General features: G+C 39.0%; 2 protein-coding genes and 2 long non-coding RNA genes across 7 annotated transcripts; 2 read left to right on the top strand and 2 right to left on the bottom strand.

Annotated features, from left to right (window-relative positions):
* Window positions 1-905: 905 nt before the first annotated feature.
* LOC116716564 (serine/arginine-rich splicing factor 7-like) lies at window positions 906-8,185 on the bottom strand. Of its 4 annotated transcripts, XR_004338540.1 has the most exons (9): window positions 7,964-8,184; window positions 6,052-6,285; window positions 5,787-5,963; window positions 5,614-5,706; window positions 5,092-5,133; window positions 4,932-4,976; window positions 3,921-4,019; window positions 3,042-3,452; window positions 906-1,543 (listed from the first exon to the last, which is right to left on the bottom strand). XR_004338540.1 is itself a non-coding variant. In XM_032557398.1 (8 exons), the coding sequence occupies exons 2-8, from the start codon at window positions 6,273-6,275 to the stop codon at window positions 3,359-3,361; spliced, it is 774 nt and encodes a 257-aa protein (XP_032413289.1). In that variant the 5' UTR covers window positions 6,276-6,288; window positions 7,964-8,185; the 3' UTR covers window positions 906-3,358. The 4 variants fall into 4 exon arrangements, 3 of the variants coding, with proteins under 3 accessions (XP_032413289.1, XP_032413288.1, XP_032413290.1); XM_032557398.1 differs by having other exon boundaries at window positions 906-3,452; window positions 6,052-6,288; window positions 7,964-8,185; XM_032557397.1 differs by having other exon boundaries at window positions 906-3,452.
* Window positions 8,186-19,853: 11,668 nt separating this feature from the next.
* LOC116716565 (sodium/calcium exchanger 2-like) lies at window positions 19,854-54,847 on the bottom strand. Its single transcript, XM_032557401.1, has 15 exons — window positions 54,795-54,847; window positions 39,494-39,945; window positions 37,251-37,388; window positions 36,952-37,179; window positions 36,067-36,432; window positions 35,136-35,261; window positions 34,846-35,041; window positions 33,846-33,976; window positions 30,836-31,209; window positions 27,348-27,451; window positions 26,344-26,361; window positions 24,454-24,578; window positions 23,126-23,225; window positions 21,851-22,126; window positions 19,854-20,580 (listed from the first exon to the last, which is right to left on the bottom strand). The coding sequence occupies exons 2-15, from the start codon at window positions 39,860-39,862 to the stop codon at window positions 20,204-20,206; spliced, it is 2,928 nt and encodes a 975-aa protein (XP_032413292.1). The 5' UTR covers window positions 39,863-39,945; window positions 54,795-54,847; the 3' UTR covers window positions 19,854-20,203.
* On the top strand, window positions 27,632-28,860 carry LOC116716566 (uncharacterized). Its single transcript, XR_004338541.1, has 3 exons — window positions 27,632-28,363; window positions 28,494-28,607; window positions 28,818-28,860. It is a non-coding gene; the product is annotated as an uncharacterized LOC116716566 (long non-coding RNA).
* On the top strand, window positions 29,196-49,975 carry LOC116716567 (uncharacterized). Its single transcript, XR_004338542.1, has 3 exons — window positions 29,196-29,533; window positions 37,441-37,442; window positions 49,965-49,975. It is a non-coding gene; the product is annotated as an uncharacterized LOC116716567 (long non-coding RNA).
* Window positions 54,848-56,317: the final 1,470 nt, after the last annotated feature.

Here is a 56,317-nt window from a genome sequence, read left to right as displayed (position 1 = left end):
TGACAAGGAATCTACACAATCCATTTTGGATGACTTGCAGCCGATTGATTTGATTTTTACCACTTTGTATTGCCACGTTGCTGAAAATGTGCTATATAAATAAAATTACCTTTTACCAAGAACAATAAAAACATCACAGTACAACTTACTGTAAATACAACCATCTGATGGTTTTTCTGTGTCCTGATTGAAAATCCTGTTCTGGCGACGACTCAAGGCTGCTTAAATTCCTGTCTGCGTCCATAACCACATGTTTCTAGTTAACTGGGGTTTTTACTCTCATCTCCAACATTGATCACATTTTCTGAATCACACACCATGACTTCTCTTTCCTGCATTAAACTGGAGAAACTTAGTCAATTAATTCAACATAAAATGTGTGCATAAAATCAATGTCATCTAGTAACACACAAAAAGTTGTCATCTGCTGTGTTACTGTGTGAAGACTATACAGTAATAGTCTTTAATAAAAAAGTCCCCCAGAATGGAGCCTTGAGGAGCCTCACAAGGCCCCACGATCAAACTTTAATAATCTGCACAGTAAGATCTCAAGCAACTTACCGGTTAAGATAAAACTTTGAAGGTTTTAACTAGAAAAACTACTTAGAGAAAGATCTTTATCAGTTAACTGATAAAGTGAGCAGCGCTGCTGTTTCTCATGAGCTGAGTAATTTCAAAGTTTTGAAACTCAATTTTCCAAGATTTTTTGTATAAAATCTTAATCTCAAAATTTGAGTATTTTTGGCAGAAATTTGCAATTTTGTCCAATCTACAATGGCCCTAGTACAGTACTTATTTAATACAATATTAGAAACATATTTAAAACTTTAAAATAATAAATTAGCACAACGTTAATGTCTGAATCTGACAGAATATCAACAGAAACACAACAGAGCAGCAGCAGGATGTGTTGAAGAGGTTTATTCCAAAATAAAACCGCCACACTTTCACTTCTAAAGCTGAGAACAGAAAGAAAAGCAAACAGCTGCCCCAACATGAGCCTCGCTTGTGTTTTAAAATCGGGTCAGAGCAATGTATCAAACTCAGAGGGAATCACATTATTCAGGTAGCTTCATGAAGGGGAAGCAGGAAAACAACGTGACTTTAGATCTAAAGGCATGCAGAGCAACAAGTGTCCCTGTGAAGAGGAGACCAACAGAAAAACTCAGGATGTTTTAATACTTCAGCTCATTTCATCTGCTCAGCCCATTCCTGCCATTTGCTGCTGGAAGATCTGAGTTTTACAGCTAAAAGTCAAACGAGGTGTCGCATCCCGTCTCTGCTACGCTTTTCAAAATACAGATCGCTTACACAGCAGCAACAGTTAAAACTACTCCTATTTATACAACCTGGGCCATGTGGAGCTGTGGAGACGGCAGTCCTGGCGGTAAAAAAAAAACAAAAATAGATCTGGAAATAATGAGAGAGACGACACGGACCGATACCAGAACCAAAGGAAAACAGCTGCTGCTGGCTGTGAGTCTTGGTCGTTCAGTCTTCTGCAGGCGTGGGGCTCCGGGCCGGACTCGCTGAGCGGGAGCGACTGAAACAGAAACGGACCGGGGTCAGCCTGCGGCAGCAGCAGACGGGGAGACACACGTACGGCTTCTCTGCACTGCAAAAACTACCAGAACTAAAGTCAGTTTAAAGAGCCGGCGCGGCCGAGCCAACTGTCCAGACGGGTTAACGCCGTTTCACCGCCGCAGCGACGCTTCAGGGTTTGTATGTGATTTACAATTAACAAGTAAGCCTGTCACAATAATCAATAAATCAAATAATCGCATTACAAATTAAAATGAGCTTGATAATTTCCTTTTGAATGATTTCTCGTTTTTCTCTTTCTACCAAAAACTAGACTGTAAAAGTTTTCAGTTTGGCGTTTCGGTCTCAACAAGCCTTTATTCTCAAGGACAATCTTCTTTACAAAAACTTTTGGATATTTAAAATGTCTTCCAGTTCCAGTGTCAAATGTTCTTTAGAATTTAAAGTTTATTGATCTTTGTTTATGTCTTAGTTATTTTTAAACCAGGTGAGTTATTAAGAACAAATTATTACTTACATTTATGACCTGGCAATTACAATTTTATCAATTTAAAATGGTCTCAAAGCAACAATATTACTGTTTATCGCAATAACTTCTGGAAAAATTTATAATCCAGAAATATTTGTTATTGTGACTGGCCTAATGACAGCAAAACATTTATTATCAAAAAAAAAAAAGGACAGCCACAATGTCATGACAGTTTGGTTTGTCAAATAATCTGGAAAAAAAAAGAAAAGAAATCTCCTTTGTCTCCTCCCAGTACCAACTAGAGACAACCAGTCAAAGCCAGGAGGCGGGTCTTAGCGCTGTCAATCATCCTGTGTGTGGTGCTAAAAGCTCCCTTGTTCTCTGCTGCACTGCAGCTAGCATAGCTGTTGTGAATGCTGAAGCTTTTAAACACACTTTAGGAGTTTCACTAAAGACAGCGGATAAATGGTTTTCCTGTTGTTTTCTTTGCCATTAGCACATTTAGCAGCGAGGACATGAGTTGACTGACAGCGCTAAGCCCCTCCTCCTGGCTCAGATTTTTTTGTTTTTGGTGCATTTCTTCAGGCAGCACTATTAGCTCAGGAAGGAGACCGATGTTTTCACAGATTATCTGTGTCATATTAAACTGTCACAACCTGGTGAAAGTTTAAACAAATATGTAAAAAACATTTGATAAAAGTTACATTCTGCAGCTGTTAAATTGTTTTCTTTTTTTCCGACATTTTCAAAACATAGACACATTGATAATGTAAAAGCAGCATCAGAGAGCTGATCTGGGCAGTTGGGTCGACCGTGCGGCGCCTTTAAGCTGCACTAACAGATTTCATGTCAGAATGAGAAGCTGTGGCGGCGGGCGGCTAACGCCCTCCTTCCTGCCTGTCAGCCTGACACACATTCACACGTCCACTCACTCACTCCCACATCCAGCCACACATGCTCGCTTTTTAACGGCTCAACATGTTCTGTCACCATCAACATGAGCTTAGTCAGGGGGTGGGGGGTTGGTTACCTTTGGAGACAGCGGCAGAAACAACAAGTACAGAGAAGCGAAGGATCAAAGGACTGAAGGACGGACGACTACAACTCGGAGACGCTCTTGAAGTCTGATCTCTCGTCAGCTCTGTGTCTCACGCTCAGAAGCTAAGACCGAGGCGAAGAACTCTGGTAGGTAGGGGGGTTCTGGTAGGTGGGGAACGGGTTTTTAAAGCCCGGCTCTGAAGGCTGGCCGGCTGGCTCTAGGGGCGAGGGGTCGGTCGGTAGGTCGACCTCTGTCTCGCTGTCTAACGTCAGACGCCGGCGGAGGCTGATCTCAGGTCAGCGCTTAAGTCACCCTCCCGCAGGCTGTGCACACCGCCAGCTGGCAGACCCTGGGCCTGGGATCAGCGGCGGTGTCTGTGCAGTGCTCAGCTCCCACCACACGCTTTAAAGAAAATATGAAAAATAAACAAAACGTTCTGCAAAGATGTTCACCCCAACTCACACCACTGGTGCTCATTTAGCTGATCTCACCTAGCAAAGCTGCCCTCAGCTAGCCAAACTCAGCTAAGTACCTTCTGTCTGCTAGCTTCTGCTAATGTCTGGCTTCGTTAGCTAAGAGTGGCTCCAGGAGAACCGGCGTCGTGGCGGCTCGTCGTCTTCCTGTGCTCCCTGTTCCTGATCAGAGCTGATCCGGAACAGAGAGCACAAGAGCTCAGGTCTTCCTTCCGCTGAACTTTCCCTGAACCAGCAGTGAGGAACCTGTGGAGTCTTCGGATCCTCCGTCTGGCCGTCGGCGCCCTGGCTAAGATGGCTGACTCTGACCTGAACACCTGCCCTCTAAACATATTTCACCCCTCCCACTGCCCTGTGCTGCCACACACACACACACACACACACACTGAGGATTTACCTGGCCCGCTTGTGGTTGGCCGACGGCGATCGAGAGCGGGAGCGAGATGCAGAGCGCCCCCTGGGGGCAGAACCGGACCGAGAGCGGGACCTGGAGCGGCTGGGAGACAAAAACAAAAACTAAACATGAAGAAACCACATTTATTACGCCGGACTCCTTCTGATGCTCTGCATCCGGGGAACATTCCCAGGACCGGATCAGTTTTAATGCACCAAACCAGTTCAGCGCTGGAGAAAAACCACTACGGGTTTCCAACTCGGAGCCGCTGGAAACGCCTCGCCCAGTCCGTTAGCAGAGCAAACCTTTTCCACTTTGGGTCACATCGATGTTAACAACGTCTTAAAGGGCCGGTAGTGGCAGAAAAATAAAACTACTGATTAACAAACCGTCAAAATATTAAGAAATAGCTGCCGCTGCAGTCGATGATTAATATATTCTCACTTTTTTGTAACAACAAAACAACTGATTTGACTGATAAAATAATATTTAAAAACACAACTGTAAGCTCCAGAGTCTAGACGGTCCAGTAAAAACTTCTGGCAGGCCGGATTTGACCCATTGGCCTAGAGTTTAACCCATGCCGTAGATGATCAGAGCTCCAGCTCGAACCAACCATATATGAGCTTTATGCGAAAACTAGAACCATCTTGGAAGGAAGTCAGTAATTTTCCACAAGGAAGAAGCTAAGATTTTATCAGCATAAAGGCGTTACTGTAAACACGAGGGGAAAAAAACAGGGCTGAGTAATCTCACATTCCCAGCATATTAACTAAACCACAACATCACTTTAAATGAAGCTGCAATAAAATGTTTTTACTGGAAACCAGAGTGGAAATCCGTTTTCAGAAGAAAATAGAATCAAAAACCAAACAAAATGAGGAGCAATTAAAATGATTCATAGTAAAAACTCTAAACATTTTCAGTCGGTGTGAGGAGAACTGGGACTGAACAGCAACAACGTTCTAAAGGACCAGGGTGGGGTCAGAGGTCAGGCTGGACCCAGTCCCATACCTTCTCACTGGAGTCCTGGACTTGGACCGGGCCGGGGAGCCAGACCTGATGATGCAGAAGCAAAGAACGTTTTCATTAGAGCAGCAGAAACTTCCTGGTTGCAGACAGAACCGGCCGGCCGGGTCGCAGCGTGTCTGTGGTCAGGCCGTTGCGGTCTCACCTGCTTCTGCGTCTGGAGTATGACGGTGATCTGCGGCGGCTCCTGGTAAACAGACAGAAGAAACGGTTAGCACCGGTCGGACCGGCGTGATTCAGCTTCACAGAGCCGTCTCCTAGCAACAGAACGGGACCGGGCTGATTCCAGACGGTTTTTACTAGGACTAATTTCTCTTTTTCAATAATTTAATTTTACTGCAGGAGCCAGTTATTTATTAAATATTTCACCCTAATTGACGTTTGTTATGAATATCACCACGTTCCACAGACAAACAAGGGGATTAGTCCACTTTTTGTTGTTTGTTTTTACCTTTTAGAAATTACAAAGGTTGTTTCCAGGTGTGATGGTGATTTTGTGATTATTGATAATTGATCGCCTGAACAGCGGCGGTTAGCTAGTTTAAACACCCGATGATCGGTCAGAGTTGCCGTCTGTGTCGGATTATTTTACTGCTAACTGAACCAAACTGTGCAGATTTTTTTGGTTAGCATTCCTGGTGGCGTGCCCGTTTCCACGGTGACTTACCGGCTGTAGCTGCGGCTACGGCTGCGGGAGTGAGAGCGGTAGCGCCGTCCGCGGGACCTGGACCGTGAGCGGGACCGGGATCTGGACCGGGACCTGGAACAGAAAGACGGCCAGGTCAGTGGTGCTTTAACAAGCTGACAGGCACTAAGCGGCTAGCATGGCCCCGTCCCCACCTGCTGCTGCGCCGGCCTCTCTTGCTGTAGCGGTAGCAGTCGTAGGCGTAATGGCCCCGGTCCCCGCACTGGTAGCAGCGGTCGTTGGGGTCAAACTGGCGGCGGCTGGGGCGCCCGCGGCCCTTCCTGGACAGGCCGGTGGACATCTCCACACGAACACGGGAGCCGCAAAGGATCCTGTGAATGAAGGGCCGCCGTGAGTTCAGGGAGCAGAAATCCTAACCTGTTCTACTTAAAAACCCGTTTAATGGAGGACAAGACCTACTTCCCGTCCATGCCTTTGACCGCGTCCTCTGCGTCTCGGGGATCCTCAAACTCCACGAAGGCAAAGCCGGGCGGGTTCCTGGCCACCCACACGGTCCTCAGGGGCCCGTAGTAACTGAAGGCCCGCTCCAGCTCCCCTTTGGCGGCGCCGTTACCAAGGTCACCGACGTAAACTTTACAGTCGGTGGCCCGAGACGAGCTCCGGGACGACGAGTAGTACGACATCGCTCCTTAGCTGCTGGGACAAGTAAACATGAAAACATAATGACACAGAAACACAGTTGAGTCCGACTGGGAAAACAAGACGGTTCTGGTTCTTTTTTATGTAAATGATGTATCTTCTTTTGACTAAACAACATTTAAATGGTACAAAATGAAAAATGACAATATGATGAAATATTCTTTATTACAGTATCTCATATTTTATGTTAATTTCTTTGATGCGTTAACGTTTATATTCCAGCCATTGGAGGGGGTGCATAATCATTTTAATTAAATTGACTTAGCATATTTTAATTAACTCAAGTTTAAATAAATTATGTAAAGAAAGAAATGGGACGCATAGTTCTGAATGGAATTTAAAAGATAATGGAAGAAAAATAAAAGAAACTCATGCCTTTAAAAATAATGGTTAAAAAATGTGATGCATTTTGGGAGCATTGTAGATAAAAAAAATTAAACATTGGCCACAGAGTACATTTCTGCCAAAAAATATTACATATTTCCTAGAATCTTTTGTGGGTGATATTCACTGTTAACACATTGTAAAATTATGCAAAACACACACACACACACACACACACATATATATATATATATATAATTTTCCACGATTAAAGGCATATATGTACCATTTTAAACAAGAATTTGGGCTGACATTATGTGCATTTTATAAATTTGATACCTCAACCTTAGAGGACTTTTTGTTGCAATTTTTCTTTTTACTTTATAATTTCAGAAAATATCTTACTGTCTTTACAATAAATTTATCCCAATAATCATCAAAACTGTAAAAGAAAAAACAAAGATTCCTCACAAAATTATGATTTTTCATCTGAGAATATCCTAGTTATTTCTTAACGTTTGAGATTTTGCGTTTTCAGAGTGTTTTGACCACATTATAAGCTTTTTTTCCCATTTTTTTGGGCCGCTGCATTTTCCTCCCGTCGAGGAGCGCGCGGGAGATAAACAGACCGTCTCCATGGTAACGGGATTTTGCCTGCCGCTAAAACGCAAATGGGATTCCGCTAACCAACCGTAAACTATTTGCCTTACGACCGGTTGTGTTGTGCGGATTCTTCATGTAGTGACAGAAAAAGAAACCCGAAAGTACTGAAACCAGCCCCCCGTGTCTGGCGCTGCTGCAGGTGGTCTGACGCCATGATGGCTGCATTAAAACCCATTAAATCTCCCGTTTTTTTAAATAAAAACATATATACATACATTTCTTTTAAACATAGTTTATGCTAAAGAAAGACACGGACTGAGCTAAACGGTTCGTAACTACGACCGGACTTATTGGACTGGTTGCTCTCAAACGGCATTTGTGTATTTATATTATTATTATTATTAATGAACTAAATTCATAAAAATATCCACAGTTTTCGAAAAACAATCTCTTACACCATTCTAAATAGATTTATATACTCGAATACTGACAACTGAAAGTGAGGTGCGGAATGTAAATTGTAAATTTGTGCTAGCGTCTCAGTTTCCCTGCCTATTATCTCCGTGTTTTATGCCTAATGGAATCAGGTCTGTTTAAACACCTTTAAATGAAAACTTTACTGAACAATACAGAAGTGTTTAAATACGTGAGTTCTGTGACTATTAATAAACTGTTAAATCCAGGAAATAGTCCAGGCCCGGCTCATAAACAATGGCGGGCGGCAGCACGCGTTAGCCGGCCTTACCTTCCTCTGTTGATCTTCGTAGCTCCGCTTCGAGAAAACCCAACTCCGGCAGTCTCGATCGGAAGCCTGTGGTCGTAGCGAAGTGACGGGAATAAAAATTTTACAGGATAAAGTTGTTTAACCGCCACTAACACGCACGTTAATCTAACTCCAGCATGTCTTTCCGCAACGACTTCACCTCCAACGGCTAGCAGGTTCTTCTTCTTCTTCTTGTCTTGGAATGTTGACGGTTAGCATATCAGCTGGTGCTCTTACTGCCCCCTACCGGACTAAAATGTGAACGTGAATAGAATAGAATAGAATAGAAGTACTTTATTTATCCCAGCAGGGAAATTACTTCGCAGTTACAGCATAGAGACAAGACACAATAACAACTACCACTGAGTAGTAGTTGTAGATAAAATAAATGCTGGACAGAGGGAAATTACCCATTCACACTATTTAAATACGGTTAAATAGCCTATTAAAATCACATTAATACTTTACGATAAATCTTCCAGATTTAAAGAGAACTGTTCAAGCGAATTAAACATATTTGATAAAAGAAAAGTAGTAAAAAAAACTTTCACACAGACTATCTTTCTATACAGCAACACAATAGAGCAGCTTTGTTGGTTCTCATTTGTTTTTGTTAATTTTTTCACCTGTTTGGACAATTAGTCCCTCTGGTTCTGGATGCTGTGCAGCTCTTACTTTTGGAGAGTTCTTATGATGAGTAACAACTTGGAGCAACTGATTAGCATCACAAAAGCTCAAATAATATCTGAACTTTGACCTCAAATCCCAGAGGAGTTGAAAAGGAGGCTTCATGGATGCAGAGGGAGAAGGGGGAAGTCATAATAAGGGTTTTCTATCCTACTCTACCATTCTAACCAACCAGACAACTTTCAAGAGTCGAACATTTTTGACTTTTGAAACTCAGAAATGTCCAAGTTTTTTCTAGAAAATTTCTGAAATTATTCTCAAAATGTCTTAAGTTTTTTGGTGGAAATGTACTCCTTTTTCTTCTACCTATAATGGCCCTAAGACGCCATTTTAGGAGTGACTTTTAATGAGAGAATTCAGGCATTTTATTCAGATGTCTTAGAGCAGGTATGCATTTAAAAGTTGCTGCTCTTGAGAACTACACCGCGAAAACACAAAATCTTTCCAAGTATTTTTGTCTAGTTTCTAGTGCAAATATCTTAGTACACTTAAAAATAATACAACACTAACTTATAAGTAACGTTTTCACAAGACTAGGAGACTGTTCTAAGGCAACATTTCCTTAAAAGGGATTAAAACAAACAAAAAAGTAATGGTTCAATTGACAGATTATTTTACTTCTAAATACTTTTTAAAATCAATTTTAACAAATTGTTGATTTAAATAAGCTTAGAATATTCTTGAATGTGATTTGATAGGATTTCTGTTTAAGTGCAAATAATACCTAGTTTTATGGATCTCTTTTCTAATTCAATAAACCACAATTTCTGACTTTAATGAAACCATTTTTAATATCAAAATTAGTTTGAATCTCTGGTCAAGTCTGGTGATAGTAGAAGAAATCTGAAAAAGAACAAATACTTTTTCAGAAACCTAATTGACAATAAACATAGAAATAAATAAATGGCTCGAAAGAAACAGTTTAATGTATGATTGAAAAATGTGACAGTACATAAAAAATGTAAAATAAATTCAAAATATATTTAAAAAAAATGCAACAAGTAAAAAATTCCTTAAATAAAAACACTGTGTGAAAAAAAAAATGGAATAAAAAAGGAAACTAACAATAAAATTAGAAATGAAATGGATAAATTACATAAATACTGTTTAAAATGATAAATATTAACTTACGTTACAGTATAACCAAATAAGTTGGGAAAGTTCTGGATGCAATATTTTGTACATCAATCACTTATTCAAGCTATTTATTTCTATGTTTATTGGGAATTATGTGAGAATCTGTACTTCATATTATTATTATTATTTAATGTATAAATAATGACTCGGACTCGTCACACATTGAAAATAAATAAACTATATTTAACTAAGGTCAAGTTCACTTGATTAAAGACCTTCGTTTTCTTTCAGTAACACGTTACATTTCATGCCAAGTTTTCAAAAACAAGATTTTTTTCTTCAATTTTTTCTGTTACATTTCATACAAAAAACTTCAGTTAATTTATCAGAATATTGACTAAATGTATATTTCTATCACATTATATTATAATAACTCAGTCATAGTTTTAAGACGGCGTAGTAGGACCATTCCAAGTAGAAAAAAAAAGGAGTGAATGTTCACCCAAAAATTGGAAAATTTCAGATTAATCTCAGATATTTTCTAGAAAATACAAATTTGAAAAGTCAAAATTATTATTGAGATTATTCTCAAAGTTTCAGATTTTTTTTCTACCAAATTTTTGATTTTCTAGAAATGTTGAGATTAATCTAAAAAAATTTTCTACCAAATTTTGCAGACAAGTTTTTTCTTCAAAAAGCCTGACTTTTCAAACTCAGCTATTTTTTCTGCGTTTGAAACGATTTTTCAATCTCAAAATTTCCAAGCTTTTGTTTTTGTTTTTTTTAAACCAAAATTTAGAGTTTTCAAACTTATAAAATTTTCAAAACTCAAATGTGTTCAAATTTTAAACTCAGAAATTTTAAAGTTTTTTCTACAAATATTTCTAAGGTTAATCTCAACATTTCTGAGCTTTTTCTGAAATTGCTAAATTTTTAAAATTAACTTTTTTTTTTCTATCAATAACGGCCCTAATTCGCCGTCGTACAGTTTCCCTACAAAGGTTCAGGCAGAGACAAATCTTTTTTTAATTATCACATAAAACGAGTTCACACAGAGACACATTGGAGAGCAAGACCTGGGCAGGAGCAATGGGTGGGGGAGGGGGGACACGAACACGGACACGGAGATTTCACAGCGGAAACAAACCGGGGGATGAGCCGAACGGAGGAAAAGTGTTTCTGTGCAAATGTAGGAGACGGACTTAGAAAAATAAAAAAATAAAACGTCTCCATCAGGGTAGACCATGCTGCTAACACACAAACACATGGATTCATCATGCATGTCCGGAGCAACACAGAACACAGTGGGGGAGGGGCGAGGCGGCGGTGACCACCTCTATCTAAAGAACAGCTAAGACCCAACGGGCCGACAGTTAGTACAGAAGTTCACGGAAACACCGAGCAGTTCTGGTTCCGGCTACTGGGCAGTGTCTGGAGCACCGATTCCAATCGGTTCCGACCAGTTCCAATAAGCTCCAGTTGGTTCCAACCGATTTTGACCAGTTCCAGCCAGTTCCAACCAGTTCTGACTGGTTCTGACCAACTACAACTGGTTTCGACTGGTTCCAGCTAGTTCTGGCCAGTTCCAGCAAGTTCCAAATGGTTCCAGCCAGTTAAGACTAGTTCCAACAAGCTCCAACCGGTTTCGACTGGTTCCAGCTGGTTCTGGCCAGTTCCAACTGGTTCAAACCGATTCCGGTTTGGTTCCGGCCAGTTCCAAGCTGTTCCAACTGGTCCTGACTCATTCCCACCAGTTCATTTCATCTGTTCCGACTGTTCCAGCCAGTTCCAACCGGTTCCTACCAGTTCCTACCGGTGCTGCTCAGTTCTCCTGCAGCCAGACTGTCGGTTCCGTCATGTAAACATGCTACTTACACTTACAGAGCCTCCTTCACAGGGACTGGGTGTAGAAATGTACAGAGACGGTAAACACTGCGGCAGGAGGCGTGAACAGACAACATGGAGTGTATTGCACAAAACGGCCGCGCTCTGTTCACTCTGCGGCGCAGCTCATCTTTTTTTTGTTTATTTGTTTATCAGGAGAACATACATACATTGATATTACATACATTTTGCAAAGCTTACATGACTTCTCCGATTTTTTCTTTTTTTTTTTTTTAACACACAACGAACACAAATCCCCGTACTGACATAACAAAAACGAGACCAAATAAGTAAAATTACATAAAAAAAAATAAAAAAAATAAATAAATAAAATAAAATAAAATAAAAAATAAAAGGCGGGGGATGAGGGGGTTGGACGGCATTGAGAGCCTAAAAGGCAACAACACTTTACTCAATTGTTCTGTAAATTTTAGTCCCATGACATGATGGGTCAGTCACATCAAGATATGCATTATAAAGGCAGAGATTTTAAGTATGTCACAAAAGGTGCCCACTTGTGAGTAAATTTTGCTGAACTACCTTTCACTGTTAATAAAATCTTTTCTATCCTTAAGCATGATCTTACAGTATTAAGCCATTGTGAAGTAGATGGAGATATAGGAGATTTCCAGCAGAGTAAAATGCAGCGTCTGGCAAGGAGAGAACAGAAAGCCAAGACCTCCCCCTGCAGGGGCGACAGATTAAGTGAGGTCCCTGGAACTCCAAAAATGGCAATTAGTGGATCGCTTCGGATCTGGATTCCAAAAACCCCTGAGAGTATGGAAAAGACATAGTTCCAAAATTTTTGTAAGTTCGGGCAAAAAAAAAACATATGACTTAAGTTGCAGGGAGAGGTCTGGCATCTGTCACACTGGTCCAAAATCGAAGGAAAAATTGTAGATAGACGGGATTTTGAGAAGTGGACTCTGTTTATCACTTTAAACTGTACAAGCTGTAATCTGGCACATGGTGTGCTTTGACGTATACTGAGAATAACCTTATCCCACCATGAATCAGACAGTTCAACACCCAATTCACGTTCCCATAGAGTTCTGGTTTTACCCGATGAATCGGGCTCAATTCCCATAAGCTTTCCATATATATTGGAAAGGGGTGATTTCAGATTGGGTGTCAAAACTAGAAGGTCGACCCATGGTGGATCAACAGGAAGAGTTGGAAAATTAGGGAACAACGAAGAAACACAATGTCTAATTTGGAAATAGAGAAACAGATGAGAAGTAGGTAGGTTAAATTTCGAGGACAACTCCGAAAAACTAAGAAATAGACCATCTTTGTAGAGATCTCTCATTGTACAAATGCCTCTCTCATGCCAAACTCTGTAGCCAACATTAGTGGTCGCAGGAGAAAATAAAGGATTTTTTAATAACGGCATTTTAATAGAGGGAGACATAAATTTAAAATGGGACCTAAATTGTGACCAGATCTTAAGTGTAGAGAGCACTATAGGATTTGTAATAACAGAGGATAGTTTAATTGGTAGTGATGAATAGATAATTGAGGCAGGTGAAAAAGATGTAGAAATCGATTGAATTTCAAGTTTACACCAGATCAGATTAGGTGAATTTAGCCAATAAATCAATTTATGAATATGTGAAGACCAGTAATACATTGCAAAATTGGGTAAGGAGAGACCACCACTCGTGGTGAACTGCTGCAATAGAGAAAGCCTCAATCTGGGGGCCTTATTGTTCCACACAAATGAAGAAACCATCTGATCGAGGGACTTGAAGAACTGTCTAGGCAAGAATAGAGGGATACATTGAAATAAAAAAAGAAGTCTAGGTAGAACATTCATTTTAATAACATTAATCCTGCCAATTAGTGAAAGAGGGAGAGAGTTCCATCTCTGAAAATCTGATGCAATTTGAGAGACTAGGGGGGCAAAATTCTGAGAAAACATTGAGGGCAGAGTACGTGTAATATTAATTCCCAAGTACCTAAACCCTGAGGGGCTGAGTCTAAAAGGAATGTCAGGATGCCCAAGTTCCAATGCCAATGAGTTTACTGGGTAGCATTCACTTTTAAGCAAGTTAATTTTGTAGCCGGAGAAAGATCCAAATTTTTCAAGAATATCCAAAATAGGAGGAAGACTATGTAAAGGATCCGAAACATACAAGAGAAGGTCGTCTGCATATAAGGACAGTTTAAGTTCAACACCAGAGCGGATAATTCCATGAAAAGAAGAGAGGGATCTTAGCGCAGCAGAAAGAGGTTCAATGGCTAACGCAAACAAGAGAGGAGAAAGAGGACAACCCTGTCTCGTACCGCGTCCCAATGGAAAATAATCAGATTGGACGGAGTTGGTGACAATACAAGCCTGAGGAGATGAATAAAGTAGCTTGACCCAGGCCAAAAACCTCCCCCCAAAACCAAACCTATTGAGAACGGCAAAGAGGTACTCCCATTCTACTCGATCAAAGGCTTTCTCGGCGTCAAGAGAAATGATCACCTCCGGAGACGTGGGGGAATGAGCTGAAAAAATTGCATTCAATAATGTACGAATATTAAAGAACAAATGACGACCTTTGATGAATCCATTCTGTTCATGCGAAATAATCTGAGGAAGCACCATCTCAAGCCGAGTTGCGAGTATTTTAGCTAAAATTTTAAAATCCACATTCAAGAGCGACAGGGGCCTATAAGACTCGCAAGCAGTAGGATCTTTACCCCTCTTCAACAGGAGAGAAATTGAAGCCTGAGCCAACGTGGGGGGCAACAGGCCACGCCCCAGGGACTCATTATAGACCTCGAGAAGAAGAGGGGCCATCTTGTCTTTAAATTTCTTTAAAAATTCGGCAGGAAAACCGTCCGAGCCGGGGGCCTTACCACTCTGCATATTATTGATCGATGTAAAAATTTCTTCCAATTTAATGGGAGCATCAAGTTGATCAGAAACCAATTTATTTAACCTAGGGACGTCAATATTCTGAAGAAAGGCAAATAACTCATCTGAGCCCGATTGCAGTTCAGATTTATACAGATTACAATAAAATTTCTTAAAAATGTCACTGATAGAAACAGGATCGGAAACGAGATTGCCTAACTGATCCTTGACTTGTGATATTGTGCGAGAGCTAGCTTTGCGTTTCAGTTGGTGTGCCAGGAGCCTACTTGGTTTTTCTCCATGCTCATAATAAGAGGCTCGAGATCGAATCAAGAGACGCTCCGCATCAGAAGTTGTTAGGAGATCAAGTTCAGTTTGAAGATCCAGTCGTTGCTTCAGTAAAGCGAATGACGGATTAGTGGCATTTTGCCTGTCGATTTCCTGAATTTTTGTTGATATTTCTGATATTTTAGTACGGATATTTTTATTAGCATTAGCTGAAAAAGAAATAATCTGACCCCGAAGATAGGCTTTTAATGTTTCCCATAATAATGAGAAAGAAACTGTGTCGCTCTTGTTAAACGTAAGGAAATCATCAATTGTTGATAGGATAAATTTATTGAATGCTTCATCAGATAACAGGAGACTATTAAATCTCCAACAAGGGCAAGAACGGGGTTTATTCATGAAGTTTATATCAAGGCTTAAAGGGGAATGATCAGAAATAATAATCGGATAATATTCAGAAGATGTGACTCTATGCATTAAAGAGCCATCAATAAAAAAATAATCTATACGGGAATAGGACTGGTGTACCTGAGAGAAAAAAGAATATGTCTTAGTTAGCGGATTACGTGACCTCCATGGATCTACATACCCATTTTGGGTCATAAAGTCCGAAATTGATTTAGACATATTTGACTGCGTAGAGGCCCGAGATGAGGAGCGATCTAATGCTGGGTTCATTACACAGTTCAAGTCCCCAGCTAGAATCAACAAATGAGTGTCAAGAAAAGGAAGTGTGCTAAATAGATTATTTATAAAATCAGGATTATCAAAGTTTGGTGCATAAATGTTCACTAATAAGACAGGGGTATGGAACAGACTACCTGCAATTATAAGAAATCTGCCATTTGTGTCTCGCATTATTTTTGATGCTGTGAAATGAACCTTCTTATTAAATAATATGGCTACTCCTCTAGCTTTCGAGTTGAAGCCCGAGTGGTAAATCTCTCCAACCCATGAATATTTGAGCCTGGACCAATTTGCATTCTGCAGATGTGTTTCCTGTAGAAATACTATATCAGGGTTTAGGCGCTTCAGATGAGAGTTTATTTTAGATCTCTTCACTGGACTATTAAGACCTTTAACATTCCAACTTAGGAATCTAACAGACGCTTTCAAATCAACAGACATGTGACCAGTTGTTTATAACAGAAGTTGAAAGATATTGCCACCCCCTCCATCCCCAAGAAGGGACAAAAAAAAAAAAAAAAAAAAAAAAAATCACAAAAAACAAAAGAAAACATATACAAACATTTTCCCCCCCACCCCTTACTTGCACTCTGCCCTTCCCCAAATGAAGGGACCGTGCAGACTCCAACAGGAGCCACTTTAAACTTATCCTTACAGCCAAACAGCGCAACAACAACAAAAAAGCTCCCTTTAATACTAGGCGACTCCTGCAGAATCAGCAGAATAGAGAGAAAATTAAAATATACAATAGGCACTATTCTAGGAAATCAACAACACCTGCAGAAAACATCCATCATTTGAATTACACAAGTAAGCCCCAACTATTTCGAAACAGTCCGTTTTTTCTTTTTTCCTTTCTTCCCATTTCTCCTTAATGTGAAAATATTACTTAACCAGACAAAACAAAGTCCCCAGAATGTGAAACAAATCCTTGTGATTATAGCTCTCACTTGGTAATGGACTCGATGTAGATATTAGCCTCCTCCGGAGAGGTGAAGACTCGCGTAGTTCCACCATGGGTAATCCGCAACCGGGCCGGATGGAGCAAGCCGAACCGGACCCCCTCAATGCCGCGGAGTCGGCGACGGCAATCTGTAAAGGCAGCCCGTGCTCGGGCCGTCCTAACAGTATAATCGGGGAAAACGAAGATGGTCGTACCGTTCATCTTAATCCGCTGCAGCTCCCTTGCCTTCGACAGGATTTTCACACAGTCAGAGTAGTAATGTAGCTTAGCTACGATGGGGCGAGGGCGCTCACCTGCCTTGGGTTTCGGGATCGGGATACGGTGAGCGCGGTCGAGCAACGGTTCCTCCGCGAAACCGAAGGCTTCCTTTAGCAACCGAGAGACCGCAGCCGTCGAAGCCGATAAAGGGTCGTCCTCCGGGACACCAATGATGCGGATGTTCTGACGCCGGGACCGGGACTCCAAGTCATCACATTTGTCCTCCAACTGTGCCACAGTTTTAGTAAGGCTGTCCACTGTCTTCCGGAGGCCAACGATGTCATCAGTGCAGGTGGATAGGGATCTCTCCATCTCAGCAACCGTTACGTTTAGCCCCGTAAAACTCTCCTGCACCGCAGTGAGGCCAGAGGACAATTCCTTCTTGAAGGATAGCAGCTCGGACTTAATCGAAGAAAGACTTTCACCAAGAACAGCATGAAACTCTGCTTTAAGTATAGTAGTAAAGTCATCCCGGAGAGCCGCAAGCAGCTCCTGTTTAAGACTGCTGACATCGCTAATTGCAGCGGCTCGGGCCGCCGCCTCCGACACAGGAGTTGACTCAGCACAGGCCGAGGACTCACCACGAGGGGCAGGCCGCAGGTGGGACTGAATCGAATTTCCTCCCTTTACCGGCTTTGGTGGCATTTTTGTGTCCAAAAAAAAGGCTAGTGTTCAATGTATTGATTAGTTATCGTTTGAAGTCGAAGTCGATTAAATGTGCCAGGTAATAACCGAAAAAAAAACAGCTAACCCGCAGGAGCACGCCAAGACACGACTTACTCCACCGCCATTCAGCCGGAAGTACGGCGCAGCTCATCTTTAAGAAAATAAATAAATCATCTCATCAGAATAGTTCTCCATCAACAGAAAGACGGCGATGGAAGACTGAACCGGCCAAAATCGAGAAAAAATATGCAAAAATATATAACCAGATCGATAAATATATCAATATCTGTGGAAGGTGAATTAAATTGTTTACATTTTTCCTGTTTTTTCCTCTATTAGACAAAAGAAACACTATTTTTTACTATTTTTAATAGAGCCTCCACCTATCTCATGATAGAAACAGAAACTTTTAAAATACACAATTTAATTAGTCAAAAAGGTAAAATAGGGGACTGGTTTTCACTTAACCAATGGGATTTCCAACATTAATCCTGGTATTAAAATAGTAAATACATATCGATAGATAGATAGATAGATAGATAGATAGATAGATAGATAGATAGATAGATAGATAGATAGATAGATAGATAGATAGATAGATAGATAGATAGATAGATAGATAGATAGATAGATAGATAGATAGATGTGGCAATGTTCGGATAGACATTCTAATATACATTTTGTCAGATTGAAACAAGTTTTTGAAAATAACCTTTAGGCTGTTATTAAACATACTTTTCATTAAGCCCACATTTCTGAATTAAGCATGTTTTTTTTATTGATCTGGTGTAATATTCTAATTTTAAATGTTATGTCTTCATTAGCTGTAAGTGGAAAATCATCATAGCATAAATAAAGACTTTCAAACATCCATCTATGTCTAATTAACCCATATAGTGTGCTTCATAATCAATCAACTTTATTCTATACACAGTGGGAGCCAAAGTGCTTTACATTAATACAGAAAAAAGTAAAAGAATGTGATAAATATAAAATATACAATTATAAAAATAGAGAAACATAAAATAGTGCTGAATAAAAAATAATATTCTAATTTGTAGAATCAGTCTATATTAGAGCTGTGAGTTTAAAGTGTTATTTTGATTAATTACATTGAGTTTAATACTTTAATCATTTTAACTCAGTAAATCTATTTTTTCTTTTAAAAAATAAAAAAAAAATCAAATTTTTCAAGACTTTAAAAAGTCTTGAAATCAGAACTTTTATTTTGGTCATATATGTCATTTTATTCAATAATTTAGCAAAATGTTGCTTAATTTATATATAGTTTTAGATTAAAATATGGTTAATTAGTTACAGATCTTGTAATTAACTTGATTAAACATTTCAATCCAGTCCCACTGCTACTTTAAATATTTTTGACATGTTTTCTATTTATGAATTATTTACATTTATCAAATTGCATTGTTTTCCTAATTTTGGCAGTTTCAGCCTTCCATATAGGGCAGCAGACGGTTTAAATGTTGCAAGGTTTGGATATCTTTCACCGTTGGATCGGCTCAGGAGCGTGGAAAACAAATTAAACCCTAATCCACTGACATGTCGAATGACGTCATCGGCTCTTCATGCCGATGCTAATCTGAACGTCGCCTGGAAATATAAAAAAGGTCTACCTTGGCTTCACCTGCAAGGAAAAGATACAAAATCCCTTTTAGAAAGTTTACAAAGTGTTATTGTGGGTAAACGACTCAAATCTGTCATGATATCGTAGCAGTGTTGACGTGTCGAGCAGTCTTAGGGTGACGTTTTCAGTATGTAAGAGCTACGAAATAAAAAAGGATTTTTACTGATTTCTCATTGACTCAAGCTGCTACTGAAAGCAACTCTGACCTCATAATGACTCCTGTCGTTTCTCTGCATCTTCCTTCACCTTGGAAGTTAAAAACCCTGAAATGTCAGTTTAATTTTAATCTGAGGAGGGTTTTTTATTTATTTATTTTTTCCCCGCGCGGTTCAGGGTTTTGTTCCTCGCAGTCTGTTTAGCAGCCGGTAGTTTCAGTAGCTTCAGAGTTAAAATACTGAACAACAATAATAACACTTCAACTGGTACTTCCTGCTTCTCCTTCTCCAAACGTCTATTTCTACTGGATCCAGTGTTACATTATAGCAGAACCAGCTTTAAATATTGCACAGAACTAAAGGTTAACACTGTTAGAGACAGCCGGGGCGGTTTGTACAGCTAAAGCCTGAAAACCACATTTATGTGAGTTTTTTTCCCTTAAGGCATCTTTGCCATGCGAGCATCAACGTGAACGTGTTGATGGCTGGAATGAGTTTCTAAATGGCAGATTTTCTGTAAACTAATACTGTTGTGTTGTCCTACTGCTGCAGCAGTGGGCGTGTCCGTTAGCATGCATGCTAACTGAGCAGACGGCTCAGAATCACAGGTGGATTCTGGGTATTTCCCTTTTAACAAGTTGGTTGTGTCTTGTGCATGCAAAACCGTCCTCCGACAGAGACTAGGTGCTAAAGAGACACGTCTAAACTCATTTCCCTGCTAATTAATCACATTTTGGGACTCTTTTTCCTCCTCTGAAACGTTTTCAGCGTCCGGTCTATTTACAGCGCACGTGGAGGGCCTGCTGTAGTAAACACGTGTGATTTTAGCGTTTTGTAAACATTTGACTCTTTTTTTCTCCACCTCCTCGGCGTAAAAACATGAAAGTCGCTGCAGACGGGAGGGAATATGTTTCATCTTTTAGACCAGCAGTGAACCCGCCCGGGCGTGACGTCACGGCCCAGCTCACTTTAATACCTGCTCAGTTTCTCCTCCAATGATCTGTTTACATATGAACACGTGTCTGTCGTCGAGTCGCGTTAGACCGGCCTCTGCGCTCTCCTGAAATTAGAAGCCCTTGATGTGGCAGTAGGCCTCCAGGCTGGAGAAGAAGATGTAGAGCAGCCACAGGCCGAGGAAGAGCATGGTGGTGAGGAGGCGCGACGCCCTGGGGCCGCCCAGCTCGCCGCCGATGGAGGGCCGGCGCCGGAACAGCAGCACCGCCATGCAGATGAACGCGAAGATGGTGAAGAGTGTGACGGAGAAGGCCAGCGAACCCGGGTCCACCTTGAACTGCTTCCCCTTGATGGCCCAGTAGATGGCGGCCACCGACCACGCCACGCCGATCCCCAGGAAGACGTTGACGGCGTTGCTGCCGGTGACGTTGCCCACAGACGCGTCGGCGTGCTGGTCCTGGATGGCGGCCACTTTGCTGGCGAAGGTGTCTGCAAGGAGAGGAGCAGAAAATATTTCACCTGTGGACAGCAGAACCGAACAGGCACTGAGGATCACAGGGGTTTGCTTTGCTGAAAAATTCAAAATGGTCGTCAAGAAAAATTTATTTCTGCACTAAACTTGCCGATATTTCTAACAAATTAATGACTTGGGTGTCAACTCATACATATTTAGAACCATGAAATCATAGATATTTTCTTGATCTTGTGTTTCCTTTTTTGGGAGGAAATATTTTCAAAATGGCTGCCATTGTTGAAATGGAAAATACATGTTTGCACTGAAGTCAGCAGTAGTTATTTCCAGTTGAGGCCACAGTTAACCAAATGGTTAAGTTCCCTAACAACTAACTCGCTAAGGAAGAATATTAGCTATGCTAATGGTTAGCTATGCTAATGGTTAGCTATGCTAATGGTAAACTGCTAAACACAAAATAAGGATAAATAGCAGAAATTAACACTGGACCTCTAAAGACACAAAAAATTATCAGTAGCTAAAGCTAAATTGCTAAGCATAAAAAACGAGCAGAATCAATCAATCAATCAATCTTATTTATACACCACCCTCCACACTAAAAGCAGCACAAAGTGATCAATAAAAAACAAACAAAAACAAGCAATTATCCATCGCAACCCCACATAGAAAAACCCAGAACTGCATGGAAAATGCACAGCTAAGCAGAAATGATTCGATTCAGGAAATACAGTTAAAACGTCGGATCTTGAATCTCTGCTCTTAAAGACGGCGACATTTTCTACGGCCCTCAGGTTCTCTGGCAGACCGGGGGCCACAACGCTGGAAAAAAAAAACTGCTAATCACAAAACTATCAGCAGAAGCCAATACTAAACTGCTAAACACAAATAAATTGTACAGAAACTAACAGTAACTCGCTGAACATATGTAAAGTTGTACAGAGACTAATGATAAGTGACTAAAAACATAAACAAAATCGCAGAAGCTATTAATAAACTCCAAAATCAACTGAAAAGACCAGATAAGATGAAAAACGACCACAAAAAGACACAATCACACAATGATACTAAAATAAAAAATACAACCATGCAAAAAAGCAACTGAAAATAATCCAATAATCTGAAAAAACATCACATATTGCAACCAGTCATTTTCAAGCAAAGATATTACAAACAAAGAAGCAAAGACAGAAAACTCCAACTAGTCCAAAAATGAAGATATAGATAGATATATAGATATATAATATAGATATAATGAATATAAAGGAAGCAGAGAAACATGAGGCCCACCTGGGATGGAGGTTCCCAGAGCCACGAACACCACGGCGGTCACGGAGTCCTGCAGCCCCACGGTGCAGCCGAAGTGCGACGCCAGGTCGCCGATGATGGCGGTGAGGAATCCGATGACGCTGATGGACACGATGAAGCAGGCCCAGCCGTTCCAGTACTCTGTGGGCGGGACGCAGGCGAACAGAACCTTCCAGAAGACGGTGAGGAAGTGCATGACGTAGTCGTAGCAGGACGGGAGCCGCTCCTCTCGCCCCTCCTCCTCATCGTCTCCATCACCTGCAGCAGAGGTCAAAAGGTCAAAACCTTCAACCAGACTGGATCAAATACCGCCTGCAGTGGCTGATACTGCCACTAGAGGGCGGACTCTAATTGAAACCTGGGACATCAGCAAAAGATGCCCTTCTTAAGCCAACTTAAAAAATATAGAAAACAAGAAGATACTCCTGTGTTATAAGTGAAAAGAACTAGTGCTTTTTATCAAAATTTAAGAATTATTGACCTACAACAAGTTTGTATATGTTGCTCATAAATTCGTTTTGTCTTATTTTAAGTGTACTAAGATATTTGCACTAGAAAATAGACAAAAATGCTTAGTAAGAGTTTGTATTTTTGCAGTGTTGTTGACTTAAATAAAACAAAGTTTATCCCCTAAATCAGAAGCTGCTTCTTGTTAAACCAGCTTTTAACCACCAAACAAATCTCCATATCTGTGCTTCATTATTTCATCTGCAACATGAGAGCTTAGAGATAATAAACCAACATATTACCAAGTATTTTTAGTTTTTACAGCAAACTTCTTAGTTAATCTGAAATAAGACAAAACAAACTCACTTTTCAGCGAGAGATGGGAGCTTTTTTTAGAGTAAATAATTCCTTCATGTTGATGAAAAGTACTAGTTCCACTGGGAGATTATTTCACATACAAAATGGAAAAAAAATGTCTTGCTATAAATCTGCCAGTTTAAGCAGTACTTTTCCCACTAATTTTAAGGAATTATTTACTCTAATCAAGCTCCTATATTTTGATTAAAAGTTACTAATAAGCTAGTTTTGTCTTGTATCAAATGAACTAAGATATTTGCACTGCAAACTAGACACAATATTTGACATTCTGTGTAAAAATGACTATTTTTTCCAAACCGTGGCGTCAAATAGCGGCCATAAAGACACAATAATAACATCTTTATTAGACTCATCATTGCACAGACTCAGACTGGTCTGAGCAGCTGATGCTAAACTGGGACCAGCTGGACGCAGACGGCCATGTTGAATCACCTGCGCTGACGGTGACCGCCTCCACAAACTGCTCCCTCCAGGAGTGAGTGCCGATGACCAGCGCCAGGTTGGTCTTCTTGATCAGCTTGTCCACGGTGCTCTGCCAATCAGAAGCAACGATTCATAAATCTTTAAAGTTTCAGTATGAAACCTTTATAAAAAAGTTCTTTTTTTTTAAACATATTTGTTGAAACTGTCACTATGTCACAACGGTTTATTATGCGACAAATAAGCTGTGGAAAAATCAAGCCTTGTCCCAGTATTAATTAAAAACAACCAATCAGAGCCAGAAGGCGGGTCTTAGCCCTGTTAGTTGCTCTTCTCTGCTACACTGCAGCTAGCATAGCATGATGTTTTAACAAACGTGAAAAATATGTGTTTTTATACGCTACATGTTCTTTATTGTTGAGCAGGTAAAACAAAAAACAACAACAAACAGTCCTACTAGTCTGACACTTTGCTTCGTCCACATGGTTTGGGATCCTGGCTGTTGAGAAACGATTTCCTCCTGGAGATGTGGCCTGAGGTTTTAAATTTTACCCAACTGTTTACGTTCGCCGTATGTAACGAATCAGTTCGACGCTATGAAGCTAAATGGAAATTTCCTTCGCTGCAAACAACCAGGGAGATGTGCCGATCCGAACGAGGCGGCTGTAAATGTTAATTCAATATGTAGAAGTGTGACCAACCAGGACTGAACGGCTTCGTTCACTTCCTCCGCTGTCATCGCCAAACTACAGGCAAACTACAGCCAAAGTACAATTCTAAAATAGCAGAAAATGAAAGTCATCATTTACAACTACTCTGATTGAAAATCCAGGTGAATGGGATTTTCACCTGTTGACTGTGCTGCGACATCAATTTCAGAAATGTAATTAAAAAACAAGGAAATTTTCATGTTTTTTCTAGAAGATTTCTCAAATTTCTGAGATTTTCATTTAATTTAAAAGTAATATTTACCATTTATTTTTCTTGTAATGTTGAAAATTAAATGCTTTTTCCTTGTTAACATTAGCTTCCACATCCTGCAGAAGAAAATGTATTTATCCTGCTTTGTGCATATTTTTATTTTGTTTTTCTTAAAACAAACAAAAAAAAACAAACAACTAAAAGTTGAAATAAAACGGTGATTTATTATTTTTTTTAAAATGACCTCAAAAACTAATATATAAATATTTATATAAAAACTATGGTTGTCTTTTCTCAAAACATTTGTGGCTCTAGACAAGTTTTCTTTGGCTGGACTTTAGGGGGTTTGTAGAGGCTGCAGTTGCAGTGCAACCAGGTGGCCAGTAGAGGGCAGCACAGGGAAAGGAATGACTCGGCACCTTGAACTCGTAGGACTCCTCGATGACGACCTCCAGGCGGCTGTGCTCCCCCAGGATGGGCTTCCCCATCTCAGCGATCCGCCGGGCCTCCTCCTCCTCGGCGCTCAGCTGCCCCTCCGCCGCCTCTGGAGGGGCAGGAGGGTAAAAACACATAAACAACCGGAGCAATGAGCTTCAAAGATGGCCGTCACGGCTTCCCTCTAAATCCAGGATCAATAACAGATTAGGCTTCAGCGTTTTGTTAATCCCTGTGAAGTCATGTTTGTTCTCAAAGTCGGGATCACAAGCTGATCTGAACTCTGGAGCGTTTCAGCCGGATGTGAGGATGAAATCTGACAGAAACAAACTTTAATCTCCAGACTTAATAAATACTGAGTCATGAAGCTTTTTAATTCATAACAGTTTAGAGTTTAGTTCTTAAACTAAACTCATTGTTTAGTTTATGAAATCAACAAATGAGGTTCAAGATGATGACAAGTGGACAAATGGTTTCTATTTGAACAGAAATGGATGGATGGATGGATGGATGGATGATTCATGATGAAAGGTGGAGAGTCTAATAAATATAATATAATCATTTTAATCGCACCCCAATAGAACCAAACCGATTGGCCACATTATCTCCTTCTCTGTGTTCTGGATTGATAATTTGTATTGATAATCTGAACCCAGCTCTCCTCTAATCCCAGAGGAAAGGCGGGTTAAACAGGAAACCAGTTAATCTGAGGAGCAGCAGAGCAGAGCAGGAAGCAGCAACTGTTTCTGTTTCTGCTGGGCTCACACTCACTCCCAGTCCATCTGCCAGCTCCTGGCCCAGTCTGGTACTGGTCCTCCGCCAACCAATCAGAGCTCATGTTGGACGAATAGCCCAAGGAGCCAATCAGGGGACAGAACACAGACAACGAGCGCTCTGAGGTTCCTGACTGCAGCAGGACGTTTGCTCTGTCAAATCTCTGCTGCTCTCGGTTTTAAACGTGTTCCATCTCTGTTGCCGTAGTTTTGTAACTAATGTATTTTGACAGGAAGTGTTGTTTATATTCAGATATTTGTCAGTGCAGGAGATCTGGGACCAGAAGACGTTTAAACACAAATCACAACATTTTTACCAAATACTTTTTTTTAGTTTCTTGTGGAAATATTTTAGTTCACTTGAAATAAAACAAAATCTACTTAAAAAGAAGATTGTCAGCAAGACATAGGAGTTTGTTTAAAGTAAACAATTCCTTAAAATGTGTGAAAAAGTACGACTCAAACTGTCAGATTATTTCACTTTTATCAACTAATATTCCCATGTTTTAAGTGAAATAATCTGCCAGTGGAACTGGAACTTTTTTAAAATGAATATTAAGGAATTATTGACTTAAACAGGCTGTTATATTTTGCTGAAAAGTTATTTGTAAATTTGTTTTGTATTATTTTAAGTTTACTAAGACATTCGCACTAGAAACTACACAAAAATACATGGTAAGATTTTGTGTTTTTGCAGTGCAATGCTGGGATTCCTGCTGCTTGTTGGTGAAAATAAATTAATCTTCAACGGAAATGTTGAAGTTATGCAGGTAAAACAGAAATTATGATCTGACTGGAGCCACTTGAGAGCAGACAGAGAGCGGAGTCGGGCTGAATTTATCCTCCGACTCCTTTAATCGGAGACAAATCTGCTGCTGCTCCTCTGATAGTTGAATATGTAGGACAATTTTCTGTGATTTAATGTGAGATGTCACTGGGCTGCGCTGCAGTCTGAATGTGACAGAGAACCTAATCTGCATTACGTTCTGATATTCTATGTAAAAATAAAACGTGAAAATAATTAGGAGATTAAGCTGAACACACATTTTCTGACCAGTCTAATGAGGTTCGGCTTAAAGCAGGAGGAATAATCAGACTTACCTTGGTTAAGCAGCAGAGCTGAGGACAAAATAACACAAGAGTCATCAGTTATTCTTCATAAGAAACATGAAAAGTTTAACAGCTCCACTGACAGATCATTTCACTTATAATATATAGATAAAAAGCAGCACCGTAAACTAGTTCCAGCTCAAGATTATTTTTTATATATAATAAAATGTTTTTCAGTTTGAAGTGATTAAAAAATACAATTTGAAAAAAATTAGCTATATTGTGCTAAATTTGATGAATAACTTGTTCTACTGGCTGATTAGTTCACTGTAAATATGGAAAAATGTTTTTGTAAGTGAAATAATCTGCCAGCAGAACGACTTATTCATAAATATTAATGAATTATTTACTTAAAACAAGCTCCTAAGTTGCTGAAAAGTTACTTTTAAGTTAGTTAAAACTAACTTAAATTTTAACTAATGTATAGTTAGTTAAAGCTAAGTTTTAAGTAACTGCGTTTTAATTCACTAACTAGTTTTACTAACTATACTTAGTTTTAAATATTAGTTGGTTTTAACTCAATATTAAGGAACTATTAAAACAAACTCGTAAAAAGTTGCTGAAATGTTACTTTTACGTTAGTTTAAAGTAACGAAGTTACTTAGTTAAAAGTAAGTAAGTTACGTTTAACTGCCAGTACTTTTAAAAGTAACTAAGTTACTAAGTAACTAAGTTACTTTTAACTAACTTTTTAGTTAGCTAAAACTATGCGTTTAACAGATGAACTAGTTTTTAGTTCGTTAACACAAAAAGTTTAGTTTTAACTCACTATAAGTGTAAATTTTAAGTGCAATTGAAATTTATTTTAACTACACTTGACATATTTAAAATGTAATAATGCATTTGCATTAGAAACTTGACTAAAAATACTTGCAGTTTTCAAAATTGCTTACAAATATTTCTAAAGTAGAGAGTAAAGTAAACCACAAAACTTAAGATAAAAATGTAAGTTTGTTGTAAATATAACTCTGTGAATTGGAGTAATCTTGCCTCACCTGAGATTCCTCTCTTCAGCCAGCGCGGCTCCTCCAGAACGATGAAGAAGTTTTCATGTTTTTCATACTCTTCATCATCGATTATCCTCACCTGGAGGGTCTGACTGCAACGAGCACAAACAGAGTCACCAGGCAGTGAACGCCTTCCACCAGCAGGGGGCGATCGCTGCAAGAGCGAAACACGAACTGGTTTCCGTTTCCTGTTTCTCTGATGGCTGCCAGCTGACTGTCTGAGCCGAATGTATAGTTAATAACATAGACATAATATAAGGGTAGACGCCGCATTGGCCGCTCCGGCGCAGGAAATCCGGCGGCCATCTTAGAGCGGTATACCCTCGTACTTTGCTGAACCAAAACAACAGAAGATGCCTCAGTTCTGCTCGGCTTATTCGTGTTTAAATCTACGAACTGTTGATGTCAGGGACCGGGGGATAACTTTTCACAAGTAAGAATGACATATTATTGTTAGTATGTTGTGAATGTAATATTACTGTACTGTATTTATGCCCACCAGCGAAATGACAGCAAATGTTAGCTATCGGTCTTCAGCCGGAGATTTGATGACAGGAATATGTTTCAAACAGGCCTACTCACAATTTCAGTAGCTTTGTTTAATTATCATTATCAACAAATTTTAATCAAATTTGGAGTTTTATGTTCTTTAAAATATGAAGATCAAAAATAGTGAGTGTAACGTTTTTCTGAATGCTCAGCTTAAGCAGGCAACAAGGCTCCTTAGTTTCAACCGTTGCAAATAACATGGACCTCATTCGGACAATGTTTTTGTGTACACACTCCCAGATATCACGTTTTTGTTTTAAAGGTTTCCAAAAGATAAAGAGAGGAGGAAGAGGTGGGAAATAGCTTTGAGGAGGGGTGGATTCACTGCAAGTGATTCATCTGTACTATGCAGTGAGCATTTCAAAACGGAGGATTTTGACAAAACAGGTCAGATTGTCAGACTGAGAGCTGATGTGATACCATCAATTTTCAGCTTCCCAGTTCACCTTCAAAGAGTAGGTGCATTATTAAAAGTTCATTAGCATTCATAAATGTGCATAATGTTAGCCTTAAGGGATATATGTGTGTTTATGTACAGGTAGTATATACTGTGAAGTCCATATTCATAAGGTTTTTACATTTAAGGTTGAAAACTACAGAACTACAATAACCTCCACAAAAGCCCAAAGTAGTGAGTATGTGGCCTCTCAAGATGACCCAGAAACTTGTAGTTCAGACCTGCAACCTCAGTCTAATGATGTGAGTATTTTTTCTATTGTAAATATCATATCATAATGGTCAAGATCATATTAAAATCTAAATTATTTTCTAACCCTCATGTTGAATGTTCTCACAAATAAAACAAATAAAACCAACATAGTTGAAGACACACAGTGCTGCTGTCGTCTGAAAGAAAGTGTGCCATAGTGATGTCTAAGTGATGGGTGATGTCCATCTCTCTGTCTTTAGGATCATTGCTATGCTTTGCCAGCTTCTCTTACCGCTGTCACTGCAAAACATAAGAGAGCGTTGGCAAGAGTGGAATATCTGGAGCGGGACAAGAAAAACACCATGGCCAGAGAGAAGAAGGCAAAGACCACAGCAAAGTCACTTTTGGGGGAATTGAGTGAAAAAAATCTCATTACTGAAGAACTCAAAGAACGGCTTGAATTCTACTCTGCATTTGTGCATTATACGTATATATATATATACGTATATATATATATATATATGTGTGTATGTATAAGGCTATTAGATTGTGTAAAAATGTAATGAATATGTAAATACTGTCACAACAGATAAGTATGCATGTGTGTATGTGTGTATATATGAGATTATCAAAATATATACATAATGTGTGTGAATAAATTGCATCTTTGGTTGTATCTTGCAAAACATGTCATACTTTAAAACATTGTATTCCACCAAAATTATTTAAATATGTTAAACTATACGTTCCTATACATGCAATTTTAATAGCTGTATGCCTAAAATTTAATTATGTGACAATGTGATTACTATTCAGCGTGTTATGATCTATTAAATGCGCTGATCCTTTATTGTGCCTGCCAAATATATAAGGCTGAGTGGAGTGGTATACCGCTCCAAGATGGCCGCCCTAAATCTCGTCAGCTCCAATAGGCGAGAGCGGCCCATGAGGCGTCTATCCATATATTATGTCTATGGTTAATAACAGGAGCTGGATACTAACTAGTTATATCTCCATTCCAGTAGATGGCGGTAATGCACATCTAAAAGTTGCTTGCCAACCGCCATAAAAAAGGAAAAGAAGAAGAAGAAGAAGAAGAAGAAGAACTAGTTATATTTACATGAGTAGCTCTTTGGAAATAAATTACTTTTAGTAGTATTTTTACTTATACTTGAGTAAAACTTCTGGATCTTCTCCCCAAAACATACAACTTTAATGTTCTGAAAGCAAACTGCAGAGTTCAACCAGTCCACCGAAAATGTGACTTTTTTTTGTTTTCATTTTTAAGCCTGAACGTCTCCTCGTGTCCACCGAGTTATGCACACGGAACATTTATAGCCTTGAAATGAATTTGTATTTTACTGCACTGCCATGATTTCACTTAAAAAAACAAACAAAAAAACAAGATGTAATTGGATTAATTCAGGAGGAATTCACCGAGTTTTTTATTTACATGGTGAGTAAAATGCTGCAGGATCTGCTGCGTCATCAATCTGCAGCCATAGTGCTACATAAAGTCACGCTAATCTCTGTTAGCATTCCTGCTAACAGCGGGGGAACTTCTCTCCAGTGAGCGCTGATGAATTAATGATGAGAGGCTGTCAGGAGCCACGGAGGTTAGAAACAGGACCGAAGGCAGGGAGGTTCAAAACCAGAGAAGAAGACAGGAATTAATTAAAACAATGAACGGGTTAAAAACGCAGAAAAGTTAAGCTTACAGTGGGTAGATGACAAATATCTGTTGTTCTTATTTTAATTGTTCAGGTCGCTTTAATCCAACTCCAGTCCGTTTGCCTAGTCAAAGTCCGATTTGTTTGGTGAGGTGTGAATGCTAATCAAACTCTGGTCCGCCTACAAACTTCGGTCTGGGTTTGGTTGAAGTGAACTCTGGTTCAGTCTGAATGCATATAATCAGCAAACGGACTGGAGGCCGCTCCAAAAGCAGGAAGTGGACAACAGCGCATGGCATTCTGGGTAAAAACAACCAGAACAAACTAGCTAGCCTACCTATAGCTGGAGAAATGGCTCATAGTTTTTAGCAAGAGACTAAAGAGAAATCCTGCAAAAGCTAAAATTTTACGCTGCTTCAGTTTTGTCTACATTTGTGCAGAAGGACGTTGCACTTTTTCCTCAGAATTCTGAAATTTTCTCATAATTTTGACTTTTTTCCACAGAATTCTGACTTCGATCTAATAATTCTGCTAAAAAATGTTTCCCGTTCAGTTGCCCTCTCCGTAGCTCTGTGTGCGTTTCCGTGGTAACAGCTGCTGTGCCTCACGTGGTTTGGTCGTTGGTGAACTCCAGCTCCCCGCGCGCCTCCTCGTAGTCCTCCCCCGCCATGGCGCTGCCCGACTCGGTGTGGTACGGCAGAACCACGGTGCCTCTGGCGCCCGAGTTTCGCACCACCGTCACCTCCATGGTGCCCACGCTCTCGCTCACGCGCACCAGGCGCTCGCCGAACGTGAAGATGCCGGCGTGGTCGTCGTCCAGGATGGTCACCGTGGCGACCAGGGGCTCGACCAGCCGGGCTTTGGGCGCGCTGCCCGCCTCGTCGCTTTCGAACATCCCCTCGGCGTCGCCGACTCTCAGGTTGAGCAATCGGACGAAGAAGTGTTCGTCTTCTTCGAAAATGTCGTCGTCGATGATGCCAACCTGCAGACGCACAGAGGCAGAATTAAAAACTTTCATTTCCCAGTGGACCAACGTGTCACTACAGGTTTCTGACTCGGTTTAAGAAAATTTGACTCAAATTCTGTTGTCAGATTAAATATTTGTTGGTTAAATTTACCTGGATTTTTCACCAAACCCTCAACAAGCTGACAAACTTTCTGGGAGCAAGTTAAATAGATAAAGCTTCAGAAATTTTGACATTAATCTCAGAAATTATCTAGAAAAAACTTGGAAATTTGAAAAGTAAAACATTTGCTAAAAAAAAAACCTTCAAAATTTGTACATTCATTTCAGAAATTTTCTAGAAAAATGTGGGAATTTCAGAGATTGATTAATCAAAAAAATTGATAGAAAAAATTAAAACACTTTGACATTAATTGCCATGAGCTTCAAGAAAAACCCTGAAAATTTCTGTGTTTGAAAAGTTAAAAATTTGCTCCAACAAAAATCTAAATTTTGATCATAATCTCAGAAATTTTCTAGGGAAGACTTGGAAATTTCTTTGTGTGGAAAGTCAGAGATATTTGACTTTTGAAACTAAACCCTTTAGAAAAATTCTGCGATAAACCTCAAAATTTTTGTTTGGATGTTGAAATTTTTCTAGAAAAAGAACCAAAAAAATTTAGATTATTCTCAGAAATTTTCTTGAGAAAAACAAAGGAATTCATAAGATTGAATCGTCAAAGATTTGTCGGAAAAAACTCTGAAATTTTGACATCAATCTCAGAAAAAAGGTGCAAATTTTTGAGTTAAAAATTTGCTAGAAAAAATAAGAAACTTTGAAGTTAATCTGAATTTTCTTTTAGAAAAACTCAGAAGTTGAAACAGTTGAAAATATTATGATGTTGTGAAACATTTGCTTTAAAGTAAGGTTGGATAAAAACCGGGACGTTGGTGTGTGTGTTGTGAAGGTTTTGTGTTTCTCCTCCTGCTGCGGCTCCTCGCCTCGCCCGCTGCGACTCTCATCGTGAATCAATCCCTCTTTCCTTTCACTTTGATCATCTTGGATTTTGCGTCCAGCCTGCAGGATCTTCTGTCTGTGCGCCTCCATGATGTGAAGCCGCATCCTGCACCGCCGCAGAGCCTCGGTTTGAGTTTTTTCCACATGCAACCTGCTGCTGCAGCAATAATTCAGCTTTCACTTTCAGCATCTCATTTGTAAAAGTGGCTGAGAGGTTCAGCAGTGAAACGAGCCGCAAGCCAAAGTTATTATCAATAAAACTAACAAAAACTGAAATGGAGAAAACATTTTTTGTTAATTGAATTAAATTAAAACAGTAATTAATGTGGAGAAACTGTAACTAAATGGAGCTAATTTTAGTTTATAAAATTAATTAAAACATACTGAAATTAGAGACGATATTCTTTGTTTTCATGTTTTGAATCTATTGGACTTTTGAACTGAAGAGAAAAGTATTTATTTTTTACAGTTTTGGCTTAATTATTGCTCTGAATATGTTTTTAAGTCTGTATACCCCAGTTAACACTTAATCAATTATTGTTCCAATAATAATTAATCCAGTTAAACTTTTCAGCCCTATAAATGAGCTAATTTTGTTTTATTTTGATAGAAAATAACTTTTAGTTTGCTGTTTTAATCCTTCCAGTTTTTCTAATTATTCTGAACTTTTTGAATGTTCTGAGTATCCAAACTTTCACCTCAATGCTCTAAATTTAGATTAATGTATTGAAAAAATTAATGAAATTAATTTCAAACTTTAACTGGGTAAATTTTGATTGCTTTAGCATGAGAAAAATAGCAAACAAAAAGCGTTGTATTTCTCAAGATGAGAAAATGATGATTAAATGTAACTACTTGTGATTTATTCAGGCTCATATCTGCTGCTCTGGAGCCAAACTGGAATGAAAAAAGCTTTTAAGAGGCAAATCTGTTCAGGTCAAAGCTTTAGAGCTTTAATTGCTCTGTGTTTCAGATAAGCCATCCCTCTCTCTGATGATCAATTTCTCATAAAGACGCTCAAAGATAAAATCAGAGCGAGGGAGAGAAACTCATCGATCCGCTCTTAGAGTCAGTTTTTATCTTAAACAGATCTCATTTTTAAGCCTTTTTAACCTAAACTTCCAGTTGTTTTTTTTTCTGTTTTAGCCAATAAGTCAGATCTTACCACCGCATGTTAGGGCCATTACGTTTCATAAGAAACAAATAGGGAAGTACATTTCTGCCAAAAGTATCAGAAATTTTCTAGAAAAAAATATGACATTTCTGAGTCCAAATGTCAAGAAAAACTCAAATTGTGAGATTAATTTTAGAAAACTTCCAGAAAAGAACCTGGAAATTTCTAAGTTTGAAATTGAAAAAAATAAATAAATTTATCAGTATTTTTCTAGAAAATAACTTAGACATTTTCTGAGTTTCAAAATTGGAAAATGATAAACTTTTGAAACTCAAAAATTTCCTTGTCTTTTCCAGACAATTTGTGGGATAATTATTTTATAACAGAATCAATTTTCCTTGTTTTTTATAGAAAATGTCTGAAATTAATCTCCAAATTTCTGAGTATTTTGGCAGAAATGTACTCTTATTTTTCCTCTATGTAAGACGGGCCTGCCACACCACCGTAGAATCTTTTTATGGTTTTATTCGCGCTGCGACTCGCCTTGATCTCTTTCCGAGTGTCTCCGGGTTTGAACACCAGCGTTCCCTCGCTGTAGTCGTAGTCGGACCCGGCGTTGGCTGAACCGTCTTCGGTTCTGTAATCCACATAGAAAGTGTTCTCCTCCAAACCGCCTGCAGACCAAAAACACGATGACAGTCATTTAAATATTTAAATATCCTTTAAATATGAAGGAATAGTGCAAAATAAAGAAACCTTAAGGTTCTGCATATAAAGTCATATTTTATTAAATCATCAAACTGAGCAGACATGAGAACGACAGAGTTTAGGGCCAGACTAAAAGATTTTTTACTCTTATTTATGAGAATAAAACTGATATCACCAAAATAAACTCGCAACATGACAATAAATAAAATGTACGATCATAAAATTCAAATATAACAAAATAAAGTCATAATAGTAATATGAGAATAAAGTTATAACATTATGAGAATAAAGTCACAACATGACCAGAATAAAGTCAGAATATTACAAGAATGAAGTTATAATTTTAAGAGACCACCTATGCAAAAAATTATTAAAATTTAAAATAAGGAATATTGAGAATCTTGTAAAATTAAAATTCACAAATGATGAAATATCTTTTAACACATCAGTGGCCGAACTTTCAAACTTTTGACCAAACGGCTGTTTCTCCTAAATGTCTGACTCTCCTCTGGTAATATTTTATCTTTATTCTCATATCATCATGACTTTATTCCTCATGTTGTTATTATTTTTCCCATCCACTGAAAGGCCATCGCCTCCCAAGATGGCTGACCTCAGGCATCGTCTACACACGTCTCATGTTGTTTGTCTTTTTATTTTTATTTTGTATGGGCTGGACTGAAATGTCAATTTTCCACCTGAGGGAATAATGAGGGATATTTTATTCTACTCTTGTAAAAAGAGAAAGTATAATTATCTTACCTGTCATAATGTGTCATAATTAATCCTGAACTGTTGGGGAAGTGAAGGTTTATCTTTCCGGTGCCGTTCCTACCTTGGCAGACCACGGCCAGCGTGAGAACGCCGCAGTTCTCCATGCACTGACTGTGGGACGTCTCGAAGGAGATGTGGCTGCAGACGGCCAGGTCGTCTTCCTCAGCCTCCTCTTCGTCGGCCACCACCACGCGCCGCGCGTTGTCGGCGGCGTGCCTCTTCAGGACGTTTCCGGCTCCGATCATCATCCGGGTCGCCTGACGGCGATGAGGCGAAGCAAACCCGGCGTTTAAGGGCGGGACTTTGCGGTACAAGGTGCGGTTTGCGGTGAGGCAGGTGGGCGGAGCTTACCTGTATGCGGTAGAAGGCGCGGCTCTTCTGCTGGTGCAGCAGCGCGTAGTAATTGGCCAGCTCCACCAGCTGGTCCAGCTCTTTGTCGGGATATTTCTGCTTCAGCTCCTTCAGGATGCGAATCACCTGCCGAAGACGAGCCGGGTTCAGGTTTCTGGTTCCTGTCACTTCTTGGTACGCTCGGTTCCTCTGGAGCACTTTCAGGGCTCGTTCACTCCAGCCCAGTTCAATCCGGTTTAATCCAACTCCAGTCCGTTTGTTTAGAAAGTCCGGTTCGGTTGGTGAGGTGTGAATGCTAAGTTAACTCTGGTCTCGGTTCGGTTGAAGTGAACTCTGGTTCGGTTTGAATGCATATGTGAACGCCAAGCGGACCAGAGACCGCTCCAAAAGCACGAAGTGTTCTACAGCGCAGGGCATTCTGGGTAAATGCAACCAAAACAAACATCTTAGCCTAGGGCTAGCAGGAAAAATGGCTCAGAGGATTTTACCAAAGACAGATGAGAAATCCTGCAACGGCTAAATGCTGATGCCTCCATTTCTGTTTCCATTTAGTGAAGAAGGAAGTGTCGCTCAGTGTCTTCAGTGGTTTCTGTGTCGCTCAGTGTCTTCAGTGGTTTCTGTGTCGCTCAGTGTCTTCAGTGGTTTCTGTGTCGCTCAGTGCCTTCAGTGGTTTCTGTGTCGCTTCCTTCAGTGGTTCTTGGTGCAGAATGCCCTGTTCTGTAATCCACTTCCTGCTTTTGGAGCGGCCTCCGATCCACTTGGTGTTCACATATGGATTTAAAACCGCACCAGAGTACAATTTAACCGAACCCGGCCCGAGGTTTGAAGGCAGAGCGGAGTTGTCTTGAGTTGGACTAAAACGGACTGAATGAACCGTGTGATTACAACTTCCCTCCTTCTCCTCAGTTTCACTCGTTTTTCTGTGTCTCACCTCCTTGCGGCTCTCGTCCAGCTCCCTGCCGCTCTCCACGTTCACCGTGGCGCTGTTGGAGTTGGGCAGGTTGCCCCTGGCGACTGCCGCGGCGCCGATGTTGTTCGCCGTGGCGCCCGCCGCTCCGTCCCCGCCGTTCTCAGCAGGAACCACGGCGCTTCCCTGCGGCAGCTTGCCGTCAGTGATCATCTCCATGCCGCCTTTGGTGGGGGTCAGGTCCCCCTCGGTTTCCACGACGATGCCGTGGCGCTTGTCGGCACGGTAACGCTTGCCCATGTATTTGTAGAAGAGCAGACGGCGATCGGCGATCCAAGCCAGGAGGACACAGACGGGGAAGAAGAGCAGCGTCACCAGAGCTTCCCAGACCTGAAACACAACGGCCAGAGATTTAGGGACAAACATCCAGGAACCCGTTGACCTGGTGACCCCTGCAGGGTCACGGAGGAGCCGGTGGGAGAGCCAGAAAGGATTAATAGGCTGGGAATATCCAGCAGTATGGAAGGAGACGGGTTCTATTTCACAGAGCTTTGGTACAGAACAAAACCTAAAGACTTTTACTAAACTTAAACACTTGTACATCTGATCGGTTGACATGGAGATTAAAGGATTAATCAAACATGCACGAGAGATTCAAAGCAACGCTCCAGGTTTGTTTTTGATGAGGAAATAACATTATAACATGATGGAAAGATAAAAAAGTGGATTTTACATGACACTGCCTTTTTAAGATTGTGTGATCTGCATTAAATACTGACCAGAGGTTTGCAATAATATGGGAAACATGTCTTGATGTAAGTGGATTTTACTAGTTTTGGGGGGCTGAGGCTAATCCTGCTGATAGTGAGATTAGCTTCATTGCTTGGTTCCCCAAGCAGGCGGCCTCACCTCCACGACGCTTGGCGACATGACAGCCAGGATGAGGTAGAGCCAGATGTAGGCGAAGATGCTCCAGAAGGCGGTGATGAAGAACACCCTGAGGTGTTTGATTTTGCGTGACTGGCCGTTGGGGATGACCCACACGCAGATCCCGATGATCACGAACATGTTGAAGGCGGCGCTGCCGACGATGGTCCCCGGTCCCAGCTGGCCGGCCTCGAAGTTGTGACCGCACACCTGCAGAGGAGCGGAGGCTCTGAGAGCTGAGCCGGAACGAGGACGCGACGCCGAGGCGTAACGGCGTTTACCTCGATCACCGACAGCAGGATCTCCGGAGCGCTGGAGCCCAGAGCCATGAGCGTCAGGTTGGAGACGGTTTCGTTCCAGATGCGAACCGTCGCCACGGACGTTTCCCCGTTGGGCATGGTGATGGTCACCTCCTTCTCCTGCAAAACACACACACTGGACACCTGAACACACCTGAGGAGCGGGGCAGAGCTGTAACTGGTTACATTTACTCAGATACATTTACGTGACTAACGTTTTTGAAAAAAAAAAATACTTTTAGGAATATTTTTACTACGGTACTTTTACTTGAGTACTTTTATTATGAAGTATTTCCACTCTTACTTGAGTAAAAGTTCTGGATTTTCTACCCACTGAATGAAAAACAAGTGGACTATCAAAATAAGATCTGGGTATTGATGAACCTCAATCTAGTACTTAGCTAGAACTAAATATTTGTCTTGCTAGCTAAATATTTTTGCTCAGAGCTACACATTTAGCTCGCTAATTAGTTTGTTAATTATTATTGCTAATTAGTGGCATTTAGAAATTAATAACACGTTGAAAATAAGACTGAAAATGACTACTGATTTTCTTTTCTCTTGTAATAAGCTAAAAATTATTGCTGTAAATTTTTGACTTTCTGTCTTTACAAACTACAACTAACCAACCCTTTCACACAAACTACTACAACATAAACATCACAAAACAGGAAATAAGGGATAAGATTCAATATTTTCTCCCTGGCTGAAAAACTTCCAGCAGAAAAGTCAATCGGTGTTAATTAATTATCATCATCTACAATCACATTAATAAAAGTCAGAAATTATAAACGTTTACTAGAACTTATCTCACAAAAGTCTGTAAAATGACTCCTGCTGTCTAATAAATAATTTGAATTCCTTGGTTTCTGGTTTATTTATCATCATTGGCATCTAATGACCTTCATGAATCCCTGTGATGCCTTCAGGAAAAGCGCGTAGGTTGAAAAAAACAACACATGAACTGAAAGATTTGTGCCCAAAGAGGCGAGCCGATTCCTCTGAGACGGTCGGAAATGTGACTGGACTTTAATTTGCTCTGACCCAGAGCCTGATGGCCTATCAGCCGTCCTCATTCAGACGCCCGTTCTGCTATCGTCTCTTCCTCTCCGCCTCCAACTTATCTCACAACATTTCCATAACGGCCAATCCGACTTCAGTTTGTTCCACCGTATCTACCGGGCTCAGACGAGCTGAACTGGGCGAGACGCTGCAACAGATCCACAAAGTCCAGCAGGCCTGGCCTCAAACTGAACGTTAAAAGCACAACAATGCAGAAAAGAAGCATCAAATGTGGTTTTACTGTAAAACAGGGGCATCAAACTCCAGTTCTCAAGGGCCGCTGTAATGCAACGTTTAGTTGTGCCTCTGCTGCTCCACCTGAATACAATAATGAGGTCATTAGCAAGACTCTGGAGAACTGATCTACACCAGGAGGAGGTGATTAAACCATTTCATTCCAGTGTTTTGTACCTGTGGCACATCTAAAACCTGCAGGACAGCGGCCCTTGAGGACTGGAGTTTGACACCTGTGCGCTAACATGTTAATCACATCAATAACATTTAAATTTCAGGTTTTATTTTCCGTATCAGGACTAGCAGGATGACTGCCTCAAGGATTTTAAATTAATTTCAGGTCTATTTGGAAATCTATCCCAAACTTTTGTATATAGGGGATGCACTTTACAAACATTATTTCCAACAAATTATTTCCAACTATATGGTGGATTTTCTTTTTTACTTTCCTTTTGAAGCTCAGAAATTTCCAAGTTGTTTTCTAGAAATTTCTGAGTTTTGAGGGGTTTTTCTAGCAAATTTTCGATTTTTAAAACTCAGAAATTGTCTTGTGTTTTCTAGACTGTCTAAAATGGATCTAAGGTTTTCTGAGCTTTTTTATATCTACACTGGCCAAAAACATTGGGTCACATGGGGCAAAAAAAAAAAAGAAGTCAGATTTGGGTCACATAAGGACGAAAAATTGGGTTTGGGTCACATGGGGCACAAACAGATGTGAAGGAATCTGTGAGAACGCTGTCTAAGTCTCCTTCGATTTCTGAAGTGAAATGACTTAAAGCTCATCAGAAATCGACATAAAAACCTTCAGCAGCCTGAAAAGCTGTCGATAAAGATTAGATTCAGAACAAAACTTTCTGCAGGAAGTTAAATTTGAACAATTCGAGCTGGTTTAAAGCTCCTGGTTCTGTTTCCCTCCCGGTTCTGCTCACCTGAGAGGTGATGACCTCGATGGACGCCATGAAGCGGTCTGCGATGATGGACACTCCCAGGAACATGTACATCAGGGAGACGAAGTAGACGACGGCGCGGGCCACCTGGTACCCGCGGCCCGGCTGCTGGGGCTTCCACACCGGCAGCAGGATGCCCTCGTTGCAAACCGTCTGCTTGTTGCACTTATCCGGACCGCCAGAGGCGGAGCTGTTCCCGTATGGCAGCGACGGCGCCAGCGAGGCGGCGGCCGACGAGGGCAGCGCCGTCCGCGGGTCCGGCTCGACGCTCGGGTCGACGCGCTGCGACTCCGGCTGGCAGGCAGGAAGCAGGACAGCGAGGAAGAGGAGGAGGAAGGAGGAAGGAAACATGGCGGAGCCGGTTCCCACGAGCCGCGAGAGGAAGAGGAGGAGGAAGAGGATGATGGGAACTAAGAGCGGCGCAACGAGCTCACCTGCAAAAACACAAGAAAAGATTTCAGACACAAATGTAGGTCAAGATTCACTGAGATGGAAAATACAAAATGAGATGTGAAAAAAAACAGACACTGATTTTGTAGAGAAATCACGGAAATTCACTTTTCTAACTCATAAAATGAGAAAATTCAGAGTTTGAAAAGTTGTAATCTTTTCACTTTTTGAGTTTTTTTCTTTATTCTAGAAAAATTCTGAGATTAAACTCAACATTTCAGATTTTTTTCAAGCAAATTTGTGACTTTTAGACTAAAATAAAAAATCCAAGATTTCTCTAAACAGTTTCTGAAATTAATCTGAACATTTCAGAATTTTTTCTAGCAACATTTTGAAATTTAAAATTCTAATATTTTTCTTGTTTTTCTAGAAGATTTCTGAGAGTAAGATCAAGATTTCTGGTATTTTCTGGCAATTGTTTTTATTTTTCAAAATCGGAAGTGGATTTTTTTTCCAAGAAAGTTTATGAGATCAATCAAAAGATTTCAGTTTTTTAAGCAAGTTTTTCAAACCAAGAAATTTCCAAGATTTTTCAAAAAAAAAAATCAGCATAAATCTGAACATTTTGTATATTTTCAGCAATATTTTGACATTTCAGAATTTCAATTTCTTTTTTTTCTTTTCTAGAAAATGTCCTAGATTAAGATAGAAATTTCAGATTTTTCTAGCTCATTTTCTAGCTTTTTAAACTCAGGAATTTCTTTGTTATTTCTAGAGAATTTCTGGTTTTTGGTGTAAATTTGCTCTTTCTGATGCGATGTGGTATTAGGCTCTACAATGGAAATAAAACGACATCATAAAAATACCACAAAACACAAAATCTTACTAATTATCTGTCAAGTTTCACTTATGAATTGGGAAAATATTACTGTTTTGTTATAAGTAAAATAATTTAAATATTAAATTCCTTAATATTGACTTAAAACAAGCCACTATATCTTGCTGAAAACTTACTTGTAAATTAGTTTTGTCTTAATTCAAATGTAATAAGACATTTTCACCAGAACTTAGACTAGAATACTTGACAATATTCCGTGTTCTTGCAATGCCATATATAAGACATAAATCCCTTTTGTGTCCTTTTGTTTTGTTCTTTATAAGTCAGTGCAAAACCACAAAGACGAGTGGATCCAGAAAAAGAAGCAAATATAAAACAGAGGCGACATCAAAGCTGTTTGACTCCATTTTTAGGCTGCGTCTCGGAGCGAAATGCAGCTGATCGCAGCGTTTCTGCAGCCATATTTACGGTTGGACTCACACCGTGCTGCTGCTGCTGCTGCTGATGATGATGATGAGAAAACCCGGATAAGGAGGATTCAAGATGTCCGTGGATCTCTCCGGTTGTTCCTGGTTGTTTTGAGCTAAGTGCTGTTTTGATTCATCCTGCTACAATTCATGTGTTCATCTTCTCCCAAGCAGCTGGCTTCCTCCCAGTTCTACTAAACACTCAAGGGACCGAAACCATTTTAACTTTAAGATCCTCGAAGCTTTTATGCTTTTATTATCCTGGAGGGATTTTATTGATCCTCATGGCTGCAAATTGTTTTTACAGTTTTGCTTCTTAGATTGTTTTTACAATACTGTATTAAAAAACACAGCAATTGCGAAACTGTGATTTTATCAACATTAGCAGAATATCAACAATATCACATTTATTTGTAACAGCTACTCTCTATGGGCTTCAACACTGAGAAATTAAATTTAATTCAGCACTAAGTGTTGGTAGAAGCAGCTTTGTACAAATTATTACTATACTTCTGACAATAATAAAGGATTTCTGCAGGTTTTCACCCAAGAGGTGGTAATAAATGTGGAGGATTCTTTCCTGTTTTGCATCAACACTCTTCAGTACTGATGTCTGAGACAGACAGCAACGTTAAACATTAAATGGTCCAGTGGAAGAAGTGACAGAGCAGCTGCAGTAAAACTTAGAAACAAAACAGAAACGCTGCTGAAGAGGAAGAGTGAAAAAATAGAGGAGGTGGAGGAGGAAGAGGAGGGATAAATAAGAGGAAGGGGGAGGGGCCAGATGCCCAGAGGAGGCTCTGCTCGGCGTCGTCAATCAGAGGGCGGTCCGTTGTCATGGTGACGGGGAAAGGGGGAGATCAGGCGGGGGTCGGGTTCCCGTGGGACGATCGATCAGAGAAAACGGTCGTCCATCAGTAAGGGCAGGCCACACACACACACACACACCCACACACCCACACACACCCACGCACACACACACACACACACACACACACACACTACTTCTACACAAACTGATGACTTCGTATCGACTCCCATTTATTTTAGTTGCTGCATTTGCGCCCAACAGTCACCAGGTTACACTGCAAAAACACAAAATCTAACCAATAATATTTAATTTAGTTTCTGGTACATAAATATCTTCTTACACCTTAAATAAAACAAACATAAAAGTGACTTTTCAGCAAAAACGGAGCTTGTTAAGTTATTTATATGGAAACTAGATTAAAAAAAGATTTTGTGTTTTTGCAGTGAAGCCCAAGTATTCTTGGTTTAGTTTAAATGTAAACATTTTATTACACTATATAAGAGAAAACTAACTTTTCAGCAGGAAATAGAAGCTTGTTTTAGGTAAATAATTCTTTAATATTGAGTTTAAAATAACTACTAGTTCCATTTGCAGATTATTTAACTAATACATTTTTTTTCCATATTAAAAAAAATATATATGTTTTTATTTCTGTTGATGCTTTCATGAAAATGTCTTGTCAGTCCAGAGGATGTTGTCCTACACTGAGCTCCTGACCTCTGACCTTAGAGGCCCTCAGTGCTGTGGGATGAATCCTTCCTGCTGCTAGCTGAGTGTTTTCGGCCTACTTCATGTCGTCACACGGGTCGTAATTACAGCGAGTTCTTTTCATCTGTTTGTTAGATGAAGCTTTAAATTGTGACAAAGAATAAATCAGTGAGGGATAAACACTTCCACACGCAGGAAGCCTGAGTTTGAATTTGCTTTAGTTTAATAAATAATGACGCATCAGTTTTGTTTACGAGGTTTGGGTCGATGAACTTTGACACTGACAGATTTCGCTGAGAGGCGGCCGCCTTCAGCCTCAGGCAGATCACCTGATGACGCTAAAACAAAATGTTCTGAGATTTACAAACCGCCTTTATCCCATCACGTCCACAGACTGAAACATAGAGAAACAAACAGCTTCAGTTCACACAACAACAGTCATTTTGTCTTATCTCGGATTTATTTATGCTTCCTGGAACGTCTGTGGTCTAAACAAAACATTTTCTGCACAGAATCAGATTTCAGTCTGACCAGTTCTGCCCATTCCGATCCGTTTTAGGGTCTCTGTCACTTTAAATCCCAATAAGCTGCTGCTGGCCACGCCCCCAACTCAACGTTTTTTTAAACTCGCACGAGAAAATTTCAGATTTGTTTTCTATGACGATCTGATCTGAGGGAATTTCTTTGTTTTTTTTGGCGTAAATTTATTGGCAAAAACAACTTTTGAAAACAAACCGTCCCTCACTCCTGATGTCCGACTGCCTCAGTGTGGTTTTCCCACTGCCAAAAAACTCATTCATTTTAAGATTAATCTCAAATTTCCTAGAAAAGACAATTAACATTTCTCAACATTTCAAAAGTCAAAAATCTTCAGCCTTTGAAACTCAGAAATTTCCCATTTTGTTCTAGAAAATTTTAGAAATTAATCTAAAAATGTTTCTTTTTTTGTTGTTGCAGATTTTCACATTTTTAAGCTCCGAAATTTCCAAGTTGTTTTCTAGAAAAAAATTGAACATTTTTACTTTTGAAATTTCCAAATATTATAACAACTTGTTCAAGCACTTTCCAAGTTAAGACTCGTTTGTTTAAATGTTGTGGAGGTTGAGACGCTTCAACAGATGTATTACATTTTGATCAACACGACGTAAGAGTTAATAATAACTTGCATTTGCAGGAAAAAGAAATCTCTTTCTGATGTGCACAAACAAAACGATTTAAGGATTTAACAAAAATAGTTTGGAGAAATTCACAAAAGCGACTGAGAAAAGCTGCAAAAGTTGAAACTGAAAACCGAGCAGTGAACCGTCTGCAGGTAGCGATGATTGATTGATTGATTGACTGATTGATTGATTGGTTCGGTTCCATTAGTTGCTTCTATAATTGGGAATAAAGGGCAGTCAAATCTGCCCTTGGATTTAATCTGGGCCGCCTCGGTGGCGTTGGCTCGTTTACGGAGTTAAAGCGAATTTGATGAGAAATCGCTGAGGAATATCGGGCTGCCAGCTGCGGATGTTAATGTCGCTCATTCCTGGGAGGAAACGGTCATGAAGTGAGTCCAGAGAAGGAGCAGAAACGACTGGGATTATGAGGAAAACAGCAGCAGTGAAACGGGATTATTTTAAAAATGATCAGCAGGGTGAGGCAGCAGGTTGGCAAGCTGAACCGGTTCCTGATGAACAGACCCGGGTGGGTTGTGTTTCCTTTGTTTTGCAGCACAAAGCAGATCAGAATAATCTGAATAATCTGCTGCAGATCAGAATAATCTGAGCTGTGGGGTTGGGATTATAATCTGACCTTTCCCTGGATAGCTTTTCTGTTTTTCTTGGTGGATTCGTGTCGTTTTGCAGGATAATGTCACCGAGAGCTGGCGAATTTACAAATGGAGACATCTGTGATTCAGCAGGAGACCAGCCCAACACACACACACACACACACACACACACACACACACACGCACACACACACACACACACGCACACACACACACCCACACACCCACACACCTGCGTCTTCATCAGGTTCCCATATGGAGCGCAGGCAGGGCCAAAAAGGTTTATTTATTTATTTAGGAAGATAATTAAAGCTGAAGAGGCAGAAACAGATTTTAATCAGGAGGAGAAAATAATTTTGAAACTCAAGTTGGATTTATTTGATTATTTTCATTTATTTTCCATTTAATCTGTAGATATTCTGTGTTTTGAATATTTTAGGTCCGTCTCTCCTTGTCACTCTTGTCTACATCATCTAAGAGGAAGACACAAAGCTTCCCAAACATTAGGAAACATTTACAAAAAAATTTATTCCATAACAAAAATGTATATAATATTTTATATTATATATAAGTGACTTTTCACCAATTTATAGGAGCTTTTGTTGGGTGGATAGCTCAAGTTCCACTTATAAAATGGGGGAAATGTTTTGTAATATACAAAAGATTTAAAATAGTATATTAAAAATATGATATCTTTAATAATATAGTATATAAGAAATTATGTAACATATTGAGGATACAAACCTCTTTGTTGCAAAGTTTGCTCAATAAATGTTGCCAACACAAAAGTTTCTCCATTGAAGAGGAAAAACAGATCAGAGATTTTTATGCTGCAGCTTGATAAACAAATTATTTCTCAAATCATAAAAACAGTGAAATATTAAACAAAGATGAGAAAATCAGATTCCACATTTCTAGAAAAGTTCCTGAAACAACAGGAAGCTGAACTTTGCTCCAATCTGACGCAGATTATGAACATCTTAGATTAAATTTTTTTTTTAATTTAGAAAAACTCAGAAATTTTGAGATTAATCTCAGAAATCTTTATGAAAAAATGTAAAAAAAATTTTACTTTTGAAAATGTACAACTCAAAAAGATGAAAACTTTGACTTTTGAAAATCAGAAGAAACTTCCAACTTCTCAATCTCAGAAACTTCCTTGTGGTTTTTTATTAACATTTTCTGACATTAATCTTAAAATTGAGAGAGTTTTTCTAACAAAGTTTTGACTTTTCAAATTCATAAAATATCTGTTTTTTCTAGAAAATGTCTGAGATTATTCTCAGAATCTTGGCAGAAATTTACTCCTCCTATTTTTCTGACCTATGTCCCTCATACGCCATCATACATAACAAATTAAAAACAATAAGTGTCTGTTTTTGAGTTCAAGTATCGACTTATTAAATAGTTTAGCAGCAGAAAAGTTTCTGAATTGAAAATTTATCCATAGTTTTCAATTAAAATGTGATCATTTTTGATTTAATAATTGCAGTTTCCTCAATCAACTCGATTAAAAATTTGAATCCCGCCGCTGATTATGTTCTTTGTGTAATTAGGAAAAGGAACCCGGACTCGACTGATTGTGTCTTTCTCTTCTCCTCCAAGCCTCCAGAAGCTTTTAAGTTCAGGGCAACAACAACAACAACAACAACAACAACAACTTGTTGCTTAGCAACTCAGACACACAGACGCATTCAGACACAAGCAGTGATGCTGCAGTAATTCATCCGCAGCATCCAAAGAGTCGGTTATAAACCAAAATATAAACTAGAAGTCAGTTTTATTCAGATTTCCAGCTTCAGACCGAAAAATATTCAACTCTTTATTTAATTCAGTCGGCAGAAACACTTCCAGAAACACCGGCTCCATTACAGGAAGTCGGTAAAAGAGAGGAGGATTAAACAAGCGGAGCTGGAAGTGGAGGAACTCTTCCTGTATCTGTGAATTATTTATAAAAGTACAGAGAGAGCAGATTAAACTGCTGCGCAATAAAAAGCTGCTGCTTCCCAGTGGAAACTGTTTTATTATTATTATTATTATTATTATTATTATTATTATTATTCAGCTTGCTCCAAACTTCCTGTGTGGGCAGAAAACAGAAGCAGTTAAATTTAAATCCTGCTCTAAACGTCACCAGGAATGATTTAAAATGATAAATTACAGAGCAGAAACAGAGTTTTAAAGTGTCTCTGCTTGTTTTATTCCCACTGCTGAACTAAAAACAGCCAAAGCTCAGAGAAATGGTTTGATTTGTACAAACAGGGAACAAAAACAGCCGTGATTTGGGTCTATTTGCAAACAGAGCCAAGACTAAACAATATTAAACCTTTGAATACATTTGAAAACTGAAGAGGAAAATGTTCAGCTCACTGCAAAAACACTAAATCTAACCAAGTCTATTTTGCAGTGCAAATATCTGAGTTCAGCTGAAATAAGACTAAACTAACAGAAAAACAACTTTTTCAGCAAAATACACATTTTCTTCAATCTTCAAACGTGGGGGATAAAAACATCACAATTTAAATATGCAATACCAGTCAATATTGATAATTAGTGAACAGTTTTTGCAATATGAAATATTTATTAGTAAATATCAGCTGATTGCAGCAATATCAGATATCAATATCTGCCCAGATTTTCAAATTGGTGCATCTCTAATCATCAAATTTAACTTTATTACTGTAGATTTAGTATCAGTCAGTCGATTTTGCTTTCAAATATTTAAAATAATATAACACTATTAAGCTTATTACTAATTTCACTGGATGATAAATCGCTTCAGTTATTATTGGGATAAATGATAATATTGTTATTTTGAGGCTTTTTTCAAGTAATATATTGTTAAAGACATAAAAATGCAATTTTGCTCTCTTAATAAACTTAGTTAATAAACTTAAATATTTTTGAGAACATGTAACAACAGAACTGGAAGATACTTTAACTATCCAAAATAAAAAAACAACCAAAAACAATAAATATAATCACATAACATAATAAAAACCACTTACAATCAAAACCATAAATAAAATGTATCAACAACAATGTTTATTTAAAAAAATATCAATAATCAGAATGTAAATTATTGACCTTATTTAAATTTTTCATGTGATTAATTGCTGATTGTGACAGACTTCTATTCCACACGTAAACACCAATCTGCATTTCAAAACCCAGATATTTTGTTCAGTTTGCTCCTCCTGTAAGGTTAAAATCGATAGTTTAGCCGTAATAAAACACGCTGGCATCAGGGGGTGGGGGGCCCAAATTAAAATCTGCTTCAGGCCCTAAAAAGTCTTGGGCCGGCCCTGCCAGCGGTTTCTCTTCTCCTCCACTGCAGCCACATTAGTTATTATGGGACTTTCTGTTTCTCTGCATTAATTATTAATCATGTGGAGAGGGAAGAGGCGTTCGCTGTACAGCTCTAATGTCTGGTACAAACCAGACAAATTAGCAATCAGCAAACGTTTCAGGCAACAGCAACTGGCAACAGCAACTGAAACTCATGACGTTTTAATAAAAGTGGAGCTCTGAACTTTTAAAGTGAACTGAAGGTTAAACTCATGAACTCCTCAGGATCTCCTGTCGTGTTTTCTGATAAATGTCATGTTTCCATGGAGAGTTTAATCACTTCAGCTTCAGGATCACATAAATTTTTTATTATCTCCAAATGTAAACGGCTGCAGGTTTCACTGGATTTAAGGAGAAATATCCCAATTTTAGAAGGACTACACGTAGGTCTGACATGATAACGTGATAAATTATTCTAGAATTTATCGCGATAAACGATGATATTGCTGTTTTGAAACCATTTTGAAGTAATACAACGATAATAATGGCATAATAATGAAAGAACAAATTCTTAAAGATGATAAAACTTTAAATTCTAACAAACATTTAACTCTGGAAATGGGAGACATTTTAAATATCCAAAATAAATAAACAAAGCAACAGAAACAACAAATACAATTAATTATAGTTTTTAAAAAAAATCTTAAAATTTCCTAGTCTTTTCGATCAAATTAACGTTTCAAATTCAGAAATGTTCTTGTTTTTTTCCAGAAAATTTCTGAGCTTAATCTCAAAATTTCTGGATTTTTTAAGCACATTTCTGATTTTTAAAACTCAGAAATTTCCAAACATTTTTCTTGAAAATTTCAGAATTAATTTCAAAATTTCTGGATTTCTGGATTTTTTTTCTAAAATATCAATAATTTTAAGTTCCAGTTTTTTCTAGAAAATTTCAGAATCAATCTCAAAATTTCTGGACTTTTTCTAGCAAGCCTTTGACTTCTAAAGCTCAGAAATGTCTGAGATTTATCTCAACATTTCTTAGTTTCTCCCAGCAAGTTTTCAATTTTTCAAGCTCAGAAGTTTCCAGTTTCTTTCCAGAAAATTTGTGATGCTGATCTTAAAATTTCTGAGTTTTATCTAGCAATTTTTTTTACTTTCAATACTCATAAATTTCTGAGTTTTTCCTAGAAAAAATCTGATTTTAATCTCAAATTTTCTAATAAGTTTTCTCCTGTTTTTCTGTTTTCCAGCCGGTTCTGGTAAAATGCGGTACCAGATGATATCTGCAACCCTGTGAAGTGATTTCTGCCTCCGGTCGCGGCTCTTCTGGTCCCGACTGTCTGTCAGCCTGATTTATTAAATTCATAAAGCAGGAAATAAACGCCCGGCTCTTTACGGTGCCGTCCGTGAATCAATTTCCACTGGTTTTCTGTGGATAAATGAGCTGCTGATATCTCAGAGACAAAGCGCTACATTTTCCTGTTGATGTAATGAAAAAATGTAATAAAAATCTGCCTTTTCAGCAGCAAACCGGCGCTTCACTGTGAACCAGGAGCGGCTGCTTTCATTGAGTTAGTGGAGCGGGATCGGAGGCTGAGGCTAAATAAACAGGGCATGAAGGGAAAATGAGTGGGAGGAAGAAACCTGTTCTTTACAGGGAAACGCGCCCTGGGATGACTGATGTTACAGCTTGGTGATATAAAAATGAAAATCTGCTCTCTGAGGGTTTATCATCTGTTGAACTCTCCATGTAAAGGCAGATTTAGTCCCGCGGCTGCAGCCGATTCGCTTTTATTTCAATAAAAGCAGCTCTGCTAGAAATGGAGGTCAGACGCTTCAGATTTCCTTCATTTGCGTCTCTTTGTCCTTTTCTCCCTTAGGCCAAAAATCACCCAAGATGAAAGGTTTCTGGGGTTAAAATTACTTTAACTCTCCAATCAAAAATCCAAAACTAATTGTATTGTGAATTATTTCTCTGCAGAAATTCAAAAGTATTACCAAATATTTTTGGTTAGTTTCTAGAGGAAATATCTTAGTTCACTTGAATAAGATAAAATTAACTTATAAAAAGCTTTTCAGCAAGATATAGAAGTTTAATAATTAGTTAATTTTGTTCCACTGGCAAATTATTCCCCTTTTAAGATGGGAATAATGTTATGAGTGAAATAATCTGCTAGTGGAACTAGCATTTTTTTAAATCAATATTAAGGGATTTTTTTTACATTAAAAAAATGCATGTACTTGTAAAACTGACTACTTGTATGTTAGTTTTTTCGTACTTGAAGCAAGCTTAGCTTTAAAACATGTTTAAATGTCAGGAACAGATAATCGCCCATCAGAAACCATAAAAACCTGGTAAGATTTTGTGTTTTTACAGTGTTTATCTGCGCAACAATAAGCTATATCTTCATAAAATCAACATTAGTATAACATTTGTTTTAATGTTTACAGTTATTTAACTTTTTTGGAAAATTATTTTTTTTGATGTTTTAGTCTTTAAACTGTTTCCAGCAACAAAAATGAGAATTTTCTTGGTAAAAAGTCACTGAATGTTTGTGGCATGGCTTTCTATTAAAGAATAATTTAAAAAACACTAATAAACTGAAAAATCTTACTGTTGTATTTAACACAAATGTCCCTGCTGGAAGACACACAAACTCATTCGTAGGGCCACAAACGGCCCCCGGGCCACAGTTTGGACAACCTGCTTAACACACAGCTCAGCTTTAAAACACGTTTAAATGTCTGGAAAATGAGCAGGAAAAGCAACGTTTCCCTGCAAACTCCCAGGAGGAACGTCAACATTTTCGGAGCCGCCTCTGCTGACAGGAGATGAATACTGAAAACAAAGCAGCTGGAAAACCTCAGTGGGCAGAAAGTCTGCAGCAGCTGGAGTTTAAACCCAGTTCGTTCCCACTGCTTAAAAATGGAGTTTGGTTGGTTATTTTTCGGGCAATAAATCTTTAAAACCGTCGGAAAGTCAGCTGAGAATGTGGGCCATGAAAACATGCAAAATCACACACACACACGGCAGTGATTATCCAATCAGAGGCTTTTACCAATTAGCTTAGCTAAATCCCAACACCCACTTTTCATTTGTGTATTTGCCTCAATGTTCTGTTTTCTATCTTCTGCAGTTTAGTTTATTTAAAATGAGACACAGTTCTAAAAAAATATTTTGTTGCTTTTTATGGTACTAATTTGATGAACTGAGAAGAAACGTCTGACAAATTTCAACAATAACTTTTCTTCTCTTCTGGTATATTTTAGCTATTACTTTGAAAAAAACAAAAAAACAAAACAAAACATGGTGAATAAAAACAAAAGCTTCAGATCCCTTAAATTCAGTGCTGTTGACCAGAATTCATTATGTAATTTTATTATAAGTTTCAAGTGAAAATATCATAGTAAGCTTGAAATAAACAAAACTTACTCATAAGTACCTTTTCAGCAAGAACCAGGAGCTCTGAAGTCAATAATTCCTTAACATTGATTTTTAAAAAGTACTGGTTTTCTGGCAGATTATTTCATTTATAACTACAAAAACATGTCTTATTATAAGCTAAATAAAAATGACAGTTGAACTAGAACTTTTTCATTAATATTAACGATATAGTAACTGAAAACAAGCTCCTGTATGTTGCTGACGTTACTTGTAAGTTAGTTTTGTCTTATTTAAAGTAAACTAAGAAACTAGACAAAAGTATTTAGTAAAACTTTTTGTTTTTTCTGTTTTGTAGCGCTTATCTAAAATATTGGAAAGAAAATGAGAAGCTAAAATGCCTAACTACTGCGCTTCTTGACACTCTATTGGCTGGACTCAGCAGATCAGCCAATCGGTGGGCGCCATTTTGTTTTTGTTGTTGCTGATTGGCTGAGCCCGAAGAGGAGATCAGGAAGACTGAAGATGTAAGATCCTCACTCGGTAGTGGAGCAAATTAAGGTATTTTTGGTGTTTGAACTGTTAAAATAATCAGCTATTAGCATTTTTTACTGGATCCAAAATCCTTGTTTGTACCGGGGATCCTCTATATTTTACATGTAAGTGTTATAAAATGTAAAATGTTCCTAATTTTGAGCAGTAACCATTGAAAAGTTGTCCTTGTTTATCATCTGGAAGATGATTTTTCTGCTTCTTGTCCAGCTACTGACTGGCTGTTTAGCATAATCTCCACATTACACTGATAAAACACCTTCAAGTGAAATAATTGTATAAAATAAAATTTCCCTCCTCTTGCCTCATCGTAATCTACCACATCCCACTGAACTGCCCTCTGTTGTATTGAAAGCGTTGCATCAGAATGAATTTCTGATTTTAAGTTACAGTTATTGAGAAATGTGAGAACATTTTCCCTGATGGATTTTCTGCTGCTGAACTAATCGAGTGTGCGACCCTGCTGAGGAGGTGCAGGTGTTCAGCTTGTCGCCTGCAGCTCTTTCTCCATCAGCTCACTGCTGTCTGAGTCCCAGCTTTCAGTTCACAAAGGAAAACATACCAGTGGATGGAAAATGACTGGAAGGACGGGTTGGTCTGGTAAAAAGATGCTTGTTTGGCTAACAGGAGGAATGGAGAACAATAAACTTAACAAACGGTCCACATTCACACCGAGGCTTCAGTTGCACTTCTCTGAATGTTTTATAAGCTGATATTTTCAACAGGATTTCAATTCAAAACGCTGTAATACATACACTATACCAGCAGGTGGCGAAAATGGCAACAGTAACAGTGTTTTCATACCTGATAGTCTTGCAAATTCCCCAAGTTTTGATTGGGGAACAAAACTTGCTACATTTTCAGCCACTTTGAATCAAACCAACAAAAACCTTTGAAGAACCTGTTCCCCTCCTCGCCTGTGGGGGCGCTGCACCAAGAACCACTGAAGAAAACGACACAAAAACTCCAGAAAAAGACACGCAACTTCCTTCTTCAACACTTGGAAACACAAATGGAGTGCCGTCAGATTTTAGTCGTTGTAGAACTTCTATTTTGTCGGTAAAAAGCAATGAGTCATGTCTGTGCTAGGCTAATGCGTCTGTTTTGGTTGTATTTACCCAGAATGCCCTGTGTTGTAGTCCACTTCCTTTTGAACAGAACCAGAGTTCACTTCAACCAAACCCAGACCAAGGTTTGTTGGTGGACCAGAGTTAGCTCAGCATTCACCCCTCACCAACCGAGGATGAGGGGTGAATGCCAGAACCGACTCTGGTTCGGTTCGAATGAATATGTGAAAGCCAAGCGGACAGCAGAACGCTCTAAAATCAGGAAGTGAACTATAGTGCGGGGCATTCTGGGTAAATACAAGCAAAACTAAAGTGCTGGTGGGAGAAATGGCTTGTGCTTTTTTACACAACTGCTAAAATCTGACACTTTTTCGCTAGCCTAGCGCTAGCGACGCCACACCAGCTACCATGCTGAATGAACACTTCCGGATTATTTTAAAAATGACAATGTAATAATTTTCCTAATAAATAATAGTTGTCATAATTCACTTCAAAGATTATAATTCAGTAGAAAATTGTGAATTTGACTCACTGGGCTGTAAGGTATTTACAATGCGCCCTCTGGTGGACCAATCATGCAACTGCTCTTCAGGATCCTTGCATCTCTCCATGCTGTTCCTTAGACTTTAACAATCTGGACTGGTTTACGCAGAGAAAACCTTTAAAATGCAGATTAACAACATGGATCTGAAGCGATGCAGCTGCAGTGTTCAGGGTGCCCTGATTTATTCCTCATCAGAAATTGCAGTTTACCAAAAAAAAAAAAAACAAACAGCAAAAGTTTTTACAGTTTCTTATTTTTGTTAAAATGTATTCACACAGAAAGACCGAGAAAATAAAAAAAAAACTCCCTGAGAGTTTTCTAAAAGTGATCTGACTGGCTGCTCGGTCAGCCGAAGCTGAACGAAGTCCTTGGTATCAGGAAACATGACCAAGGCGGTTTCATCTGCACAGCCGCAGACGCTCTCTCCCTTTCACCTGTGTCTCTGTTTACAAAGCAGAGAAACACAAGCCATCTAAATATTGATTGGTTCACGGGGTGAATTTCTGCCTCTAAATGAATTCTGTCAACACACTGTTTGTTTTGCAGCCTGAAAGGCAAATTAATTGACTTTCACACCTTCACACAGGTCTATTATGGAAAACCTCAGCTTTCTGCAAAACACTTTGTTTTTTTTGGCTTTTCTTCAAGTTCCTTTACAACACTGAGTAAATAAAACACTGTAGTGTTCACAGCAACATTTAATGAACTGTTCTGTTTTAAAAAATGACTGCAGTCAACATAAAAAACAATATTTAGATGATACAGGTGGGCAGAGTACCAAAAACTGTACTCAAGTAAGATTAGCACTACTTCTAAAAATAATAAGAAATTACTCAAGTAAGAGTAAAAAAGGATTTGGTAAAAAGTACTAAATAATCAAATTATCAATCATTTAATATTTATAAGTTACATAATCAGATGGACCAAAATATAAAGTTAAGTGGAAATTTTGGTATTTTAATGACAATAATGACAATAATTCATATAAGTAGCAAAAACTAATAAAATCAGCCAAAATAATTTTTTTTATAAATCAGTTTCTTTCATTAAAAGATTATAAAACTTTAACAGAAACTGCAGGTGTGAGTCTGTCTGGTGAATTTCTGATTAAAACGTTTGTTTTTCATTCAGTGGGTAGAAAATCCAGAAATTTTACTTAAATAAGAGTAGAAATACCTCCTAACATCCAAATATACTTTTTATGTTTGACTCTACTGAGAATAACATCCATTTCCTACTAAAACAATAAAATTAGGCGACTTTCCTTGTTTGATTTTAGTTTAATTTTTTGGCGCTTGTGAAATAAAGTGTTACCCCTCTGTTTTATTGTTTTTTGTGTCATTCTGAGTTCATGTCAAGCTGCTGCCTCTCAGATCTCAGTGAGTCGGTGACAGGGTGAGACTGAATCAGCTTCATCAGCACCAACGCCTCGGCGCCGCTGCATCGAAAGCGAAGGACTCACCACGGGTCTCTGGGCTGCGTCTCTAACTCTGGAGCTGCTCCACATCGACAGGCTGCAGAAACACAAACCAGTGGAAAACATTTACTTTTCATGTTGTTTGCAGCATAGTCCAGCAGATAGCTGAATATTTTTCACATGATGTTACCAGAGGTTTGCTTTTTAGGGGGGAAAATCCACTGATAAATCCAAGATGGCGGCCATTTTTCGAGATGGTCGGAAATTTATTTATTTTTTACTAAATTTGCCAATAATTGCCTGACGAATGCTGTTGGTGTCCAATCAAACACATTTCGACAAATAAAAATCATGTTTACTGATTATTTCTTATTTCTGTCCAAATGGCCGCCATGGTTGTCACAGAAAATACATTTTCGCACTAAAATTGACAATTACACAAATGTATTTGGTGTTAAATCATAGCCTACATTTTTAGAACCACAGAAATTATATTTATTTTCTTGATCTTGTGTTTCCCTTTTCTGGTGGACTTTTTCAAAATGGTTGCAAGGGAGAATATATGTTTCAGCAACAGTTACTGCTGAAACATAGTTAGGCTAGGTTTAGGCTGTAGAAATGAATGGAAGTCAATGGAAAGTCCCTGCAAAGATAGCTGTGCAAACACATGTGTGTGTGTGTGAGTGTGTGTGTGTGTTTTCCAGCAGAGACTCTAACGATAACAGATGGTTCGCAGAGGAGCGGGATTCGCTGCACTCAGGCTGATTCAACGGCATTTGAAACCTGAAATTACCTGCTGAAGGTCTGACAGCGGAGGACGTTTCCTCCCCAAACAGTTTCAGATGATTTTTTTTGTTCCCAGCAGGCAAAAATCCAGAGCAGCAGATTCAAATGTTTAAATAATGAACTCCTGCATTAATGTCTGTTGACTTCTTCTTTTTAAACGTTTGTCACACTTCAGTGTTTCAGAAATTAATTTAAATATCAGTGAAAGACGACACCGGTGAACAATAAATGTAGTTTATGTTATATGTATGTATTTGTACTATATATAAGACAAAACTAGCTTACAAGTAACTTTTCAGAAAGAAATCGGAGCTTGTTGTAAGTAAAAGAATCCACTTTTCTAGCTTTATATCATGTTATAATCTTACTCTCTAAACAACATCATGCATAGAGAGCTGCAGGAACTTCTTAAAGAGACAGAGGCCCAATTTCAAAGCGCTAATTTACAAAATCAAGTTTTTTTTAAGTCATGTTCAGTTTTATAACAACTGAAAGTGACATAATTACTTGATTATGCTATAAAATGGCACAATGTTCCTGGAAAATACATAATTCTGCCCGTTTATCATGTCTGTGCACCGACATTTTCTTTTAAATAGAGAATTTTTTTTCATCATTCTCATATTAAATGGTTGTTAGATTAAAGTATCTTTTGAAAATTACATTTAAGCAGGTATTAATTTTTTTTTATCAAACCCACATTTCTGTGTTAAAATCTTTTTTTATTGGTCTGATGATATTTTCTACTCTAAATGTCCTGTTTTCATATCTGTAAGTGGAAA

The sequence above is a fragment of the Xiphophorus hellerii genome, unplaced genomic scaffold (genome assembly GCF_003331165.1).
Source record: "Xiphophorus hellerii strain 12219 unplaced genomic scaffold, Xiphophorus_hellerii-4.1 PGA_scaffold_71__1_contigs__length_207192, whole genome shotgun sequence".
In the NCBI taxonomy this organism is placed as follows: domain Eukaryota; kingdom Metazoa; phylum Chordata; class Actinopteri; order Cyprinodontiformes; family Poeciliidae; genus Xiphophorus; species Xiphophorus hellerii.
This window is presented reverse-complemented; position numbering and strand designations above follow the sequence as displayed.

Bases quoted from the DNA above. Each gene is read 5' to 3' on its own strand.
- LOC116716564 (XM_032557398.1), bottom strand. From the start codon at position 6,275: ATGTCGTACTACTCGTCGTCCCGGAGCTCGTCTCGGGCCACCGACTGT. The intron at 4,020-4,931 runs GTATGGGACTGG...TTTGTCTCCCAG, and splicing joins TCCAGGACTCCAGTGAGAAG to CCGCTCCAGGTCCCGCTCTC. The intron at 3,453-3,920 runs GTAAATCCTCAG...TTTTCTTTAAAG, and splicing joins GCCAACCACAAGCGGGCCAG to CGTGTGGTGGGAGCTGAGCA.
- LOC116716565 (XM_032557401.1), bottom strand. From the start codon at position 39,862: ATGTTTCCTTCCTCCTTCCTCCTCCTCTTCCTCGCTGTCCTGCTTCCT. The intron at 37,180-37,250 runs GTAAACGCCGTT...GCTCCTCTGCAG, and splicing joins TCCTGCTGTCGGTGATCGAG to GTGTGCGGTCACAACTTCGA. The intron at 20,581-21,850 runs GTGGGCCTCATG...CTCTCCTTGCAG, and splicing joins TCTGGGAACCTCCATCCCAG to ACACCTTCGCCAGCAAAGTG.